At 41.9% G+C, this 65,449-nt stretch overlaps 2 protein-coding genes and 1 long non-coding RNA gene across 6 annotated transcripts in view; all 3 read right to left on the bottom strand.

The window, feature by feature from the left end:
* cdpf1 (cysteine rich DPF motif domain containing 1) overlaps nt 1–380 on the bottom strand; it is a 3,598-nt gene extending 3,218 nt beyond the window's left edge. The window contains exon 1 of the mRNA XM_008294867.1: nt 173–380. Within this exon, the coding sequence (XP_008293089.1) occupies nt 173–282 (110 nt within the window). The 5' untranslated portion in view covers nt 283–380. The remainder of the gene's footprint in view (nt 1–172) is intronic.
* A 2,664-nt stretch (nt 381–3,044) lies between these two features.
* LOC103366987 (peroxisome proliferator-activated receptor alpha) lies at nt 3,045–15,320 on the bottom strand. 2 transcript variants are annotated; one of them, XM_008294864.1, is made up of 8 exons: nt 15,167–15,320; nt 11,409–11,645; nt 9,587–9,741; nt 6,381–6,519; nt 5,350–5,549; nt 4,997–5,266; nt 4,317–4,560; nt 3,045–4,216 (listed from the first exon to the last, which is right to left on the bottom strand). In XM_008294864.1, exons 2-8 carry the CDS (start codon nt 11,590–11,592, stop codon nt 3,972–3,974), a joined length of 1,437 nt encoding a protein of 478 aa, XP_008293086.1. In that variant the 5' UTR covers nt 11,593–11,645; nt 15,167–15,320; the 3' UTR covers nt 3,045–3,971. The 2 variants fall into 2 exon arrangements, with proteins under 2 accessions (XP_008293086.1, XP_008293087.1); XM_008294865.1 differs by having other exon boundaries at nt 4,997–5,263.
* Nucleotides 15,321–20,525: 5,205 nt separating this feature from the next.
* Nucleotides 20,526–53,814, bottom strand: LOC103366986 (uncharacterized). 3 transcript variants are annotated; one of them, XR_520699.1, is made up of 5 exons: nt 53,306–53,814; nt 48,882–48,951; nt 28,078–28,207; nt 24,089–24,135; nt 20,526–21,498 (listed from the first exon to the last, which is right to left on the bottom strand). It is a non-coding gene; the product is annotated as an uncharacterized LOC103366986 (long non-coding RNA). The 3 variants fall into 3 exon arrangements; XR_520700.1 differs by lacking the exons at nt 48,882–48,951; nt 53,306–53,814 and adding an exon at nt 29,373–29,781 and having other exon boundaries at nt 20,527–21,498; XR_520698.1 differs by lacking the exons at nt 48,882–48,951; nt 53,306–53,814 and having other exon boundaries at nt 28,078–28,828.
* Nucleotides 53,815–65,449: the final 11,635 nt, after the last annotated feature.

Raw genomic sequence — 65,449 nt, 5'->3', positions numbered from 1 at the left:
GCAAAACTTTTTCCTTCATTTGAAAGGACTTTGATTTATTCTGTTATTTTAAACGTGCTGTGATATAAACTACAGGCTTAGTCTGTGTATCTACTGCTAACATGACATGCTAACAACATTAGCTTCAGCACAATAAAGCTATAAAGAGCGTGTCTGCTTCTTCTCCACTTACACAATGGCTCTGGTGTTTGGTGGTTTCTGGCCGTAGTAGGTGAAAGGGCTGCACAAACCGCACAGCTGGCAGGTGAAGGTTTTTTGAGGGCTTTCACTTGTTTGCTCCATCTTTCTCCAGCTGCTCACAAGAAGTTTGGTTCGAGTTTAGCCCATCAGCGGCTGTGTGACGCGGCCATGTTGTTCCGTGAAGCTTTACCGCCACCCAGCTTCTTCTTCTTCTTCTTCCAATCTGAAGGGTTTTTTTCTTCTTCGTGGATTTAAAGTCGAAGTGACAGCGTTCGGAGCTCTATCGCCACCTACTGTTCACTTGAACTTTTGTTATTAAATCTGCTGTGTAGATAAATACATTTAAAAACAGAATTTTTTTTAAGTCATTTGTATACAATGTCTACATTTAAATGTTGTTATAGCTTTTAAAAAAAGTATTCTGAGGCAATTCACAGAGTAAACCAAGTGCTTTAGTGCCCAACCTAATGCAGTTCTATAAATAATTATAATAAAGACAAAATTAAAGAGATACAAATTAAAATATGTTCTGACAGTACTTTCTTTTTTTTTTTTTAGTTTTTTTTTTATATTTTGCTAAATTAAAAACTGAAAAATTAACATTTGATGTCTTCAAAGAACCACAAAATTAAAAATGACTCAATTGAAATCATTTAGCTTTTAGTATTTATTTGCCCTTCTGTTTTTCTTTTTCTGTTTTTTTTTCTGTATTTATTAAATTTTCACCTAAAAATATTCAAATATTAAATATTGTCTGTTTTTAGCTTTGTTCCGGCAAACTATGTGGTAACAGGAGAAATTATATCTGATCCGATTTAGAAATGTGATTTCTTTTAACACAGCACACGTATGTTGTGATCCTCGAAAACATTTTTCTCCTCATTAAAATGACTCAGAGCTGTTTGTTGGTGATCAGTTTTAACAATACACATCTGGCAAAATGTGACACCAACAAAGAGAGAGAATAAGACGACAAAACAAAGACAGACATCAACAAAAATACTAACCAATGATGACCAAAAAAAAACTGTATCAAGTGCATAAAACTTAACCAAAGAAAACAACAACAACAAAAAGACACACAGAAAAATTAAAATCAAACAAAGGGATTTGTTGTTGCTTTGCATTCTAGATGATAATATATTCATTTTCTCTCCATTTGTTTGACCCACCTGTAAACATTTTATCATATTGCATACACCTTACCTGTAATACTGTGTTCATATAAGCCTGGGGGTGATTTTTTCTTTTTTTTACTTGAATGAAAATTATCCCAAATGTAAAAATCAATAGATAAAAGAGGGGAGAACAATTGGAACTTAAACTGTTTGATTCACAGTCCAATTATCAATTATCTCATCATATCTTCATAGCTGTGCAAAAACTCTTCTGTTTAATTTGGCTACTTTCCCCAAAACCTCATATTTTTAGTGTGGTTTGAATCCTTATGACTGTGATCTGACCAATAGCTGGACATTATTTGCTTTCCCACCTGCATCACTGCCACCTTTTGACTTTTAAGATCCACTATTGTCCAATTCTGTTTCAGTTTTATAATTATCCTGGCTTATCCTTCATATTTCCTGCCTGAAATCAGAACACGCTCCACTGACTTGTTTCCTTGACACTGATCCAAATGGCCTGTTGGATGTTTCCGCTCAAGTCATTTGAACATTATTTCTAAAGCTCCATAGTAGGATGGAGACCTTGGAAACAGCACTTCCTCTGTGATGGAAAAGTGTAGTTTTCAATTCTCCATCTCCCTTTTAGTTATTTGATTCTTCCCTGTTGGCTCCACTCCTACTATATTTTGTAAATCAATGCCATTTTTAACTGTAACTGAATTTTCTGCAGCTGCTGAAGTCTTGGTCAGTGGTAATGACATTCAGAGAGAGACAGGCCTAATGTGAAACTGCAATCACTGGCATTAAACTAATGACAGCAAGTGCAAAATCTAAGCATCATTTTTGACTCAAATTTCAGAGCTGGGCGCCACATTAAAAACACAACCGAAGATGCATTTTATCATCTGAGGAACGTTGCCAGATAGTTTCAATTCAAGCGAGTACAGAGACACCATTACAGGCCTTTATCAGGATAAAATGTAAAATCGTTATTAATCCCAACAGCAGGGAAATCTGCAGTTTCACAGCAGGAACAGTGCAAAAAATATGAGGACACTGGCAGGGTTAAGCTGCACCACGTTCCATCAACTTTAAAGTGTCTGCACTGGCGACTTGTCTGTTTAAATTTAAAATCCCCATATTGGTTTAAAAACTGTTGTTCTAGACGTGTTTATCAGTTTTGGTGGTTTACTCTGTATTGTTTTTTATTGTTTTTCATTCCTTTGCGTAAAAAGTGCCCTACGCAGATATCCTATGTAGTTGATTTTGTTTGTATTTCACCTAAGTGTCGTCTTTCTGTTGCTCTGTTCTAATGTTGTTGCCTTTTGTTTTTGCTTATTGATTTTCCACTCTGATTTTGAAAGTTTAACATGAACATCTTTGCATTCTCTTCTACAATTTTCCCGGAATTTTGCCGCCACCTATTGGACTGGAGGAGTAAAAAAACACACTATGGAAAGAATATCGTAATAAAATATACATTTTTAAAACGACATTTGAAATGAATAGCCTCCTCTGAACTTAATTACCTTGAATATTTCCCAGTGAAGCTACTTCTCTTGCAATTTGAATGAATGTATGTGGATACAAATGCTTTGTGAGTAAAATCTATGAACCTATTGTATTTTCAGCAGATGGTTTAAGATGGGATAAAAGGAAATCTTTGGTGTAATTAGAAACATTAAAAAGACAAATGTCAGCTTCACTAAAAGGGTAAATAAATCACAACATTAAAAAAACGTAGGTAAATATATTAGTTTATTCTAGGCTACCACATAAAATAATTCATTTTTTTTATTCAAACAACAAAAGTATTTTTACTCTATACTAAACTGTACATGATAAAAAATATAAACTGTCTCATTTGGATTTCTAAGCACAGAAAGTACAGCGATCAGCTCCTCCTTTTGAGGCCTTTTTCTTTTTTTTGTTACCGTCTGCAGACACACAAACTCGTCCCTTTCACCGGGGTCACTACATTCTTGTTATATTTACAAAACACAACATAAACCAGTTCAACAGATTATTGTGCTTCTGGTGAAAATATTCAATACTGGCCGAACGGAAAAAAAAAGGTACAATCGCAGGATTTGTACAAAACATGCTGAAAAAAAAAGATTAAAAGTGAGTTGGCATGTTGTGTGGTATGGATTAGTATAAATACATGGAATTACAGTATTTTTAAAAAGGCGGTTCCTTACAGAAGCAGTAAGGATTTGTGATGTGGTGGATGCAGCTGTTTGATTTCCAATAAGGCACAAGGTCACAATAAAAAGACATGAAAACTGACATTAATCACATCCAAAGGCATTACGTGTAATTAGCATCTAGTCTCAGTGCATGAATGACTTCAACAGTCATGTCGTGGCATCTTTAATACAATAATATGATTTGCAGATTTGCACCACCTACTTAAATGCATTTGGGTGATTTTAAAGAACATCTGTGGTTTTCTTTCCACGGCGTTATCTCGTTTAAGCAGCCACATTTCCTCAAAACATTTGCCCTCCCCCCTACAAATAAGAGTTTTGCTCCAGTGGTAGAGTTGTCATTGTCACAGCAGAGTAAATCCAGTATATTAATGAGCTTAATGGTGTCAGTTAAATGTTGTATTGTTGTACACCCACTATAGGGTGGAACGTTTTTGTCCCTGTTTAGACCGACTTTTCAGTACATGTCTCTGTATATTTCTTGCAGCAGCGGGTGCAGCGACGTGTCCTCCGTCGTCTCGATTTCCTGCACCAACTGAGCATGCTCCGTGACCAGCTCCCGGAGGTCGGCCAGCTTCTGCAGCAGTCTGGGGAAGAGGAAGGTGTCGTCCGGGTGGTTGGCCAGCAGGTGGAGCCGGAGTGCCTGAACGATGCTTTCCTGCAGCTGCTCCACCAGAGGTGCATTCACCAGGCCTGGACGGTCTGAGACGGACAAAGACAGGATTATTTGCTATTATTGTCTCCAAAATTGACACTATTTTTCACTTTATTTATTCTCTATCATCTGTTATACGTCAGTTACCTCCACAGCAGATAATAGCAGCCACGAAAAGGGCCAGGTCACTGTCATCCAGCTCCAGGGAGTTGAAGCGTGTCGCAAACTGGAACTTGGGCTCCATCATGTCGCTGAACGGCCGCCGGAGGCTCTTGAGGAACTCGCGGGTGACGAAGCCGCCGCCACGGGCCACCAAGATGCCGTCTTTGTTCATGCAGGAGGCCAGGAGGGTGAAGAAAGCCTCGTAGACGCCGTACTTCAGGAGAGTCACCTAAAAGTAGGAAAGAAGGCCACGGCATGACTTGGACGTGCTCTTTAGTTTAAGTTAGCGAGACAAGTGGTATATGAGGGTACTTCAGACAGCTCTCGTCTGGAAACAAGGGGCGTAACTCTCATTTTGGGGCATAACTGTATACTATAAATGTTACTGTTCACAAAAACGCAAATGTTTGGAGTTCTGTTGCTTCAGGATAATGCACCCATCCACACAGCACAGGCAGCAGAAGCAGCCAAACGTGGTTTTGAACTGTTACCCCATGAACCTTACTCACCGACCTGCACCGTCTGACTTCTGTCTCAAACTAAAAACACATTTTTAAAAAGTTAATGAGGTCACGCATGCTGTTGAGGACAACCAGGAGACTCAGATGTGACCTTCTTTCTGAAGCTTGTCGAAGTTCCCTCATATGCAGCATTCTTAAACCCACCTGATCGTTCAAATCCAGGTTCTGGAAACCCGGCACAGCCTTGGCGAACTCCGTTAGCTCCGTGACCGTCTCCACCGAGGTGCTCTGGCAGCAGTGGAAGAGTCTGGCTTCGGCCTCCCTCTGCTGGAGCTCCCCACACACCTCAGCAGGAATCACATGTCCGGCCTGAAGGCCACTCTTGGACTCCGGGTAGTCATCGCCTACCATGTGGACCGCTAACGTCTTCTCCGCCAGCTGGAACGTCTCCATGTCGTGAATGATTAAAGGCTGCTGGGAAACACAGAGGAGATGTTTGTAGCTGGAACAGAGAATATTCTTAAACATGCATTCTGCAGCTTCATTTGTCTCTTTACCGGCTTGCTGGTTTTTCCTGTGAGTATGAGTCGTGCTTTTGCCTTGTTCATGCTGAAGTTCTTCATGTAGGCTTCGTGGATCTGCCTGACCAGAATCTTGTGGTCAGGCTTCATGGGGCTTTCCACTTCTCTCTTCACCATCTTGCTTTCCTCCTTGAGTTTCAGCTTTGCCGCCTGGGGCATCCGACCGAACCGGATGGCTGGTGCATAAAACAATCCCCATTAGAAACTGGTAGAGAAGGTTCCTTTAATGTCGTGATAAATCTACGGGTCCGGCAGCAAACATGCATGCTTCTAAACAAAAACAATCACATGCAAAAGATCTGGCGCATTCTGTTCTATTTTCATTCTTCTGAGGCATGTCTTGTGCAGGAGGAGGCCTTCATAACAAACCCAGTGACCCCTAAGAAGTCAGCGCAGATGACAGGCCAGATGTGGAGCTATATGGGCTTGTGTTTTCTCAGTGTCAGGCCGGGCTCCAACAGCGCGCTGCTATAAAAACCCAGTCAATGTAAGGCACGCTGGACTGGAGCTAAATCACATAAGGACACATCCTGCTGCTGTAAAGAACACATGCTACGGTGTTAGCTGAGGACTTTCTGGCCGGAGCTTTATGTACCTGCTTTCACATTGCTCAGAGGCCATTAAGTTTCAATGGACTCTTTGATAATGTCACGATTTCCATGATTGATTCGTTAGTTTAGTTCATTACATTCCGATCTAAGAGTCTCATGTTGCTAGTAGCTTATTTCCCTCCGTAGTCTTTAGGTATTTAACACAATTACAATAACAGAAATTGATAATATACACAGTTTAACATATTTTTTCTCCAAAAAATTAACTTATAGTAAATTCCTTACTTTGTTTGAGCTTTTAAAAGCTAGTTCATGGTAGCTAATGTGAGCTAGATCCTGCTGAGTCCACTGATGTTCCTGAGTTTCTGACTGACTTTCAGATTTTTCACTACTTCCTACTGCGACTGGACATTTTCCTGTTTACTAGTCAACTAAAGTTTAGCTTGTTGTCATTACCATTGTGGGACATTCCCACAGAGAGGCACTTGTGGAATCGGCAGTACTGGCACTTGTTGCGGTTCTTCTTTTGGATTCTGCAGTTGCGATCACACTTGTCGTACTCCAGCTTCAGCCTGATGGTCCTCCGAAAGAAACCCTGAGAGAGACAGAAACAAGATGTTGGCGGTGTGGTTAGCAACACTCTTTGTATGAAGTCATCTTAAAATATAAATGAAAAAGCCCACAGTGTACACATCCTGGCACATGAAAGTCAGTTAACCCTCCCTTCTTGGTGCTCTAAACTGAATTTTCAAACCCATCCATCCATCCATCAGCTACCCAGATAGGTCGCCAGTCCATCATTAGGATATCTCAAAAAGACCAACAATCATGCCTGTTCAAGTTATTCAATTTAGAATCAACCAACCATGCATTTCTTTGGGACAGTGGGAGGAAGCCACAGCCAAAAGAATCCATGCAGCTACAGGGCGAACATGCAAACTCAACAAAAAAAAAGGCTGCAGTCATTCTAAACCAGTATCAACAGCGACCCAACAGGTTCATCATCCCGAAATTCCAATTTCTGATGTTATACTCATGAACTGCAAATTCTTGATCCATAGAACAAAAGATAGATTGAATCCTAGTCCACATGTGATGGGGTTTCTCCTCTTAGTCCACATGAAATTGCAAAAGCACAATGGAAGTGCTGTCAAGAACATCGCCAACCAACAGACGGTGATAAGTTCCTAACCCTGAAGCCACGATGGCCGATCAGAACCAAAGAAAAAAGTAGCACTGGTTCAGAAAAGGCTTCCAACAATGACACAATGAAGAAAAGGAGAATCCTCTGTGTGGACTTGTTACGCCTCAACACAGTGGAAGAAAAACTGCACATTTATGTATAAACATGTAGACCCCCTGTTGGCACGATTGGCACCAAAACTATTTCGGTGTACAAAATCACCTCATGTCAAATTGTCAAAAACCGTTTCCCTTCACCCACGAAGGAAGGCTCCAGTCAGTCACCTGAAACTGCATTGTTGTGTGGATGAAAGCCATAAATGCACAATGTTTAAAATAATCCCTTGTACTTACTTTTAAGAGAGGACATCTCGTATCAATCCATGAAATGTGAACACAAGTGCTATTATCACTTAGTAAAGCTGTTAATCTGCCGCGTACGCTCCGTCAGACGTCCACATCCGCAGCATCTCAAACATCCATTCTGTTCATTCTAACCTCTGGTGTTATATTACATACTACAGTGAAACTATACGTTTGATGGTGCTTAAATGTTAAACCTTGCCCTTTCTGAGGAGGATCCCTCATTGGATAAGACAGCCAGCAGCCCTCCGACGCGCTGTGAGAAACAGGGCAGCGGGCCAACACAAGCTAACGGGCGTCACGTATGTGCCGAAACGTGTGATCCTCTGACGGACATCACATGACAACGTTTCTCAACCTCCGCTGTCAAGACGGAAATACGGACCAATTTTTGCGGCGGCCGCGCTGTCATGAAGCACATCATCTTACACAAGGTCTTGGCAGCGTTTGTGTTGAAGAGCAGTTGGAGCACGTTGTTATTAAGCCTCATTATGTGTCACATATCACTTGTCGTGTCATCTTTAAATGAAAACATCTGGGCTTGTGGGGGGAAAAATACTGGGTGAAATCTTCATGAAAACGGTTTTAAGGGAGAAACTCCGAAACGCGTAACTCGATGCCACATGACAGGCAGCAGAAATGCAATGTGCAACAGATGTGTGTGTTTACCGGCATGCGTGTCCTTGCATGTCTGTGTACTGTGGTATATTACATGTGAGGTGAGTAACTGATGACGAGGACGTTTCTTGCGCAATTCTTCCTTTAGGGCATCTTTCAAGCAAACAGAAAGAAATGTTTAAACTGAGACGCAATCAAACTATCATCCATTTATCGTCCATTAAGTCTGACTGTACTGGCCGCCCCTTTACATCTTTCATACTGAAACCGTCTCACCATAGAATCACAGCACGTTGCATTCATGTTCCCCCCGCTGAGTGCTGCTCTCTCTAACACGAGGTGTTGAAAGTGATCCAAAGACCGTGCCCAGCATGGAAACTGTCAATTGTGACCGCGGCGTATCACAAGGAGGCTTTTTCCATGATGCTGCAACGTCATCAGTCAGAGAATTTAGGAACAGACAGCCTTCAGAGGACACCTCTCACGTGTGAGGGATCATCACGTCCCCACTTTAGAATAGCAACGGTCTCCAGACACAACGATGGGTGATGACGAGCTTCATAAACCGGAGCTGGACAGATGTGCACGGTGCAGCTGGCAGGAGAAGTTTCTCAGAGAGAGAAAAAAGTGCTTAAACATTAACCTCCTCACCGACAGATTTGAGTAAAGCTGAATGCACAAGACTGTAAAAATCTCCACCCCTGGCAGCTTAAATAACTTCAAAAAATGCCGGCAGTACTTCTTGATCAAGGACACAGGTTTAAAAAGTCATGCAAAAATAGCAAACAAAGGCTCAGATTAACAACCCGTGGTCATCTTAGCGAGGTGTGAGACTAGAAAAACGCTGCAGCGATGATCCTCGGCGGGTTTAACACAAACACTCAGCGCTGATCGCCGAGGTCTGAGATACAGAATGTTCTCGGTGTCACATTTTTGTACTCCGTAAAATCTCAAGAATGCCTGAAATCCCAGAAAAACTCCGGCGCGGAAGTGTCCTGCCGAGCCAAACTAATTCAAGTCTTAAGGATTTACCTCTAATCTGATGAGAACCCTTAAAAAAGTAGACGCAAATCGAATTTCTCTTATCAGTAAGTGTGTGAGAGGGCAATATTTACGATAAGCACAGCGGCTCTCTGTGCCAGCAGCAGCGGCGGCGGCAACCACGAGTGTGTACAAGTGTGTATTTTTGCTAACGTCACCGAGTAGGGCTCCGGGCCAAGCAGGGGAGAGGCGACAAGTCATCCAAGGCCACCGTGTCCCTCACCTCATGTGAGAAGGGGGACGTGGCTGCATGTCTCGGAAAGTTTCCACTGGCCTCCGGGTCAGGTGCCTCTGCATGCCAGGGTTTGTGTGTGTTTAGGTGCATGTTTGTACATGTGTGATGTTTTTCACCTTTGGTAAAGCTGCACAGATACATGCAGGGACACCGTGAGAGATTATCAGGCTGAATGCTATTATGTCTGTGTTTAGGTTTAAATCTCTGTACATGTGTGCCTCACCTTGCAGCCCTCACATGCGTGCACCCCGTAGTGGAAGCCGGAAGCTCTGTCCGAGCAGACCCTGCACTCCAGGCTGAGGGGGCCGAAGCTCTCCTCGGGTCCTGGCGCCGCTCCACAAACCCCCGACGACGGACTGGAGGCGGGGGTCAAGGTGTCTGCAGGAGACAACACAGCACAAAGCAGAGACAAACAGTTTCATCGGGTTTCCCCTTCAACAAGCTTCTGTTTCCACTGAAGAATCCACTTCTCGGAAAAGTCTTTAACTCTCAGACTCTTGATGATTCATAGTACAGCGGCGGTGCCTTTGTAAAAGACAGACGGAAACTCAAGGCCTCAGTTAGCAAGTTAAGACATTAACGGTCCTGTATTGTGCCAATTTGCAGCAAATTAATGAAAGTCAATTTCAATTTTTCAGCTTGTAATACTGCAAAGATTCTTCATTCTACCACGACTGTATAACTTCTGGTTTTAGTCCTGTTCTAAACCAGCTGTTTCAGCTTCAGTTTCGATGATTGCTTCTTCCTCTTTGAGTGATAATTGTCCATGTAAATATCACCAAATTCACAACACGGCCTTCAGTTTTTACTCATGCGTTTGGTGAGTTTATCAGACAACAATGAGTCTATAAAACTGGTAGTTAAGCGGCTCAGAAGTGGCTCAGAAGTGGCTCAGAAGTGGCTCCGAAGTGCGTTTTAGTTTCTATTTCATACTTGTTCCATTGTCTGACAACAAAAAATAAAGATGTGAAATGCTTTATTGTGAATTCTGCTGTATTAAAATGCAGTTTACGTGAGCACAGAGAGCAGGAGCGAAGAAACAGAGCGGTGGACAGAGCTATGCTAGCTTTATCTAGTCTTTACACTGAGCTAAGCTAAGCTAAGCTAACTGACAGTTGGTTGTAGCATTAGCTTCATAGCTAACGTACCAATACAATTCATGGTAAGAAGGCTAATAGGATTGGTAAAATACTTTTATTTATATTTTAGCCAGCAGAATTATCAAACTTTCCCGTTTTACACAATTCTTTCTTGTACAGACCAGTTTAGCATAATGTGTTTCTAAGAATGCTTTTATACAAATTAAGCTATTGGCTAATTTTTAACTAAGCTTGTAAGAAGAACTTTTAACACACAACGAAACTTCCCAATAAAAACAACTTCTAAACAGTAGAAACCGGGTGAAGAAGAACAGATACCACATCAGTGGGCCTTTTCCACAGCAGACATTCTGACTTGTCACAGCACAGCGTGTTATTAACCGTGACTCACTTTTATTGCCCCAGTCGGTTACAACAGCGAAGCAGCACAGAGATCCTCTAACCAGCTCACCTGAATGGAATCCTTTTAATGACACGATCTACACCTGTGCTCTACCTGCCGTTAAATGTCCGCTGTGGAAAAAGGACTATGAACAATGCAAAAACAGTAACGTGGGAGGGATGAAGTAAGAGAGATTATTATTATTATTATTGTTTAAAATGTATGTAACACATTTAAACTAATCTGTTGGATAAATCTGGATAAATTCTACGTCCTACAGGATTTATCTTATCTTCTGTTATTAGACGTAAAAGGTTTTCCATGAGCATCTTTAGTAAACACATAGAAAAATTGAGCAAAAGGCCAAAAGGTCAGGAGTGACATCGTAGGAGCAGGTCAGGAATTATCCATCCATCCATTATCTCTACACCGCTTAATCCTCACTAGGGTCGCGGTGGGCTGGAGTCTATAGGTCAGGAATTAGTTAGCACTAAATTAGCAGTTTATTCTGTCTAATTTTAACTTTGATGGATAATTGTACTTGTTTCATTTCCTCCACTCACCCAGTGCGATGGAGCTGTTGGACTCTGAATCGATGCTCTGGTACTCTGGGAAGTCGAAGCCCAGCGTGTCGTCTCCGATGGACTGGGAGATGACACGAAGATCCTCCATCAGGTCTCCGCACAGAGGACTACCCAGGAGGGAGTCTCCCAGTGGGGATGGAGGGCAGTAGAGGTCCCCCGCCATGGCGGAGGTCAGGGGAGCAGAGCCTGGAGGGGAAAAACCCGTCACTCACCGATCTGTGATAAGAGAAAGAGTCGGGACGAGAGCGCATTTTAATGAGGCTTTTTAATGACATTGGCAGCGAGTCTGAAAACACACAAGTCTGGAATTTGGGTAAACAAAAATTTGTGCAGTGGCTTCTTTTAAAAACCCAAATCCACCAGAAAGACACGATATCGTTCATAAAAATCACCAAAATTACACCATTCATCAGAGCCAGAAGCTGTAAAAACAGACATAATTGTCGGATTATCAACTTTACGACGGTCCTCGAACACATTGCATGTGATGTGTGGTTCTGCTAGAAGAAATAACCAAATCGTGACATTTAATCACAATCATTACTCAACTTGTCTCCAAAACGAGTCTGTCTGTAACCACTTAATATTTTAAGTCGACTGAACTTCTTTTCTCTAGTTGAGTTAATTGAGCTCGGCCAGTTTTACACTTTCACAACTCATAGCTTGACTTTGAACTAAACAATCAATCTAAATGCAGCGAACTCACATTTTAAGTTGAAATAAGTTAAAATGATTAACACAATTTATAAGAGATTAATGTAGTTTAAGAAAACAGATGTGCAGTTGTCTTTAGTACAAGTTAAATTAGGTTGTGGTTGTTTCTAGACTAATGATTTATGTCACTGTAAAAAGATGCAGCGTCACTGGTTGTCTTTGAGCTGTAAAAAAAAAAAAAAGCTTCTTCAGCTGCACCTGCAAGTTCTTAATGTTAAATGAAAAAGAATCGTAAAAAATAAAATAAAATAAATAATCAAGCATGTCTGAAAACAGTTGATTTGTTTGACTAGTTGATCTGACTTCATATTTTAGGTTCATTGAACTTGTTTTCTCAGATTTACACTTTCACAACTCATAAAATGAACTTAATAATTAATCTTTGTGCAGTCAGCTGACGTTTTTTAGGACACGGGTGAACTTGTGTTTAGCAGCTAAAAGGAGTAAATGATTATATGAAATGAGCAGACTACCCAGCATGCATTGCTACAAGGAGAACAGACATGTTGGAAACTTTCTGTGTTTCTTAAATACGAGTTAAATTGAGTTGTGGTTGTTTCTAAATGATGAATAATTTATCATTAGTTGATTCAGCTTCATATCTTTACGTTTATTGAACTTGTTCTGTGAATTGAGCTCAAGTCAGTTTGACAATTTGACAACATATTAAGTAACTTTGCTCCAATAATTAATCTCAGTGCAGTTAACCCACATGTTGAAGGCAGCTGGTGAACTTATACTAATGATTAACTGTGTCAGATATCAGACAGTTGAGCATCCCTGACGAGTGAATTCCTTCAGACCTGCTCTTTGTGGACACACTGGGAACTAAGAGTGTAAAGATAAGTGAAGTGTTCCCTGTCAGTCCACAGCAGAATAATAAATGACTTTCACCTGCTAAACCCAACCTGTCCAGCCAAAGCACACACACCCTGTCTGATTTATTGACCAACACAGAGCACATACTGAACACTGTATGAGGCGTTAACATCACATTAAATGCTTTGAACACACTCTGTTTCTTTGACCGTCTACCTGCCCGTCCGTCCGTCCACTCTCACCAGTGGATCTGGAGGTATGTGTGGGTGGGAGTTTGCCGCAGTTCCCAGCTGCTCACAGCGGGGTAAAGAACATCTGTTTGAGCCATCGCGCTTGACATAACAGCAGCGTGTCCGATGCTCGTGTTCTGTAATCGACTTCCAGCAATTCTTAGCAACAGATTTCACTGGAGACTCACTTGTTTGGCATTAACAGCACCAGACAAAGGCAAGAAAACAGAAATCTGCCTTTAGCCACGTAAAGCCTCACATCTGTAAGGCCACACGTGAAAACAAACAAAAAAAAAACCAAACAGCTTAGGCAATTTTCACTGCTGGAACTTTTGCGGATGAACCTGCCAATTAGGTAAAGTGGCGTCTTTATCTGTCTGGCTGCACTCTGTCAACTCCTGAGGACGTTATTGATCAAAGCGTGCTTGATCTTGTTTGTGTAGTCTCCGTGTTGCAGGGGACAGGTCCTGACAGCTGGCCAGAGTTGTGTAATACGTGACTGTGTGGAAACAGATGTGTGCTACAGGAAGCAATGTGGGTTAACTGCATTGTAGCCGCAGCATATAGAGTACGTGCTCTGAGTTTGGCGACGGTCTATAGCAGCGACATCAACAGACGGCTGCTGACTGACTGGTCGGACGAGTTGCCCTCTGACTAAGGGATTTCTCCATCACTTGACAAGATTGGGCAACTTTAAAAACACCAGATAAACATCAGTTCATTAAGTTCACACACTTTGTAAATGAACCTTTTCCCCTCCTGTAGGTATGATCAGGGTTCATGTCCCAACAAAAATGAATATTTTTACACCGATGTTGTATGTAGGATGTGATCAGGCAGTTTTAGAGCTGAATTCTCCATCAATTTTGCATTTTACTGATCTGTTTGACTTTATACTGAGGAAAAAATGATCACAGGCATATCTTAAATAGTTTCTCTAGATGGGATTAAGATCTTTACCTCCTTATTATTTGTGATATTGTGACTTTTTTCTTTATTTTTTTATTGTTTTTGTTATTTTTATGGTGTCTTCTTGTTATTGCACAGCCTTGAGAGCATCCACTTTGCATTTGACTGCACAAACTACACGAGCAAATTCAAAACTCTTCAATCTTCTTGCAGTGTCTTGTTAAATTTTGCAAATCTGCAACAATTAATCCACCCATAAATTTACTTTGTGGCACAGAAAAATCAGCTTATACTCATTTGAGTTGCTCTGAAACGCCAAATGTGATGTTTTAAGGCTCTCAAATGTGAGAAATTAACCAAACATATTGAATATTTGAAGATTTGTGGCTGTTAGGAGCCTCTAGGTCAGCAGCACATTCTTGACCACGCTTCCCCTTTCATAGATGACTCCGGCCCGGCCCATGTTTCCCCCTCCATCACCTCAGAGGACATTGTGTTTTAAATCCCAGAGGAACTATAATCCCGCACTGCATGCTCTATCTTTAGGAGAAGAGGAAACAGGAGCCAGAGACGCTTCAGCTGGACTCCACAAAGCGTGTTCCCAGATGACAATAACAACAACCTTCAGATGCAACACAACTTATCAGGAGATTTACTTGTTATCCAACACTGGCCTGGTATGCGCTTGCTGCCCTCTGCTGAGTCAGGTTTGACCTTTGTGAGACCTTTGATCCCCTCACAGCTCAGTTAAACCACACGGATCTCACACCGACTTCCACATTGTGACTGCATTTGACTGTTTCTGGGTGCAGCTGCTGCACAAACAAGAAGCTGGAAGTTTGGCTGCCATGTGGTTTGTTACTGGTGAAGGGAGGAAGTCACTCAACAAACTAGAACTCTGTTTATTCTTCCTCCTGCTGGAAAAAGGAACGAAAAGTACCAGTAATAGAGTAAATAAAAGCTGTTTTCTGCACAAGCGAACAGTAAAGTTGGTTAAACCCTCAGCTAAAGCCTCTTATAATTACATAACCGCATACTTTAAGGGAAGTAAAGGCTGCTCATTACCTCGGGCTGCTATCCGGAGCATTCCCAGGTCATGCTGCCGGGACGGACGCTGTCTGATAGCGGAGGCAGGGAGGTGTTTCGGTTCCCGGGACGCTCCGACGCGGATCCCGATCGCTCTCTGTGCTCAGCCCTGGGAGCGTCGCCTCCCCTCCCCGCCGCCAGCCCTGCCGACGCTCGTCCTCCGCAGCGGCGACGTCACGACGCGGCGTGACGCACACACACCTCCTGACACACCTATGGTTTCAGCCAATCAGCGCGCGCGGACCGGAAAGCGCGCCTCCTTCCTTTATTTATTTTTTTAGTATTATTTATTTATTTGTTTTTTTATTTATTTATTTATTGGCAGTACACTTCCTGGTGGCTTGAAACACAAAAATATAATAGTGTAAAATAAAAATAAAATAATGTAAAAATATCACTTCCTGATATTGAAGCTCAACAGCATCTTTATTAGATTAGATAACAGGTTGATTAGATTCAACTTTATTGTTAATGCACAGAGAACAAAATTGTAAAATGCAGATTAGAAGGTGCAAAGCAAATCTGCTGTATCATACCCACCCTACACACACAATATATATATAAATATGTACAAACAACCACAATATACACTCACATATTTAGACAAAACAACAATAGCACTACAAGAGTCACCTCAAATTTAAAACCTTATTCTGTCCACTTTATATTTAAAAATGTAAATGCGTACACCCAGTTGTAAATATACCTATGCAGGTTCTTTGTTCTTTGCATTGTACCTTGTTTTTGTGTGTACAAGCTGGACCAACACATTTTACTACACAGTCTATCATGTAGAGCTGTGTCTGTAGCAAATAAATTAGATTTTTATTTTTTGATATATATTACTATATATTTGCTCACTTAAGCATTTGCTTCTTAGATTTTCATATTTCTTGCACATTTACATACACTGCTTACTCTAAAATCAGTAAAAATGCAGTGCAATGTAAAATGTCTATATTCACACACACTCTCTCTAAAATGTCTTAGAAACATGATTTTGTTCTACGTAACATTCTGTAAATACGATAACATACTGTACATTCAATTCAACTTCAATTCAAAGGGCTTTATTGTCATTTCAACCACATACAGCTGTACACACACACACACATAGTGAAATGAGAGTGTTTCCCAGATCCAGAGCTAAAGTGTTAGTGCAAAGAATGCAGTGAAAAAGATAAAATAAAATAAAATAAATGAAATAAGACAAAAAATATAACTAAATAAAAATAGAAATATGGAAACAGTGGTGCAATATTAAAAAAAACAGGTAGTGCAAACATGTAGAATTTGAACACGGCAAACAAAACAATACAACACAACATGGACAATAACAACACAATGGAGGTAGTGTGTGTGTGTGTATTGTTTGTGTGTTAGTCCAGTCCCTGAATGTTCAGCAGTCTTATGTCTTGAGAGATGAAGCTGTTGCAGTCGGCCATGCGGACATACTCACGGTACATATACTCTGTATAATTCTAATGCATCTGGCATACTGACATGCACTGTTAATACTGTTAATACAGCTCATAGTGAAGATATTTTAGCAAATTTATACATATATATATTTGTATTCATATCAGATATGTATGTATGCAAATACCCATACAAAGATAGATGAATATTAATAGGTGACAGTATGAACAGTGCAGTGTGTAGTCTGTACAAAGTGATTATTGTATTAAAATATATTACTGTCATTTAAAAGTAGGGCATCAATAACCCAAATGTTGAAAAAATAAAAAAATAAAATGCCAACTACCAGGCAAAGCATGCAAGATGTATGGATATTCAAGATGCATAAGCAACACACACACACACACACACACACACATACATATATAAATATATAATTTCTGCAGTGTGAGTCTATACAGTATGATACAGTACAAACAGAATGTATATACATACACAGAATGAACATGCATGTTGTTAATTTATAATATTATATATCTTTATTGTCATGCTTTTTTTTCTCCCCAATGAAATGCAGACAAACAGGCGGCCTGATGAAGCTGACCGTCATCAATGTGTGTTTTGCATTCAGTATATTCGAGGTTCGTTGGTTATATTATTTAACACCACTATAATCCAACGTCTCCACATCCACACTGAATCCCACTTTCGGCAATTTTAAGTAAAAATTAAAGGCCTTTAGGATGTCCTTTGCTTTTATTTCCTCCTTATGCTCTTCTTGTCCACTCATGTTTTCTGTTTTGTGTTGATTGATTGCCTGATGTTGCTGTTTTCTCTTTTGCTCTGTTATTGTCACCTCTCACCTCATTTCCCTGCACATGCACATCACAGACTATGATTCATGTGAACTATAGCATGTTATTAACTTGTCTGCAGGTATTTCTGGCTCTGGAGCTGCACAGGTTTCCAGTCCAACCAGTCTGTCCAGTGTTTATTTCGTCTTGTTGGTTGTCTGTTTGCCCTCACCCCAACCGGCCGAGGTAGACGGTCGTCCTCTCTGAGCCTGGTTCTACTGAGGCTTCCTCCGGTTTAAAAGAGCATTGTTCCTTTATACTGTCCCCAAGGTGCTGCTCAGAGATTAACAATTAATAAAACAGCAGGCTCTTAAACATATTCAATTAGGCATATTTGTATTTTATGTAATTTTGTAGGGTCTTAAACATGGTATTTACATTAATGTCATAAATCACACTGTAAGGGTTGGAAAACTAATATTTACACTTGTTGGGTAAATTTGCAGACTTACATCTCTAATGGAAAGCACATCAGCTCATCGTCTGTTGTTTTGCCTGTGCTATTACACATATATTTATTTGCATATTTTACCAGGAGGCCAGTTACACAATTATATTTTTCATACAAAATGTATAAACATTAAAAGACTCATAGCTTTTTTTTTTTTTCCAGTTTAACTGAATGGCAGCCAAGAGACATTACTGAATACATTCTACAAGCAAAGTCCAAGTGTGGATCCATTTATTTCCAGTGAGAACCAGAAATATTTCAGATATTTGTACATAGAAAAACCAATCAAAATTACACATTTTATCACATATTTAATATTAGATTCCAACCAAAATGAATGTTGATGCACATGTAGAAGATATGTGAATGTATTTTTGCGAGGTTGTCTAAAAGTAAAATGACAAAGAAATTAAACTTTAGGCTGAAATTTTCATTAACATTTGACTGCTTTAAGATCCACAGTGATACCCATAAGAGTTCATGTTAACAGCTGATGCTATCTCAGCCCTTTAGGCTTTACACTGACGTAAAATGATCACAAGTATGTTTTAGTTTCTTATGAGCTTTTACTATGGCTCATTTTCTGTGCTATACATCGTTTGTTTTATCACTTTGGTACGTTCTAAAATCTTTTACCTGCACGTTTTACGAAGACAAAGCACCTCAGAAATCTCAAACTTGCCATAAAATAATTTAGCACCAACACCTAGTAGTACCTTCTACTAGTAGAGAAGCCACCAGCTGGAAAAACTATATTCCTTTTGTTGATTTCTCTACATTTTTATGATTTTAAGCTGTGCAGAGTAGGTTATCTCTTGCTAAATTAACTTTCTAATTATTCCCACCATGTTTTCAGTCAACTTCTATATATAAGTCAGCAGTACAGGCCTTTAATGTGCCAAAGATCTTCACAAATTTCTGTCTAAAACCAAACCACCAGTAATTGTGAATTGAACGTAGGCTGCCAACGTCCAAACTAAAGCACCAACACAACACAACACGCACTATCTGGCGCCATCTACTGTGAATTGTTGCATGACAATGTTTCAACACGTCTCCTCCGTCCTGAGGCTCACCGGGGTATTTTGGCTGTCATCTTTTCCTGTTGACTTCCACAGCGAATGCAGACAACAAAACACTCAGTGTGTTCTCACACAAACAAGTGGGAGGGTGATAATTTATGATTTTTTTTCATTTATTTCTTTCAGCTTTTTTACCTCGGCACCTGCTCTCCTGCTCCATCTGTGAGGAAAACATGAGCTCATGTTTTCTGAATTAGACGGTTTTATTAGCTGTGAACCAGAAATCAGCTTTGGTGAAGTTTGGGATGTCGACTGAACAGCTTATGATGCCAGATATTTAAGATTAAATTGAATTTTCTAGCTTCGACTGTCTATAATATTACTTTTCTCCGATTGAGTATGATTATACGTGGAAAAATCAAAGTAATTCTTAAACTACAAAAGACAAATGCTGCCTTTAAAACATGTCTGCAGACAGAGAAAAGCACTGTGAGCTCAGAATAAGGCGACACTTCTTGGAAAATATTGTACCAACTCAGACTTTATTGTTGCAGATCAGTACAGCTCTTATCACCACAAAGATTAGATTCCAGTCATTGCTTGCTCTGCCATTATTTCATAATAAAACATGAAAAAAGTTCAGTTTCTAAAGCTTTCGTTATTTGAAAAGATGTTACGTCTACAGTGATTTAGCACCACTCACCTATTCGGTGAAACTCTGAAATCAAATGGCAGGTTCGGTAAACAAGACTTTCCGTGTTTCCTGAGCGGAAAAGGCGTCAGAGAAGGAAGCTCCTGTGACGTATTGCTGCCCTCCAGGGAAGGCAGTAGGTTGTATAGTTAGCTCCTGATGGGGTAAAATCACAACCCTGAAACCACACAACCTACTACCTCACCCTGTACGAACACCATGAGTCACCCCGGCGGGTCGGGGACCATCTGGACGTCGGAGCGTATTGGTGACGAACAAATGTTTTTTGTTGAGATGATACCAGAGTTAACATGTCAAGTTTCTGCACAAAAAGTATACATAGTTCTGTTGCACTCACAGTAACAGTCAGCAGTCAAAAACGAGATAAACAGTCTTAAAAAGCCTAAAAAATACACAGCAGTCGACACATTGAATTTCCAACGTACATCTTAAATCCTTACGACTGGTGTCTAACTTACCTACTACATCTATTTTCTAACTGGTTTAGCTTCAACAAAGGAAACTAAAAAGCAACATTAGCAGCTGATTACTTGATAAACAGAGTCGTGACTGTTTCAGGTTAAAATGAGTCCAACTTCAAACAAAAACACCTCCTTGTGTTTTCCATGAAGTCATACTTGTGACGATGAAGCCGCTGCCATCACAGTCGCTTCAGGAAAGACAGTAAGTTGTATAGTCATCTGACAGCTTGGGAATGACCCTAAAACTATACAACCTACTACCTCACCCCAAAGGACAGTTTATCTCTCGGAGGCGAAGCGCACGATCGGCGGTCGACCTGTGGGAACAAAAAACTACAAAAACTGGCCTTAAGGAAACCAGGAAAAGACGAGCGTCACGTCATTAACCCACACAGACTATTTCCTGAGGCCTGAAAGACGGAATATGTATCTGCTGAACAGAAGCGTGAGATGCAGTTAAAACGTCAGCAAAGTAAGCGGATCTTTAAAATGATGACTGAAGCTCAAGACTGAACTTTCATACAGTTACTACTGCGCTGTAGGTAGACACGAGCCTCGAGGGCTGTTTTTAAAATGAGCTTTTGGGGCCTTTTTCTGTCGTTTCTGTACAGTAGCGGTGGAGTCGGAGGGGAAACATGCAGCAAACGGTCGAACCAGGAACTCGACTGTGTGGTTTGCCCACCAACTGCTCCGCTATCGAGCCTCGGGGGCTTTTACTGTAATGATTGGAGCGCTAAATTAAAATCACGGTCACACTGTGGCCACATCAACTCAACAGGATGTGACATATCGATGAATCAAATTGCCGTTTTCATGCAAAACCCTCACTTCCATCATCATTTTATGGCCATTTTTAAACGTTATTAAATCACTGGATACTATATTTCCAAAATAATTTTCTAAATGAAAGTTTTGGTTAGTTGATCTCACTGGATTTAGGAACTGATTTTTATGACTTCCTTTCATGTGCAGTATTTCATTATCGTGCACAATATTAGTTTACGTCTTCCCAGTGTTGTTTTTTACTTTTCTATTGTGGTTTTATTACAGTGTGCTTATTTTTACTGCTGTTAAGGCAGCGTGGTTAACCTAAACTCCTTATACACTTTATATTTACTGCTATTGGGTTATTCTCATTCTATTTGAATAAGTCTTATCTTAAATTTTGAGTATTTTATGACTTTCTACATTTACAAGACATCTAATTTGATGTGAGTAAATGAGAGCGACCCGTGCTGCAGGATATCGCAATTTCTTCATGCCTTAATTAGGACAAATCAAAGAGTGTGTTGTCGAAATACTTCCTGGATGTCACTTGAGCTCGACAGGTCGCGTCTCCTCTGCAGCATCGCTCCATCAGTTCACCTCCTCTCAGGTTTCCGGCTCTTGATGCTGACAAATGAGAGGAGAGAGTGAGCTGCTGCTGCTGCTGCTGCTGGGCGTCCAAAGGTCAGACTTTCACTTCTTGTCTGACACACGAGCATCACATAACAGCAGAAGGGCTGAAGTGCAGGAACCTGCACGCCAAACACGACGGATACTGAAAGCCCTACCTCCTCCTGCTGCAGTGTTTGTGTGTAAACAGCTGCAGGTGCGTACAGGTGTGCGCATGCCTGCATAGCAACACATGGAGCGAGAGCCTGCCTGTTGTATTTATGAGGCTCTCTTTGGGGTTTCTGTGCTGTTACCTGGAGGCCTCTATGACAAACGCGAAGCTATACCTTATTTGTGTACGTCACAGGAAACATCGGCGCAAATGAGCATAAATTTGTACGTCTGAGTGTGTGTTTGGCTGAGGGGTCAAGTCGGCAGGTTGTGGTCGTTTCAGGGAGTTTCCTGAGCGAGAGGCTCTGCTGCGGTTTCCCCTCGAGCTGGGGAGCGACGGGGGAGACGCGAGGGAGTGAGGTGGGGTCGAACTTATAAAAGTGAGTCACTGCTTTAACTCCTCACACGCACGCACCAGTTTGCGGCTGTTTTATTGCAGGTCGGTTATCCCATAAATGCCACACAAACCTCTATATGAGCTACTTAACGTCCGAGCCTGTGAGGTGAACGGCGGGGCTGGCTGTGTGCGACTCCTTGGCTTACACCGTTAATGTGCGTATCGGGTTTACGCAGGTGAACGCCTTTCACTTCAAGGGTTAGTTAAATTACACAACACATATTGTCCCATTTAACGCTGGTGGCTTCCAGTCGTACAGTTAAGTGAAGGTTTGCAGATTTGTATCTCAAAACAACGTGAATTTCATTTTCGGTGCACACAACAGTGAGAAAATACATAAAACATGAAAGGAAACAATGTTGAATTTACTCAGGATGCAAAACCTGCCAACAGAGTAATGGTGACTACTTCTAGACCGACACGTTCCTCTTAAATATCTGCACCAGGAGGCCGAAGCCTGAACAAATGAACCTGAAACTACCTGCTAACTTCTTTTAGTAATTTAGGTGAACTAATCTTCTAAAAAAAGCCCAAACTTTTAATCACACACTTGCGGGATGTTCAGTTATTTCTACATATTCTATCCCGTGTGTGTGTCGTTTCCACTCCGGTAACTTTAAAAACTTTTTCTCAAATATGTTATTCGGCTGATTTAATACACGACAAACCTCTATTATCCTGGGTGAAAGCTGAAATCTCAAAGCTCAAACAAATTAACCTCAAACTACCAGAGTAGGTGAAATATTTTTGGTAGCTTTTTTTTTTAATTTGGGTGAACTAATTTTTTAAAGAATGTGCAAACTTTTAATCACACACTTACACAGTAGCAGGGTGTGAAATGAATGTGCAGCAACTTTAAAAACTTTTATAAAAACGTGCCCAAAGTGTATTATTATATAATTATGATCATAAAAACGCTTGTGTGCAGTTTGTAAATAAATTAGTGTGATAAAAAAATACAAATCTGTCCAACTGAGAAACTCTCTGTAGCCGTAAACGCTCAAACAACGTTCCAAAAAGAACATCGGTCCAACGTCTTTGGATGCACGGCGCCACAAACTGTAAAACCGTGTTAAACTGTCAAGACTGATCCTGACAATGATTTGAGATTAACCACTGCACTGTTTGAAGCGAGCTGACCTCGGCGTTGTGGAGGACTGGAGCTAAAAACTGAAAAAAATCAGCAGATATAAATTAAAAGCAAAGGCTTTCTTTTCTCTCTCCGAAGTTTAGTGTTGTTATTCCGACTTTTACGTCACGGCACACGCTCGGTCGCGTCACTGGAAAGACCGGGCAGATAAAAGGGAACAACATGAGAGAACAACTCATGACCCTGAATCAAACCCGTGACTGTATTTGCGCGGAAAGTCTGCTGATCGTCCGAAATTGTTCAAGACGTTCATGTGGCCCCGGAATGAAATTTAATTTAAGCCTGAGCGCGCTGTGAAGGTGTCCTGTCACTTCTGCGTGCAGTTGACCAAAACCACCAACAGGTGTCATGTCTCCACAACCCTGCAGGCCGACCGGGTGCAGAGCCGAAGGTTTCTCCGTCACAATGAGGCCTTTGTGCAGTTCCGGGGTGCCAGCCGGGGTGCCCTCGTGTACTGTTTCCCTTCTAATCTTCATTTGACCTTTAGGCTGACGGCTTTTCTTTCCCCCTTTTCCTGACTAATTTCCTTTGAGGAGATTACCTTTGAGCTGCAGCACAGACTTATTGATTCAGATGACACGACACACACAACACGTCAGAGCCGGTTTTGACAAGAAGCGTCACTCTCGCAATCACGGCCGCCGCCGCCGCCGCCGTTACGTGCTCGGACCAATTGTGTTCGTTAAGCTAACGACAAAATGTGGCGATTGTGTTGTGTGCCTTCAGGCGGCTGAAAGAGGAAGCCAAACGATGCATATTCAAAACGAGAGAAAGGGATATTTGCAGTTTGAGAAATTCGGCAGCGTTGCCGCGAGTTGAGCTGATACAAACTTGGATTCGACAACGAAACGGAAATTTAAAAGAGAAAATAATTAAAATGTTAAACCAACCTTGATGCGAATGTCTGATCAGGATGAAAAATCCCCAAATAATGAGTCTGCAAATGAAAGAGGAAAAACAGACATAAATATAGCTACACACAATGCTGCTCAGATATATCCACAAATGCACACACACTCGCCAAGGTGTCCATGTAGAGCTCAGGTCATAAACCTGCCAAGCAGCTACTTGAGTGTATCATTAAGGCTGATGTAACATATGTTAGAGTGATCGAGGGTCAGAATGCTGCAGCCGAATTTAGACTGGATAACTGTATTACCATTTACTGGCCAGAGTTGAAGAAGCTCTCAGAAAAGCCTTCACTCCAGAAAATGATTAGTGGGCATTATATTACTGTGTGTCAGTGGAATTACAAATTAAGCTGTGGCTTTTTGTTCAACATTTATTTTAATTTCCCGTAATTGGCAGTTTCTTTGTTGTGGGCCAATTTTAGTGTCTAAAAATAAAAATGCTGTAATTTTTTGTTTAAAGAAAAAAAAAAGTGCTTCCTAATTTAAAATTCAAAAGGAAGAAAATCAGCATTTAGAGAAAAAAATACACAAATTAAACCAGAAATAAAACCTCTAGTTTTTTTAATTTTACTAAAATACTTTTTCATGCTGACAATTTATTTTAAATCTGTATGTTTAGTTGTGCAATAAATAAATATAAAAATGCAGGAGTCCCCCTTTCTGTAACACACACACACACACACACACATACACACACACACACCATAGATAATACACACACATTACAGAACAAACTTCTATTATAAAGTAGAGAAATTTCAGAGAATAAAAATACACCATAAACTCAGGGAATTGCAAACGTTCCTTTTTTTCACAATTTAAAAAAAATCGAGTCATCCAACATGATTTATTTTTAACTGTGACAGAGACGTGAAGTGACACAAAAATAAATCCTAAAAAATATTCTTTTAGAATTTAAAAATTATATCTTTATAATTTAAACCATAGACAGAAATACACACACACACACACACACACACACACACACACACACACACACACTCTTCCTTTTCAAGGACAATGTGCTGCTAAAACCTTTTCGAAAACGAAATGCTGAATTCTCCCATGAAAATCCGCTTCATTTAAATTCTCCCTGCAAAACAACACTTTAGCATCAACACACATTCGCCTCTCACACTCACTCACTCACTCACTCACACACACACACATATAAAAATAAACACACACACAAAGAAACACACACACACACACACTGAAACAAAAAGAAGCTAAAATGCAACTGAAAGTAAAACAACCGACATAAATCTCAGATCTCATTTCCTGTCTGGAGTGCTGCTTAACAAATTAAGATATTTAATTGTTTTTTTTAAAAACGTATTTCTCCAAGTTGCATAAGCTCGAGCGACTCCATCTTTAAAACTGGCATCGTGGCTTCAGGGCCTCCAAACAAATAGCAATAATATTAATTTTAAGTATGTGTGTGTGTGCTTTGTAAAACGTGTCACGACACCGTTTTACTACATGTGTGAGCCGCTGTGTCGTAGTCAAATGTACCAGAGTGTGTGTGTGTGTGTGTGTGTTTGTGCGAGACTGTGTGGCCATCTGTAGTTCATGCATTGTGTGTGTGTGTGTGTGTGTGTGTGTGTGTGTGTGAATGCTCAGAGGAGGAGGCTGTGCCCTGCACTCCTTGGGAGAGGCGTGGGAACCCCATTCATCTTAGGAGCTAGGGTTCATTGTGGGGTACATAGCATCAAATGTGTCTGGGTGTTTGCCTGTATGTGTGTGTGTGTGTGTGTGTCTGTGTTGTGTGTCTGGTGCAAGATGTGGTGCGATTTTCGCATTGGCTTCACCTTTTGGTTTTTTTAACGATCTGCAGCGACGACGTGTTTTGTGTTAACCAGACCTGCAGATTTAGATATTGGAAATTAAATTGGCATAACTTCATTTTCTCGACGCAGGAACCCGTGCAGGGCTTCAGACTGGAGTTGAGCAACTGCTGCATTAAATCTCAGCTCGAAACTACATTTCGGTGCCAGTTTTGCGCGAAAATAGGAACTTCTTGTGAATTCCGACAGCTAAACGCGTTTGTTTTTCCTCATGCTCTCAAGATCCAATATTGTTTTCAGGCCTGCTGATATTTAGAGGGATTATACTTTTGTTATTTACGGCATAAATAAACATATGAAATTGTAAGTATGCAGAGGACACTGTGAGGTGAGTCAGGAGAAACATGCTGCAGAGTATTGTTATATTCGTCCAAAGTTAACAAAACGATCAACAGTTTTAGAGTTACAAAAATAAAGCGCGTTTCTCCTCGTTTCCACAATGCAGCCTCGCACACACGTATGTAGAGCACTGTATGCTAGCTACATGGATGATGTGGGAAAGAAATGTTGAAAAAAAAAAAAAAACGACAATCATATCTTATATTTGACTGTACTGCAGCTTGTACCGCTGCACCTTGTGAGCCAACTGGAGTCCAACAATGACGTGCTCCTTGTCCAAACCCTTTTTAACTCGTAATTCCCCCCCTAACTGAGGGTCTCAGAGGAGGGTTTGGATGCACCGAATGCGGGAAGCGACGTCAGGATTTCCTGCCAGGGTGACAGTGATGGAGGAGCTCGTGCCAGGCCCTGCAGAGCGAGAGTGGCGGATGAATAGGCCTGTCAAACGTAGGATGTAGGTGGGATGACTAGAGCTATCTGTGATGACTCACGCTGCCTCCACTCCTACCTTTTGGTCATGGTCGACTCTGATGTGCTGAGGTGTTCATGAACATGCAGCCATGTCGACAATCAGTGTGGATTTTCAATTAGTGAGCGTCTGAAAAACCGGTTTATGGGCGATAATTAAAAGATGCCATGCTGGATCGAACTGGCGAGGGGTGTGGCGTGTCGAGTTTTTTTTTTTTTTTTTTTAATTATATGAAAAAATCTGATATAATACAGACAAAACTGGAGCTGATACTCCTCCTCAGGGATGAAGCTGATGTGATGCTTATGATAGTGGCAATATAACGTTTTTTATTTCTTTAAAAAACAATATCGCTCGATTGCGGGTAACATGCACACCCCGAATATGTGCGTTTAGCGTACATGGTTTTCTATTTAATCGAGTCTGCAAGTTGTATAACCAAACTAACGAGGGATTTGTCTGTTGCTTAATACTTGGAGCGTTTTCTTGTTTACGTATGTTGAGAAAAATGTTAAAAAATGAAAACGAACACTTTAAAGTTGGCCCGCGTTATTAGAGTATAATAAACGGGGTGTCCAAAAGGCCTCATCGAGCTGTATTAAAGCTACGAAGGGGCCACGTGTCAGCGTCGACCCATTTTCTAATGTTTAACCTTCGATTACACACAATAAACCTCAGATAAGGTGAGGTCTTGATGGCTAAACTCAATACGAGAATGGCGGTTAATAGTTTTCTGATAGCTGACCAGCAGAGAAAAGGAGAGAGAGACGTACAGAGAGGCTGGGAGAGAGGGAGAGAGAGGGAGAGAGAGGGAGACAGAGCGTTGTGGTGGGGCTCGGCCTTGTGTAGCAGGCCTTGTCTGGCCCTCAGCCCAACATTACAGCACTAGTCCCTCTCTGCTCCCTCCAAAACTGTCTCTCTTTCACGCACAAAAAAGGCCGATCTGAGTGCAAAACTACAGGTAGCGGCGCACCGGAGAGGAGATTAGCTCGGTTTCGTCGAAATTTTCAAAGCCCATGCCACGTTTCCCCCCCCGGTTTGCCTATATTTAGTTAAGCCTCCTCACACTGGATAGTCATGTAGCCCTGGAGGAAGCAGCAACACCCAGACACAACGTTCAAACACACCAACATGGAGATCGGGTCAAACGATGCAGCTCCTGGCGTTCATTTCGTCTTTGTGTTTCGCCGTTTTTTTCGTCCTCCCCCAAAAAATAGAAACCCCTCTGCATGTGTGCACGGTTCACAAACGTACATGCACACACTTACCTCCACACCCACACACACACACACTCACTCTGTCTCTTGACTTACCCACTGAGACTTTGAAGCAAACTGGGCCCGCGGCACAGCGATCGCCTATCCGGGATAAAGCGCAGAAATCTCCGCCGTTCATTGTGCCGGGCCCCCGTCGGTCGCTGCACAGTATGTCCACATATCCTCTCTGTAGAGAAGGGCAGAGAAGGAGCTCGGATTCAGTCACACAGCTCTGCACTCCCTGCAAGGAGTAGGCGGGCACGCCAACGAGAGACCCATTCAGAGTCCCAGAAAGTACCAGCCTCCCTGTCTGCCTCAACGCCTTTTCTACGCGTCTGTCCGCCTGTCTGTCTGGGATTTACCCTGGCAATCTGGCCACCTTACCCTCAAACCCGTCTCTAAGCCTCGGGTAACCTCCCCAACCTCAGCTAACTGCTTTCTGATATTTACAAACCAGCTCCTCTCGCTCTCCCCTGTCTGCCACCTCCTAGTCTGAGACTGTCAGGGCCCGCCACAATGGGGAGGCCATGTGGGTTTCCCATGGAGTCGCGTGTTCCTCCCGTCTGGCAGTTAACAAGGCTTTGAATGAGGAATGTTAGCAAACAGAGCTGCTGAATGTCGGATGAATGCTAAGCCAGGCAGCCAGTCAGATCGCGGCACTGGCCCGGGCATATGAATAATGCAGAAGACTCGGCAGGGAGGAGAGGAGGCAAAGCTCCGCCTCCATCTGCCCCTTCCAAACTCCACCTGCCCCTCCTTCTTTTCCCCGCTCGAAACTCAAATGCCTTCACGGGAGCAAGAGAGCAGTGAGGACGAGGAGGAGGAAGAGGAGGAGGAAGAGGAGGAGGAGGGGGAAAAAAAATTCAAGATCTCTGCTGCTACTCACTCATGCAATTATAAAAAAAAAAAAAAAAAAAAAAAGTCCTGCAAGAAGGAGAATAGTTACACATGCACACACACATGTAATTACTACAAATCAGCTCTTGTAACATGCCACTTTTTTTTTTTCTTTTTTTTTTTTAACCCCGTGGTTGGGAACTATCTCACTCTTTTTTGGGGTTTTTTGTGTCTTTTGTTTGGAATTGGCACCTGTCCCAGAAAAAGCCCCGTCGCCGCTCCGCCCTCCTGCTCCCCTTTCACTGGAGACTGCCCACGAGAGAGAGACAGAGAGACAGAGAGAGAGAGAGAGGGAGAGAGAGAGGGAGAGGGAGGCAAGAGAAGGAGAGAGAGGGAGCGTGAGGGAGAGAGGGTGGGGCAGAAAACCCTAAAAGAGGGACAGGTTTAGAGATGGAAAAGGGGTTAAGGAAGGTGGAGGGCAAAAAAAAAGGAGATAAGAGCTCAGGAAAACACACCAGAAACCATCTGCAGAATTCGCAAGTGCACGGGAAATCTGGTCCGACGACGCGCCAAAAAACAACCTTCGTCCTCGGCTTCGTGAGGAGAGGAAGCATGGCGAGCAATCGAGTAACACGTGCTCAAAAAAAAAAACCCAACCTTTGCTTAAAAAGCAAAAAATAAAAACCCTAAAAAAGCAAAAAAAAAAAACCCCAAAACCCCAGATTCTACCCAGTCCGGTTGATCTCTACCGAGAACGAGCGAAATGCATGTGGGGCTCCGAAAAATGTCTTCGCGGCGGAGTCGAAAGCAGCAGCAGCAGCAGAAGCAAAAGCCACTTGTTGCATGATATTGAGGAACAGATCTTGCAGAGAGAAGTGAGAGCAGGCAGAGGGTTAAAATCCTGGGACTGGGAGTAGTAAAAAATCCCTCCCTCTTTTGGCACAGACTAGCTAAAGGGGAGGGCCTGCCTGTAGAAATAGCAGCAGAGCGTTTTTCCCCTCTTTTTTTTTTTTTTTTTTTCTCTCTCCTCAGAGCTGCAGCAGCGTCCTAGTCTACCCTCTCGCATGTGGCCGGGACCCAGGGAGAGAGGAGGAGGAGGAGGCGAGCGATGGATAGAAAAAGAAGCAGGAGCAGCGAGGGGAGGGGGCGAGAGAGGCAGGGAGGGAGGGGAGACGAGCTGTGACTGGAGGAGAAGGAGCTCAGCTGATGATGAAACGGGGACGTGTGGGAGTAACGTGCGCACTACGCGTTTCCATCACGGTGCGCCCGGTGCGACGTGAGCGTGCACGAGGCCGGGTGGGGAGGGGGGGTGGAATCGAGGTGGGAGTCGGGGAGGATGGGTGGTGGTGGTGGTGGTGGTGAGGCGGTGGGGGGGAGTCATTGCAAACAAATGATTAAAAGGATTCTGGGACAACTAGCAACACCTAAACTTTGAGATTCAAGGGGAAACCTCAACAATGCATCTTTTCTCTGCGCAGCTGCAGCCGCGCCGAGGTTTAATATCAGCCGGTTTCGTGTTTGACCTCGACGTCCTTTATCGCAAAAACTTCGAGGCGGCAATGGCGCTCGCCTCTTATAAAAAAGGCCCCAAAAAAGAAGGTCAGCGCCGACTTGTGATGAATATCGCTCTGATTGCTGCTTCTTTTGGCTTGTTAATGACTTGAAGAGCCACACGGACTGCTTGGCACGCAATCAAAGCCAGATAAGCACCTGGGTGCGACTGCCCCACCATGATTGCAACAGTGAACCGTGCTGTAAAACCCTGTAATATTTACCGCAGTGCGCCCGCCATGTGCCATTACTAGGCCACCCTCGCCTTTTGCTTGCGAACTGCAGCAGCAGCAGCAGCAGCATTGGTCCTGCGTGCGAATAAGGAGAGGAGAAATGTCGGGCAGTAACCGAACGATAAAATGGACTCTGCTGATGACTCTGCTCGTGTCCTGCACCCTCCTTCCCCCTCCGCCTCCCCCCTTCAGTGTCCAGCCTATTCTGTCTCCCACCCTTTCTTGTCCTTTCAGTAGCACTGTTATAGCCTACAGTAATAAACAGCCCCGCTCTGAACAGCTAGTGTTAATTTAAGCCTGCATGCGATGGATCTTTTTTAGGTTTTTTTTTGTGCCAGATACCACCCCTGCTGTCTTTCTCTCTCTCTCCCTCCCCCCCCTTTGCTCACCTACCAACCCCTGCATCAGCATGCTGAAGGTTATTCACACCCGTCCGGTTTCCACCCGACTTCCCTCCCCGAAAACTTTTCTCTGTGGCCAAACTGTTGTATTGGCCCCGTAGCTGTTTGCAACAGATTCCCCGTGGCAAAAAAAAAAAAAGAAAACAACTTCCTCTCTTTTGGACGCCATTCCCCTCCCCTTCAGTCTTCTCCTTTCCCAAAAGAAACCCAGAAACTCAGCACAGGCAAATTTTTTCCCCTCTTCTCTCCCCAAAGTAGCAGCCGTACAAAAGAGAAGGGAAAAAGGGAAAATTGTCCAACAAAACGACGGATCTCACATCATGGAGCACAGCTAGCTAGTCTCAATTTCAATCTGCCTTTATTGCTCACGCAGAGTCTGAAGAGGCAGATTGAAACAAATAAAAGGAGGTAAAAGCTGGGGGTTTTTTTGGTCACGTGTGGGGAGATTCAGACGGAGAAAAGAGCGAGTATGAGCGATTGAACAGCAAACTAATATGGCCACTTGGTTAGTTGCAGTCTCCCCTACCTCCTCACTCTCAGTCTTGGAGGCTGAAAGAAAAGGCGTAACGCTTCTGTGTGTGTTTCTACCTCACAGGACGGACTCGGAGGGAGTGAGAGAGGCAGAGAAAGACAGCGAATGAGTGCACTTGTTTTGCCTAAACTCTCCTCAGCTTTTTCACAGCCTCCAAATAAAACTCAGCTTCCTTGTGTTCTGCTGCACCATTCGCACATCGAAAAATAAAAAAACAAAAAACAAAAAAAAAAACAAACACAAATGCGCGAAAAACTTGTGTAAAAAAACGAGGAGCGAGACAGAACTCACAGGACTACCGGGAGGCTCAAACGATGATTTCAGTGCACTTTTATCAAAAGATATAAACTCGCTCGTGTCCCCTTGATGAGAAAAACGGGTCGAGCACCGAACAGTCATCGGATTGAACCCTGTGACGTCACATCTCGCCACATCTTTGAACCAATTGCAATCAGTGCACGCACAAAACGCCACTACAACTGCATGGTGAATATAAATCAAACAATAGTGTAAACACACGCATGTTTCATCTGCAATCTGAAGAGTCCCTTAGCTGTTCATCATCTATCTAAGACACTGTGTCTGCGAGTCAGTTGTTTACCATCTAACATGTGGCAGGAATTCAAAAAACTTGGCAGAGCCTGTTGCACCGTACGTCGTGGAGAGTTCATTTGAGGATACGGCTCTGGTTTTGGCTCAGCTGCCAACTTCTGACACTGTAGCCCTCTGCACGGCCTCGCCCCTGCAGGAGCGGCCTGCGTAATGCTGCCATTGATGAAACTCCAATATTAACAACCTCATTTGTGACACCTCCACCAGTCTACAACCGCTATTTTTCTCCTTTTTATCAGCCCCCTTCACCTTCAGGTTAAACCCAGCTGCCTCGCGTTACATTTACTATCAGTGTGCAAAAGCAAATTGCATTGTCGAGAGCTGATATGCACAGAATTCTAAAGCTGTGCGTATTTCAGACGATTCACAGAAGGTGAGGAAAGATGAGAAGCCACAAAGAAGGACTGGAGGCTTTACCATGCAATCTTTACAAACCAGCAAAAGCCAAAAAAGATGCAAATCGCGAATTAACTAGAAAAATAATTTCACACAACCTAGTAAATGTGTCAGCGACGCGCAACTCATGTGGCACGCTGCAGTAAAATGAGTTATGGCTCACTCATGAGCTGAAACAATGCAGTTGTTGATTCAGTGGTCTTATCAGATACAGAGTGCCTTCACATCCTTATGAATCATCCCACAAATACACTGGTGCAAACACGACCAATTAACACACACAGATTAAATTTATGGCATAAGCACACAGCTCGGTGCTGCTCTGCCCCGTGGCAAGCGGCAAACGCTGAGAAAGCAACCAAATAGCCATTTTTATCAGTCGCTGCCAAAAATTATACAGCACAACACAAACATAGGCAAATCACAACATGAACTGCAATTAGAAAGGAAATTATTATTTAAACAATTCAAACAGAATTGTGCATTAAACACAGAAAAAAAAGGAAAAACAAATAATGAACTTAAATAAAAATACCCTTTTGTTCTTTGTCAGACTTGTAGCTTCTACGCATTACGCAAGTCAAACTACTTGCAAAATGACACACCGCATTTAAAAAGACAATTTTTTGGGTCTTGTTTGCATGTTTAAAGGTATTCTGCTGAATGATGTGCCCTCACACAGATCAGCCGTGTTGTATTTAAAGCCCGTAGGTTGCAGCCGTCTATACATTCACACTCCGGCGAACACACACGCTTCCTCCTCTGTTCGGTGACCAGTGCGGCGGGCCGGCTCCCTCTACAAGGTGGTCTACTGAGGGGCCCCTCGGCAGCACGCGCCTCAACAACTTCTCTATTACAACTGTGACCCTTAAGGTCAGTCTCTGAAGGGTTCTGAACAAAGGCCACGACCCCGGGGTCAGAAGTGTAACGCCGGGGGCAGGTCGGGGCCCCACGGCAAAGGGAGCGTGCTGTTTGCTTTGAAAGGTAAGGATCACTAACACAGAGGCCTAATAAGGATTAAGGGGCCATCCCCTTTGGGATGTCACTCTGGGGCCTCATACATCAGTCTCTATTAACCTCCGTGACCCCCGGCGGCCATTATGGGGCTACGGGTCACAGTCGCTCGCGCTTGCAGAGCTGTAAAACCCAATGTCGCGTGCAGCCTCGAACTTAAGTGCCGCTGATTACATGGACAAATTGTTTTAAGAGATAAACACCTTGTCAAAGAGGACTCAGGCCTCCGTTTGAGGAGTTTTGCCTGTCCAGGCAGCTTTCAACTTGCTGCATTAGTCAGCAGATTTCAGCCTTTCGGGAAGGTAAAAGGCAGACATTCGCCATCAGGTTGGCCGTCTTGGCAATAACATAAAATAAACGCCTGACAGGGCTTACAAAAAAATAAATGAAAATAAACAAATGTACATTTAAAAATCATGTGGAAGCCGCTGGATTGATTTTTCCCCCTCGCAGGCAAAGAGCCAGAGAGACATTGGTTAAACTTCGATAAAAGCAGGTGAGACAAAATCACAAAATGGAGGACAGGAGGAGACAAGATGGCAGCCCGAGTGATGCAGCCATTCAGAGAGCTTATAACGTGGCAAACCGCCATTAAAACGTTGTACACTGGACATCACATTTCTATATGTACTATATTAAAAAAAGTTTCTCTTTTTAGACAAAGGCCACAGCAGAAACCTGTGGTGCCTCCATGAATTCCTTCAGTCACTGTAAGACCTCACAGACACCGAGGTTAACCCTGTGCAGCCTTTCAAGAACAACGCACAAAAAGTAGATTTTTTATTCATCGTGATTTGTGAACATCATATTTAATGATTTCTTCCTTTTGCGCAAATGATGACAGGAGCAAAAATGTATTTCTGCTGTTTCAAAGCATATAATACACACAAATTTTATTAATTTCTTGGCAGAATGAACAAAGAAAGTCCGACCTATTAAAGCATTTCTTTCTAAATTAATATAGGACATAAAGAGAATATAAGCGAATGCTTTTTAATAAACAGAGAAAGAGGAAACATGCATACATCCTGCATGGATAAACACTTATCTCGTATGTAAGATTATTATTAACAAAGACTACAAATAAATACCTTGCTGTGAATAATTGGTATTGTAATATGAGCTAATATAGTCAAAATTCACTGCAGTAAAAAAGGAGGCAAATTCATCCAGGGATCAGGGATTTCTTTTTGCTCTGGATGTATTTTTAAAAACCCTGAATGAATTCATGTATTCAATTAAAAAGTGACTTCCTTTTTTAAAAAAGTTGGAAATTTCAATTCTGCATTTACATATAACTTATTAAGATAAAACAAAACACACATTTGTTTTCCTATAAAAAAAGGATTCTGCATATTTCTACCATGAAAAGAGGAGCTTCTTGTTTTTTTTCCTGGACAACAAATTTAACTTCTTCATATTCTGAACTTTAAATAGCTCATAATTTAGCGCTTCTTTCACTCAGGGCTTCATCAGGAGTAATTTATATTAAAAATACATTATTATTGTTGAAATAAGGATATGGCATTTTTACAAACTACTTGAGGTCTGAAATGCATGAGAAGCTTCTCTCTGAGCCGCTGCAATTAAAAGTGAATTTAGAAGGCTGCTATTCAGGATGCCACAAAACACTTATGAAACTTTAAATCTCTATATAAATAGATGCAAAACTAAAAATACTGAGTTATTGTCACGGGCAAAATAAGAGTACAATGCCACTGGAGTTTCAGTCCTTTCAGACATATTTAATGTGTGATCAGAAAGCCCTCTTTTTCAAATGTTCATTACTGCAAATTTCATGACTCTCATGATAAAATAAATGCTTTCATTAATTAGTATTAAAAGAACGAGTATTAAATATGTGTGTTTTTTTTATTTCTTTAGTTTAGAAAAAAAGATTTCTAGAGGCTCTATTTAGCAAATGCATGAGACGGTGAAGCTACTGAGAATAACTCTAAATAAACAAAGTGGGAGAAAAAAAAGGAAAAGTTTTCAAGTGTTTTCCGAACACAGCTCACACTTATCAAGGGCACTAACTGAGCACTTTGATTCAAATGTGTTTCTTTTGATAATCATTAAGCCACTCACCTCTGCAAACCGAGCTTCTCTGTGTCTCAGGGAGCCTATTCGGCAGCAAAAGCAGAGCAAAGGTTGGAAAAGAGGAGAGAGCGAATGGACCTGCGTTCGCTCGACACAAGCTAAACAGCTTTTAAAAACGGACAAATAAATCCCAACACAAGCAGCACTTTGACAAGCTTCATGGCTTGTCCTTCTTGCAGCTCTTCTTCATTAAAGTAAGGGCAGAGCTTTGGGAGAATCCTTGTCCTACTTTCAGTTAACCATGAGACTCCCCTCTCTAGGTCATTTTGCAACTGTCTGGTTTATTAGAAAAGTTTGGTTTCTAATTTAGCTAACAGAATTCATCGCCCATCTTGAGGACACTAAAAAAAATGTAATTAGAGTCATATTTATTCAGGGAACACAGAAATGTCATTCTGATCTTTGGCTAAAAAAAAAAAAAAAGGAAAGAAAAAAAAATGATGCTTTTTTTCCCCCCCTTCTGTAATTTGCAATAACAGTGTGGAGGATGGCAAAAAATTGAATTTACAACAAAACTAATGGTGCAATCCTTGCTTGTTCGGTCTTATTCAAGCCTGCGTTAAATAGATTTTCACTGTGAGCTATCAAAACATTCTGCAGTGCTGGATGACACAAGGAAAAGGGCTCTGAATGCAAAGTCAAGTGCTCTCAAGGCTGCAACATTTCAGCCCGACACATCTGTGACATTTCGGTACGCCCTGCTGCTCAGGAGTACCTCGTTACTAATAACGCACAGAGACACCAAGACAAATCACAAACAGGCAAAAAAATAAATGAGAACGATATATTTTTTTGTTGCTTTCTTTTTTTTTATACAGTTGAACTTACCCCTCTTCTCCCTTCCTCCTCCTCCTCCTCCTCCTCCACCTCCTCTGCCTCACAACACTTAAAAAACACACACACACACCTCTCCTGATTCCTGGCTATTTACTGCTCACATTTCGGGGGTCCATATCGCATTAATAAATAATTATTTTTGCAGCTCTTATCAAACATCAGCTCACATGCAGGTCTGTGGCGTTCTCAGGGAGTGGTACCACCTCTTAAAGCACTCGGACCTGCTGTTGGTTCTACTTTAATGCCACGTCACCGAGCCACTGCAGCCTGGATGGGCCTGCGTGACCTAGCTCGGCCCAGATAGGAGCCCTTCGCGCCCCAGCCCCCGTCGGGACCGAACGCCCACGATTCTTACATGAGGAAGGTGGCAAAGACGTCAAGCCACGTTTTTTTATTTTAAATGCAGCCTCTCTGGCCTTCTTGTGATCCCCTTCGCCCCCCCTTCTCCATCTCATTTCTAAAAAAATATTAAAATTTTAAAAAATCGGACACTTATTTGACTGAGTGACATCATGCCCGTTTCACTCCTCCATATCCAATTCAGCTGACTAAGGGCTCAGGAACGCTCCAAATAGAGTGTTTGTTTGATTTCATATCGAGCACGAGTCTGCACGCACATGCTCCCAGCGTCACACACACACACACACACACACACACGTCTGGAGTTGTCTGGGTTACACGAGGTAACACAAGGCACACGAGTGAATCTGCATGAAACCGACGGTATGTATTTATGTGAGCAACAAATTCACAAGCTTCTGAATTTAGAAGATAATTTGTATAATTCTGCTTTTTATTGGTGGTTCACTGAGGTCTAATAAGAAAACCACTCCCAGACGGAGAACGAGCGTGTGTGTGTGTGTGTGTGTGTGTGCGTGACTTAACGACATATCCAAGGACGATCTGATCGCGTGGTAAAACTGAAAAATTAAGAGAGCTAATAGGTCGGAGCATCTCCTAACTGCTGCTGCCATTGGATTTTGGTGCTAGTTGTTTATCTTTAATTGGATTTTTACAGAGGGGTCTCCCAGCGGGCGCCGGCGGTCTCATTTCTGAACTCTCCCTATAACTTTAATGTACAGACAAATGGGAAAAGCTGGCTTGGCAGTAAATAGGAAATGTGATCAGACTGAAATGTGAACACCACTGAGCTGACCTGCTCAATTATTATTGTTTTGTAAACTCATACAGAGGCTAGGAAATTATTCATCTGCATATTTTTACATATATTTCATGTGAAAACACTTTTTTGTGTTTTGTGCTGTGGTCTCCTATTCATGTCTGACCTCAATAATAACCTCAAATCATTGTCTTCAAACAATGTATAGCATTCATTTCACTTTGGCAAAGTTTGGCCGCAACATTTCAACTATCTGTCTCCAAACTTCACTCATGCTCAGGTGTTTGTATTGTATTTCTCTTTTTAGGTGTATTTTACGGTAAGAAATGTCCACAAAAATACCCACAGCACATAAATCACTAATAAACCTAAGCTGCTGCCTTAAATCAAGTGTTGTTTTTACCTAAAAGTATTGACTCACTGTGGTGTCTACTGCAGTGTGCAGTCTAGTGAGAGGGGAAAAGAGACGCTGGCTCTCAGGGGTTAAGATGCTAGCAGTCATGTGCCTGTCGGCTGCAACAAAAGCCTGCCTATGTAGGGTGCATACAGATGGAGTGAGCTCCTTTGTGTGCAGCGTTTCACACGTCGCAGCCTCGGAGCTGCCAGGTCTGGCTCTCTGGGCCTGGCTGCAGGCCTAGCTCGCAGCTTGTAGCACCTGACGCTGGGCTCTCACTTTGCTTTTCTTCGCTTGAGACCCAAGTGCAGCGAATTTTTTGAAAGATAATGGAACAGAAGTCCAAATAGTGGGTCACACGGCTCAACACAAACAATCGCAACAAAATACAGCACAGCAGAGCACAGTGCTGCAGCCAGTTGAGCTCGGATCAGCATGACAGGAGCATTGTAAGCATGGCTCCCACTCAGGTCTGCCACGAAATATTTGACTTGTCCCTCCTCTGCTGTCTGTCAAACGTCCCTGTAAGACAGTCTCCAAGACCACTTGTAATGTGCTGATATAAATACAAGCAGTGCATTTTCTAATCATGTTGTGCGTGATGTGTACATAGTTTTGTATCCTACTATATACACTGCCTGTCTGTATGAACTGCTGTATTTATGCTATGTGCGCCAAGTCACTACAGGAAGTTCCTTATAGTGTACATGTGAGTGTACACAGTGTTTAAACCAGTTAATATCTGGAACAAGAAAATGCTTTGTCTGTCCTCAACACGAGTAAAAAAAAAATCCCTTTTTGTATATGTGTGGAGTGAAGAGCATTCATACGCATATCGTACCTGTAGTCCTGCATAAACTTCACTGGAAACTAATATTTTTCTTTCTTAAGCTTCAAATGGTTAATTTAATTTTGTTTTTTTTGTCCGAAAAAATACACACACACAGAAAATACGAACCGACGAAGATATGGCTCAGTACAGCTTAAATTTAAAAAGGGGAATTAAAACTCATTCTCCACTGTACAGCATAAACACAATATATTGCATTCTACAATCGTGTGTCATGCTGTTTGTAAGGTTACTGCATTTTCATAAAACCACACTATAAATAATAAAGCGATAACAGCGGCTAAGTGAAAACAAGTCTGCAATATGTAAAGTCTGACACTGCAGTGCTCGAGTGTATTCACTCATGAGGCACTCCGGTGTATTCTCTTGCCCCGGGTGCAGCTGGGGGGTCACTGTGTTGCCTGAGGACTCTTCAGCAGCACATCTGGCTGTTATGAGAGACGGAGCCACCGATATTTCAAATGCAGGACAGTATTTGTGAGGACTGGGACACCCCACCGCCCGGACTGCACTTAACTCCCACATAAAGTGGATGGAAAAGCTGCGGTGGACCAGCATTATTCTATTACTATTTCAAGTGCAAGGCCCATTCCTTCACTAAGATAACTGTTTTTTTTTTCAGTACATGTAAGCGTGTAGTCAATACAAAAATACTTGTTCACTGTGCTGTTGATCTTGGACTGAGAAAACCCCAAGCGAGTCTCATGAGCGACACAGGCTACGCTCAGAAAAAAAATAGACCCATAAAAAGTCAGTTCTGCTATTCTTCCAAAAATCACAATAAATCTTTGATGAGACAACATTCTGGTCTCTGCAGATATTCTCCTCAAATGGGTTTACTGGGACAAAAAACAACAGTTTCGAGACATCCGGACCGATACAACCCTTTAACCCTCTGAAGCCCAAAACCTGACGGTGGTTTGAAAATCGATGGTATTTTTAGAAAAGTGCCAAAATGAGACAATTTATCAGAGCAACAAACTGTAGAAATGAAATCGTCAGCTTTTCTGATCAGTCTTTGAACTACTTTCAACCAAACCAAATGTTAAACTTGTGATATTTCAACAAAATCACTTTATTCTACATGTTTCATTTAAAAATTAACCGCTTGCAGCAACCACATTTTGTAAAAAAATAAAATAAAATAAAAATTCTGCACTCCTCGGTGCAGCCAAGAAAGCATTTGGGACTCAGCTGTAACCAGCAGCAGAGTGACACAAATTTAGGAACTTTTCGGCTGAACTGCAGGCTGTGTTTACGCAGAACAGATAGGAGGCAAGTACAGAAAGAAATTAAATATGTAAATAGGATAGTAATACCTATAGCGTGTAAAGCACTTTTTTTTTGTTGTTGACTTGGTAACACCTTTGTGCGATTGAAAAAATGTTGTACATGTCTCAGTTTTTGCAAAACAAGTTAAAGATGTTCAACTTTATTCTTATTTATGATTTATGGCATTATAACTATCCCACTGCACGAAAGACATTTCTAAGCTCCGTCTACTTCTAGTCGTGGTTGTGTTGTTTCAATAGAGGAGCAGGACTTTATATTTCAGTAAAAAAAATCAGCCCACAGTGAGTAAAAATGTCACAGGAGCAAAAAAATACTAAGAAAGTGTTTGGGGTTCGGAGGATTCACGGTTTTATCGCAAGCACCTTCGTGCAAACTAGAAAGCAAGCGTTTTATTTTGACAATAATTTATGGGGGCACAGCTTTTCTCTGACTGTTCACATGTGCTAGAAACTGAATTAGTATGTGCTTTAAAGATTTTTTTGTTGTGGCAGTCACAGAAGTCACTCAAATTCTGACATATTTACTGTTTCTATTAAGAACAAATCTACAAAGTTTTTTTTTGTTTGTTTCCAAAGACGAACAGCAGAACTTTTTCTTCTATAATGTGTCAAGTTCCCAGAGAAGAGAAGTAACAAACTGAAAGCCCTTCGAACAATGTGTTACTTTATCTCTTTATAAATGGCACAATGGTCATTTATGCTGCCATCACACTCGCAGTGAAGCTGGCGAGGTGCAATTAGCTCCCACATATCATCGTGTATTGTTCCACAGCATGTTACAAATTTTGCTCAGAGTGTAAATACTCCAGGACCAGGAAATGAAACTCTGCAGGCCTACAGGCACAAATGTGCTGGGGTGTGTGTGTGTGTGTGTGCGTGAAAGAAAGTCTCTTTGAAACACACAAAAAGACAAAAACAAAATCCCCTCTGTCACTCAAACAAGCTGCTGCTATAAGTTGTATGTTAATTAAACCTTTGTCAGCGCAGCCTGGAGAGTATTAGCTCCTATTTTCTGACCCTGCACCCTGCTGTCACCAATCTTGTCCTAAAGCACATATACGGACACACTCTTAAACACATATGTATACACGCCACATGCCTGAGCTACATACTACCAGGACAGGCCGGCCGGGTGCCTGACAACCACAGCGATGGAGGAGACGTGAGGGGAGGGAGGGGAGAGGGGAGAAAAAAAAAAAAGTTACCCTGGCGTGTTAGTTTTCTGCCAGGGAGTCCCTATTGACCTGTTAAACCTTTGTGACTGGAACAAATGCAAATGGCGCTGACTTGTTCACACAAAATACTAAAGGCCCATTCAAATGAGGCCCCGGGCCACAATGCAGCAGTGGCCGAGCGCTCTGTGGAGGCTGGGCAGCCCCCAGTCTGAGCGAGGGAGAGACAGAGATTCTTTTTGCCATTGCACAGTTCATTCTGGTTGTCTGGTGGAGAGCAATCATCCACTCTGATTACTGCTCCTCCATGAACACAGACGCGAGATAAAGTTACCTTACACCTCGCCTGTAATTCTGCCCTGAGTAGCTCGCAAACACTGTTGCACTGCCCTGAACTTTACCCCATAATTACCTCGTATGTAATGCTTTGTAATTGGACGCCAGCGGACCTGAACTGTTCCTGTTATCAAGTATGACACCAGCCGTGCTCGATAATCACACGGTGCTTAAGTCATCTTAGCTCTTGTAAAGTGTGTCCCCATGGCTAATATCACATCCTGCTTTACAATCCTGCCTGTTGGGTTTAGATTTTGGTTATTTTAATGGGCAGAAAGTGGAGAGAATACTGATTGAATAGCAATATCAAAAGGAGGCTACCCTGGTTGATTAATTACTTGATTATTTCTAATACAAAGGAGGCAAATAACTCCATCAGTCACAGTAATGATGATCATCCAAAAGCGTCGGCTCAGGTCAAAAATTAAAGTATGAGTAACGTTCTTTTTACAAGCCGGAGAGATGGAAGAGAGCCAAACAGGTCATCTGAGGCCTCCATAATCAGATCTTTTCAAACTCAGATATTAGATTTGTATGAGTCAACCCCTCAGCTGCGCTAACTGGGTTACTAAACCTAAATTCTTCTGCGTGTAAAACATGGTTGTTGATGCTAAACAAGTACAACAGCCAAAGCACCGTGGGAGGCCTTGGTGTAAAAGATTTTACAAGATAACACTTAACCCTCGAAACCCGCAAACCTGCCAGTGGATTAAACGGCACGATACCTTAAAAAGAAGAAGAAGGAGAAACAAAGAAAAAAAAACATTCGTCAGAGGCTGAAACTGTGAAAACGGAAAGAATCGGTGGATTTTCAGCTTTCCAACCGTCCTTGAATGGATCGTGTGTGACATTTGGTTCCACTAGGAAAGTTAACAAAATAAAAGGTTAAAACTGTTCATCAAAAGCCTTTTATTGTGGAGGCCAAAGTTAAAGTTTTGAGGAAAATAAATAAATACATTTCCAGCAAAAAGATTCTGGAACAAATAAAAAAGCATAAAACAATATATAAATATAAATTCTGCACTGTTTAGCACAACTGTGAAGCCATGAGCTGCAATCAACAGTCATGTGATTAAAAGTTTTTGCTGAACTGTAGGACGAAGAGAGGAGAAATGTATAAAAACAAATTTAACCTTTAAGTAGTAAAATATCTATACTATATGGAGTTAATATCGTTTTCTTTTCTAGCGTTCGTAACAGCTGTGACCTGTTTAAAAGATTTAGTAAATGCTGATTCCACTTTTCTGTCCACTTTTGGAATTAATCAAAGAAATTCAACTTTATTTTGTTTCTAAAAAATATCATTTCTAGAATTATAACTGTGTCAGATTGCTCAGAAAACATCAGGGAGCCCGTTGTATTTATAGTCATGGTTCTGCTGTTTGCAAAGAGGTGCAGAAGTTTATATTGCTGTGAAAAATGACCCCACGTTGAAGAAAAATGTGACAAAAACAGCAGGGACTTCTTGGGGTTCAGAGAGTTAACTGTTTGCAATTCCCCTTGTAGCCGTTTTTAATAATTAAAAGTAAGTATCTTATGTATCTGCCCGCATTTAATCCACACATGTTCATTTCTTGCGTCCAGACTATCTGTTCAAACAATGAAAAAGGTAACTATAAAGCACCTTCAGCTGTGTGTGTAGGATAAAAGCTCCTTTTTATGGTAATTTGACTATAAATGTAGCACAAGAACGCTGAATAACTACGAGCCAAATCTTCGTCTGATGCCCAAAAGAATAAGCCTTTTATAAAAGAATATAACATGTTGGAAATCAAATAGAGCTTTCTTGTTCCATCCCTTCTCTCCAAATGGGAGATTAGTAAGAGCCTGAGAATGGTTCTCACAGCACATCTGGACAGCACCTGATGTGAGGGAAGCTGCCTACTGGACCTCCACTAAACAGGATTTATCAAATGAAGGGTTTCAGTCCGAACACGAGGATGTAGTGGGACGTGGACCGGCCGCTGTAACTCGCTGTATCTGTCGTCCGACTCCGATACGCCGTAAATGTGTGGAAACTAAATTCACAGCACTAGTTTGACGTGTGAAACATCACGTTTTATATTTATGATAATGAATTCACATCATTAATACCTCCTAAAACCCACCGTCTCAACTTTTGTAAATATTTCTCTGACTCATTTGCCTCTAAATTGTCGCACACATTTATTAAAAACAGGTTTTTTTTATTCATCTGAGAAGTAAATTTCCTCAATTTTCAATTTCATATTTGAACAATTAATAAACTACGGTAAATATGTGGGAAGAAACTGCCCGAAGCATTTAAATCCACGTCAGCTGAAAAGCTACGGAGTGGGTGTGTAAAAAAACAAAACAACAAAAAAAAAAACCCACTTAATTTATTTGCTCCTACATAAATGCATGCAACAGAGCTTTACTAAAAAGTCGCTTTTATTCTCACGACGCGTAAAAGGGTGAAAATATAAAGTGTAAATGGTGACTGTAGATATTCAGCTGAGCTCTGCTAGACTTGCTGTATATAGCGTGACACCTGCAGAGGTCACACATGAGCTAAAAGTCTGCAGGGAGAAGAACCGAGGAAGTGAAGAGGGAAGAGAAAACACCGGAGAGAGACACAGACAGAGATGACGGACCGGACTTCAGTCGAATGCCATTTACAAATACTTTTTTATTCTGCTGAAGTTGTGGGCTTTGTGGGAGTCGCTTCCCATATAGGATAATCTAACAAGCGCTGAATGTTGGGTAACTATCCAGTTCTCAGCTAAAAAGCCACATAACCTAACGTCCCTGCCCAATTTGCTCTCTTTCCTGAAACTTTCACTCCACTAAAATACATTTTTTAATCACTTTCACTCACTGTTTTAAATTTTCTTTCTCAGTTACGCTGATGCAACAACACACGTTCTTTAAATAACGCAATAGGGACACACGGGGAAGCTTTCTACTATCCAACACAACACGTCAGTAGATCTAGTGCCACCCTGATCCATGCAGAAAAGCTCCAACAACTGCTTTACTCGGACCGACGCGACACACTCGTGGTTCGGGTGAAAATGTCCAGAGCAACAATTCCTCGGTTTGATTCCCGACTATTTGCTCCATGTTATTCCCCTGCTCTTTTCTCCACATAATTCCTGTCCCTCTCCACAGTTAGCATAAAATAAAGCCATAAAAAGGCAAAAATAATAATGATTTGCATTATTTTGTCTGTTATTCAACATAAGGGGGACATTATATAAATCAAGTATTTTGTTTTTTCGGTGTTTATTTACTTTTTGGCCCTTTTGATCCCCTTTTCTTTTTTTTTTATTTTTTTTTTTTTTTTTTGTTCTTTTTGCTTTTTTCTTCTTTTTGGGTTCTTTTTTCCTTCCATTTTGAGTTCTTGCCCTTTTTTGGAACCGGCCCACCCTTGCTTCCAGTTCCGGCGACTTTAAATTTTTTTTTTTGCGTTCGGGCAAGTTTTTATTGCTTTAATTCTTAAAAGAAGTAAAAAAAATTTTTTTCAATTAAACTTGGATTTACCTTTTAAACCTTTTTTCCAGTTGCATTCAGTTTTTCCCATTCTTGGAAAAACCGTTGTTGGTTCCCCTTGTTTTCCTTTTTTTCTTCTTGCCTTTTTGACTTTTTTTTTTTTTTTTTTTTTTTTTTGTTTTTGTTAACCCCGGCTTGCGTTTCGGTTGAAAATTCCTTTTTTTTTTTTTTGTCGTGATTGTCGGTTGAAGCCGAGTCATTCATGGCTTCACAGTTTTTGTCTTTTACAGCATTTTATTACGGTTTATAACTAATAATAATTTTGATTCAATATGATTTTTTAACTTATTTTCATGTCATTTTCCAACAAGGTAAAGAAAAGTTGATCATTCCCTTCTGTTTCTACAGCTCTCAGCTCTGATAAATGGGTCGATTTATCTTTCATCGCTTGTCTTTCAACCCTACCAGGGGGGGTTTGGGGGCTTTAAACCTTTCTGACCAGATAAAACAGAGGGGGCTAACGTGTGCCGCTCCAGAGCCAAATCTCACCTCTACACATTAAAGACGTATGACACAGATCCGTCTGAGCTTCCACAACAAAATAAAACTTTCAAACCCCCCCTGTCCCACGTTACCAGTCGAACACATCCTGCAGCTGAGCTTCATTTAAAACCGCAGAACTTTATTTCATATTCTATGAAGCTCCTAATGTTTCCAAATACACTAAATGTGTCATGTTGAATTACGAGTCAATGGCATAAAGTGATGTGAGAAACATGCAAATTGTTTCCACTTCATGTAATGGTGGGGCCACTTTAGGTCTGGATGCTTAATTCAAAACATGTGAAATAATGCGGCTTACATGCAGAACGCTGTACGCTGTCGTGTGTTGTTTTCTCATGTAAGAAACACAAAACAAGGTTTCGGAGTGGCATCGGCGTTCAAGTGGTTTAAACTCAGTGAACTTTGTGTGTCTCTTGGCACTGGAGTTATATTGTGCTAATAAACTCCACCCATCTGGTACTTCGTGCAAGTTAAAACAAACACGACAACCTGCTGGCAAACAGGACTTCACCTACTGTTGAGCACAGACAGGTATTCCAGTATGGTAGCGTCAAGAATGCTGTTTACATCCGTCGCCACAAACTTCGCTCTAATAAACATGGCGTGAGTCCTACCTTTAACCCGCCGCACCCCAGAACACACCAGCAGCTTCGAAAGGCATGTTGTATTATTTTATTTTTATTTTAAATTGCACTATTTAACAAGCCAGAAATTGTCTGATTTCTTTTTTTCAGCATGATTTTGAGGTCGTGCGTAATGCCTTTTGATCGGGAAACTTAATCTAAGCTTAAAAATCGTGACAATTTGATAAAATCACTTCTACGTTACTCATTTAAAATTTAGCAAAAGAAACTAGTTGTTCTGACGTAGTTAGTTAAAAAAGAAAAAGAAAATTCTGCCATCTTCGGCACAAGCATGAAGCCATCAGTGACTCAGCTGTGACCAACACTCACCAGACAGAAATTCTGTGACTTTTCGGCTGAACTGCAGGTCATGTTTACACAGAGCAGATAGTAGGCAGGTATAAAAACGACTAAAAAATGTAAATAGATGGGTGCCCCTGTAGCTCACCTAGTTGAACAGGGGCTATAGTTCCCCAATGCAGCAGTTGTGGGTTCGACTCCTGCTCACGACCCTTTGCTGCAGGTCTCTCCCCCTCCTTTCCTCTCTATCTATTGCTCTAAATAAAGGCAAAAGCCCAAAAACTATATATTAAAAAAAAATGTAAATAGTTATATATCTATGCTGTGTAGAGCTCCCATTTCTTTTCAGTGCTGTAACACCTTGTGGGTATGTAGAAAAATATTTTACTTTTGTTTTTCTAATTAATGTAAAATAAAAAAAATACAAAATAAACAAAGAAATCAACTTTCAATTTCTCTCTCTTTGGCTCATGGCACTATAACTTCTATATGTTAGACTGCACAGAAAGCCTTTTTAATTCTCTCTCCTTCTAGCTGTAGCTGTGCTGTTTCCATAGAGCTGCAGAATTTTATACTGCAGTCCAAAAAAAAAAAGACAGAGAGAGAGAGAGAGAGAGAGAGAGAGATCTCAGTGAGTAAAAATGTGACAGAATAACAAAAACAAGAAACTGCTCGAGGTTCAGAGGGTTAATGTCCCTTTTGGCCTTTAAAGCCCGAGGATCACACTATCTGTCCTTATCGAGTAAAAAGTCCTGCACAGTTCACTCAACAGTGAAACTTAACAAAGCACATTTACTCCAGTATTGCACATATGCACAAATTCGAGGTACTACTTCCATTTACTGCAGCTTCAAACTTTTTTGCGACGACATCTCAGAGGTAAATATGACTTTTTGTACACCCTTACATTTATCTGACAACTTTAGCAGCTATTCCGTCGTAGTTCTTCGTAGCCCATTCTTTACAGTGAAAACCGTCCATCTCTAAATGTTATTCTGGATGTTTGTGATAAACGGAAGAATTAAGTGTTCTTTTATGGGGCTGAGAAAACTGTCCTGCTGCTAAAGCTAAATAAACGATTTCATAACCCTCTTGGATTAGCTGGAAAATGCTTCGTCACAACTCTGAGAACAGTGGAGCTTCTCTGAGCTGGTGAACAGCCGAGTTTTTAGAGATGCTACGAATATGAGCATCTTTTCGAAAATGATGTACATTAAGCGACTCAACAGTACATACACGTGGTACCAGAACCTTAAACATGTACAGCAGTAAAACACAATAATGCAGCAGAAACCAAAAACATCACATTTTAAAGTGAAACACAGCATAAACATTTTTCTGCCCAATAAGTACTTCTAGTTTTGCTGACAGCGCTTACATACGTCTATATAAGTATGTAGGATCTTTACTTGTAGTGGAGTATTTGTACAGTGCGGTATCAGTACTTTTACTTCACGATCCGAATGCTTCTTCCATAACTCAACTTCAAATCGCATCAATTCCACAACGGTGAGATAATGTTCTGATTTACGAGGAGTAAAAGACATCACGATGTTAGGATCGATTTAATAGAGGAAAATAAAAATCACAAACTGTCACGCAACAAGGTCATTTATTACCAGAGACTCTTGTGCCATGAAGTCCACCATAATAAAATCCCCCTGATATTTTTTTCCCCCCATAATTGTGTCACTCCAGAGCTACACACAGGCCCCTCTTCTCCTTCACTGGGAAAATCCAATTGTTGGCTGCGTTGTCGGACAAACTCAAATCTGATTCTGCTTGTTATGTTCCCTTAAAAATATATTCGGCTGCGTTGAAACGTTAGACAGTGACTGTCAGATTCGGCATTAATCATGTTGTTTTCTGTCTTGCTACCACTTGCAGTTTCACAATAGAGGAGGGAGAGGTGCAGGTTAGAGTTCTTGAAAACTCTAAAATGTAATATTAGGAGATACTTGTTTCCTGGAGATTGAATTTCTGTTTTATTCTTTAAAGTTAGAGTCCAAATGCATTTTTAAATCAGATGCAAGGCTGCCAGTGAATCAAAAAAAATTAATGCATCGTACATCGCAGATGATTTCTATTTAAAAATTATGTTATTTTGCAACTTTTTGGGAGGCTGCGTCCTTTTACCCTTCAAACGAAGCAGCAACGTCACTGCATTCTGCTCAGCAAGAGTGTGACCAAACACTGCAACTGCACAAAACACATTGCTTTGCATCTGAATCACCACGTGCTCACCTGCTTCGCCGTGTCCGAGGCCTCGTGCTTTCCTCCCTTTTTCCCCTCCTCGCCGGTGGGATCGGCCGCCCTGCACCGCAAAAAAATCAAAAAAGACACAGAAAGAGGCTCGAATCACAAATCAACACTGTGGAACATCACCGCTCTGTTGTTTCAACCTGCACTGTGAAAAATTATCGCGATCCGTGATTGATTAGGACGTGTGGTGCACAGTTTTGTTGCGTGCTGTTCTCTCGCGGCGTGCCAGCACGAGCTGGGAACAGGACATTCTTACTGGAACATTTCTGCTGCTACATGTCACTGCTGTTGGGCAGAGGACCAGCAAGAATTGATTCATTCTTCCTTTCAAACATAAGTTTTGGGTTTAATTACACAATCAGTTTTTGTTAATTGCAATCATAAGGCGTGATTTTTAATCATGCTGGTTTGCATAATTCACAACAAAGACATTTACATACATATGATACTTATTCTCACGTCAAGCACAGATGAATTGAGACGGCAACGCGCTCATTTAGGCTGAAAATAATAAAAGTATTTCACCGATTCTGCCCTGAGGGAGCATAAAGGCACCAAACACTATACGCTGTGTGACGCTTGAGTTATCCGCATTAACACAAAGTTATAAAAACACAACAAGTCAAGGAAATTGCCCTTCCACTCTTCTCCAAACAGCACAGTTTATTAAAAACCAGAGTCTATCTTCCTCATTGTTCCCTGTCAAACATGCATTCATGAATATTTCTCTCTCTCGCTGCAGCTGCAATGTGTGTCCTGCAACGCTCCTGCTTCCATCTTGCGCACACGCAGTCAAAAAGATTTTGCAGACACATGAAAGAAGCCGAGTAGGTGGTTTCAGTTAGAATATGTGGCCTTATTTAATACATAAAAATCCCCCCGCTTCACCGCAATATATACACAAAACCTTGAGGATGAGATTATCTACAATTACAGTTTAGGTCATGCTGTTTCAACGTTTCTAACATTTGCCTTGGCCTGGATTCGCTTCTTGGAATACGTGTCATGCAGCATGAAATGTTGAACTCGGTGACCTTCGTACGAATCCACGCTACTACCAAAAGATTGCAGCAGTTTTGTGGGGATTTCACGCCAGTTTTCCAATCATCCTTGTTGTGAGGTATTTATCTCTCACCCAGACGGCTACTTTTGTTCTTTCCAGATTTAGGGGAACACAAAAGGTTTGCGAATCCTTCACAGCGCCTCAACACTGGCCTTAATAAACCAGTGTGTGTAGGTGTTTTATGGTCTTTTTTGCTTCCTAAGTACATAACACGGGCAGTCTGTCTTTTTTTTTCTGGCTGTGGGTATGTTAAAACTGAACCGGAAGAACCTGCACTGCTCCCCACAGAGCCCTGCTTCATTTGCTTTCCACCCCACCTCCCCGATCTTCTCACAGGAGTTGTGAACTCTCCATAAACCCACCGATTCCCTCCAGAACGCCGCTGTCTATCCGACATCAGAGGGAGAAAAAAAAACAACAGAGTCAGAAAAAGAAGCAGACAATAAGGTAAAGAGAATGAAAGGAGGGAAAAGGAGAACGAGTGAGAGAGGGTTGAATCAATGCAGCGGCCCGGGTGCTTTTTTTTTTCTCTCTCTCTCTCTCTCTCTTGCTCTCTCTCTACACTTTTTTTTTTTCTTTTTTTTTCTCCCTCTCTCGCTCTCAAATGATTCACAGTGGAAAGAAAAGGCCTTTTCCCTGTCCTCAGTTGAACTCCACATCAGCTTCCTGTTAGAAAGGCAAGGAGGAAACACCCAGAGCAACACGCGCTTGCGCACATACGCACACACAGACAGACGAAGGCCTTCACTGGTGGATTCTTCGCTGCCAGAGAAATTAGGTCAAGCACTTAAATGCCCTGCACTGAGATTTAAAAATGTGAAGTGTTTGGTGGTGGTGGTGGTGGGGGGGGGACGGGACAGCAGAATGCAACAAACACATAGCGCCTGTTGAACTTCCAAAACACACACACCGGCTACACCCTGTACTGTCAGCTCATGGCTTCCCACATTATTAATACCGAAGAAATAATCAGTGACAAACGCCCACCTACTGTTAATACACCATCCATCTGTGCAGATTAGAACATGACACGGTGGCTCAGTCGCACACAATAAATTAAACGATATATTTAAAAAGCGGCTAAGAAAAGCACCTTATAAATCCCCTCGCAGGCCGAGCAGCGCTACGTGCATGTATTCTCAAAACACCAGATGACCTGATTAGGGGAGTGACAGGAGCCTGGGTGCCTTTACAGCACAGCTAAAGTACAGGACGGGACGCCGCTGAAAAAATCCTCCAGCGCCGCCGACCCCGCCGCCTCGCCGCCCTCTGACCTGAAATGCCCTTAAAGAAACAACACACCACATCGCGTCCAATCAACTATTCATAGAAAGGCTGGGTTGCGTTCGGCCCGATCTTGCCGTTTAGGGTTTCAATCAATTGCGTGAGATATGAGCAGGGAGAGAGAGAGAGAGAGAGAGAGTGGGAGGGAGGCTGCTCTGAAAGCAAATGAGAGAAATTTTTTGGGTGAATCCGAGCCTCTTTCCTCGTCTCCGCATTGGCCACTGCCAGCATGGCCCACAACAGGGCTCTGAGCTGCAGGGTGGCAGAGTAAATCAGAAGATAATCACGCCAATTTTCACTCTGCAGCCATGTGCTTTCTCCTGTCCCACTGACTCACAGTGGAGCAACGAGCCTCTGTCCATTGTGTGAGGGCCACCTGTGTTTCTGCTCCATTTTCTCAAAGGCACAATAGCCCTTTCCTGTTTATAGCAATGATTGTGCTTTATAAACATGCAGCGTCAGGGTATTAATACATCACATGAAGAGTGTGTTTGCGGCCGAGCACAGTGCCCGAAAGGTCACTCTGACCCCGTTCGTATCTCGGGCTTCTGGGAGCTCTGTTCCTCTTTCCAGCGAAAGAGTGACACGGAGAGAATTCGGTAACAGCACAACGTTGTGTTTCTGTCAACCGGCGCGGATATTTTTTACTGAAACGCTGCCGCATTGCACTTTAAACTGACACAGAACGAGCCGAATCTTACCCGACCGGCCGGCACACAGTGACTTGAGAGCACAGAAAGCAAAAAAACACACACATCCAGATGTGCAGGATGGCAGAGATGAACCGAAACAACCTGATAAAGTGAGTTTTCAACTTGAACTGTGCCGAGCGTGAGGTGCCGCTGCCTTACGGTGCTCGGAGCAGAAGTTATCTTTGGTATGAAGCAAATCTGTGCCATGATCTGAGACATCCAAACTTTAATATTTAAGCTTTAAACATGCTGTAAAACAGGACAAACTCAATTTACGTGCAAATAAAAATGATTCTCCTGCAAATTAACCTTCTTTAACTTCTAATGTGTGTTTTAATTTTCCCTTTGGAGCAGCATGAAGAATCAATTTTTGCGAGAAAAGGTGCAATTTTATCATTTAACCGTCTCCAGGCTAAAAAGTCGAACTCTGTATGAACCTAAAAACTCATTTGCTCTGATCTTGTGCAGCACCTGTTAGCTCTTCCTGAGCACACACTCACACAGAACGCCACATAAATCAACACCATGCCAATTTTATAATTATCTCACAAGAATTTAACTCTATCTTTATTTTAAATGTTGTTTTTTTTTGTCTTCCTTTATAAAGTGTGCACCTGAGAGCAGCAGCCAGGGAGCACCACACATGCCTTTTAACCATTAAAAATACAAGGAGCTACTGCTGAGTGAGCTCCTCTCGGGTTTCATTGAATTAATTTCATCAGAAAAACTTCTCAGAGTGGAAACCACAGTGACACATGAGGGGGAAACCGCACAGCTCCACCATATGTCCTCATGTCTTACATACACTGATCATCTGAGCAGCTTCGGGGGGAAGAGAGAGAGAGAGAGAGAGACGCCGCTTTTTCTAATTAAATCCACTTTTTTTAAATACTGAAATCCAACAAATTGCTCACTTGCAGAGCGGTGGATTGACGCCCGGCTGCCGATCTAGTGTTTGCATCGGGGGACAACAAAGGGAAAGATTATGCCTCTCTCTCTCTCTCTCTCTCTCTCTCTCTGTCTCGATGTGCGAACAGAAACTAGGGCACGAAAAAGGCGACCTCTTTTCTTGTATTGCGAGTCTGAGCGACCATTTCATCCCCGCGTAAAGCTCGTCTGGATCTCAAATTTACATGTCACTAATGTTTTTTTTTTTGTTGCCACCCTGGAAAACTTGCCCCCCTCCTCAAAAAAAAAAAGAACTGCGTGGATCGGTTCAGTCACAACACTGTCACCATCCACTGACCCAGTCTGAGAGGGGGGAAGAAAACAGCGCTGCTACCCACTCGATACGCAGCGTTTCTATTAAAAACCTGTCATTTTTTACGCACTTTTTACGCCACAAAGAGAGAAATGTTCATACGCACCGGTGCTCTCAAGTTCAACTTGGATGATCTCTTCCTCCTGGAGGGGGGGGTGTCCAACTCCAAGTCCGCGGGCTTTATATTTCCTATGGTGGCTCGTCTTCTATTGTGTGTGTCTGGGCGCAGACAATAACAAAAAAAAAAAAAGCGCAATAATTGTAGAAAGTGTTGACAATCGGTGTCCAAAAGGCGGCCATGAAAGTGTTCAAACACCACCACCACCATCCGCCGACGCCGCCATCAACCCCTCCGTGTGTGTGTGTCTCCCTGTGGCCGGCCATCCAGCTCGGTTCAGCGGGGACACACAGGCAGCAGACTGCGCCGTGCGTCCTGCGCCGCCGATGAACCAGATGCGTCAAGTTCAGCTGAGGTGAAACGCAGTTAGTTATACAACCAGACCGGTGTGCAGTGGGGCTGATCCGTCGGGCTGCTTATTTAATGTGTCCCGAGAAAAAAAAAAAAAAAAAAAAGAACAGAGAAAAGGCACATCGCGCTGAAATATGTGTAAAAAGCAGCCTGTGTGTGCTGATTATTGAGGAGCTGCCTCACTCCCTCCCCTCCTCTCCTATCATGCCCCCTCCGCGGCTCTAAAAAAGCACTATTTGCGTGTTACCTGATGTCAAGCTTGTGCAAAAAAAAAAATAAAAAGACGTTTTAAAAGAACTCTTTTTAAATCAGAGCTGTGAAGAGCCTAAAATAGCGCCGCGACATTATAAACCGCAGCAGATGAGCATATGAGGGCATTAAAAGGAGTGCTGTTTAAGTTAATTAAAAATAAAGCAGTAACTCACAAAGTTGCTGTAAAGTCACATTTTTAGCACCATACACTCTATGCTATTTTAGATGTATTTAATATATGCTATTTTAAATTAATTTCTTGGTTTCTGTCCTCCCTCTTTTTGTTTGACACCAACCTTGAGGTTAAAGTTTCCATGCTAGTGTGTGTGTTTACAGAGCTAAAAAAAAATGTTTGCTAGCTGTCCTCGAATTGTTCTAGAATATTAAATAAGTTATTAACTAAGCAGCTAAGTGTAATTTATTACCTTAAAAGTGCCGTGTTGTCCTCCCACAAGTGTACCTTTGCCCTGTTAAAGGGGGAAAAAAGCACATTTATGCCTTCTTAAATTCACACCTCCAGCTAGCTAAAACTTTAGCTTAGCTGCTAATTATTTTCTTTATGCTAAAGCTACAAACAATAATAAGTAAGCATATTAACCAAGTAATTAACTAAGCAACCATGTAATATGTATTACCTTCACAGTGCTGTGTTATCCTCCAACAGGTCTAACTGTGGTTTGTTAACAGCAAAAATGCACATTTAAACTTCTTTAAATTCACACCTCCTCCCAGCTAACACTTTAGCTTAGCTGCTAATTATTTTCTTTATGCTAAAACTACAAACACGCTCCTTGTGTAGCTTCGAAAGCCGAGCCTCACACACCTGTTTCTGCTCCGTTAATGAGGCTGCTGGAGGTTTTTCTGCCCTCTGTGACTTAATGAAGGTCTAACTCATCCACTTTGGACCACAGGTGACTTTGTGGACAAGCTCAGACTTGTTGAGTTTTACCCAGTTTGCCTCGCAGACACTTTATTGATTAATCAGCTGAGGAGGTGAAGCAACCGAGGGCTGCTAAAGGAGCAATCCGACTTTTAAAAAGCTGCTGAAAAGGATCCCTAATGTCAAAAAAACAGGGCAACGTGGGATTATTTAAGGCTGGATTTAATCTCTAATGCTGGTTTATTTGAGCTTTAATTAAAGTAAATGACAATATGTTTAATGCATCAGGCTGGAATTGGATGTTGGCATTTTATTTATTCATTAGAGAAGAGCAGACTCCTAATATTAGTAGATTATTCACCATGTATGTGTTTTTTTCTCTCTCTCTCTCTGTAAAAAATGTTTTAATAAAAAGACACAGCACACATCACAGCATATAGAAAGGGAAGCTGAGGACAGACTCCTGCAGAGCCTCTGTTTAATAATGCAGTGACACAAATTAAAGTGCATGTTAAATAAGGAGAGATCGGTTTTCAGATTTAGCCCTGGCATGGATAAAAATTAACTCCCCTGGAATGTTTTAAGGACACACTCCTTCAGCCAGAAATATGAAGATGGAAAATGAGTAAATAAGTAGCTAAAAGTCAATTATTAAATCAGCAAATTAATTTAAAAAAATAAAAAAATACCCTCAAGGTTTTTTTTTTTTTTTTTAAAGTTCGGTGCATTAAAAAAATAAATAAAGGGTTCTCCTTGAAAATAAAATTGCAGATCAGAAATATTTAATATAATTGTTGGTTCTGACTTGTTTATGCAACTGTTCCTATTCAGGTTTTTTTTTTTTTAAGCTTTGTGCACACGACTGTGTATCGAGTGAATCTGTATTGACAAGCCATATTACAGCTGCACTCAGTGACCGAGCATCAGCATAGGAACATGCTATAGGAGCAGGAGTGTGTGCATGTGTGTGTGTGTGTGTTGGTGTGTGTTATTGCAGCTCCACTGCTTATGGGCTGAGCATGTAGGCTATAGCTTTACAGGGATTAGAAGTTGACACGAGTTCACACTGATGCCCTGATGTGACTCCAGACAACAAATACACACACTCCTACCAGCTCTTTGTTATTTTTTACACTTTTAGTGATGGATATGAACCCATTTTAAAAGCTGCAGTGGTGAGAAACTCTGCTTTACAAATAAAAAACAGTGTGCACTTTTTATTATAATACACTATTAATTCAATTTAGCCGATTCTAGATAAATAAGAGTAGCATTTCTGTCGGTGTGTAATCACTCACAGCTTTATTATTTGTAATAACTGTTATATTTTAAATGTAAATATCTACAACACTATAGAGTTTTTTAATAGCACACATAATAGTTATTAATGGCTTTGCATTACTTATAACTTTACATTTTTATGCTATCTAATGGATCATAAGTGATTCTACATATGATAAATGATATATTAAACATTTACAAATCTGCATCCTGGTGTGACACTTGTAATTTTGGCAAGCATGAAAGTGTAATATGATTTTCTTTTTTGTTCATTTCATCTATAAATGCTGCATTTTATCAGGATTTTTTTTGTAACAGAGCATTTTTAGTAAATCAATTTCCCCCACTCGCACTCTTCTTCTGCTATATTTTTAATTGTTGCCTAACTTTTTGTAAATTAACATGTTAAACACACGATAGAGATATTTAGTAGCTGACATTTTCCTCTTCTTTTCATCTTTTTTTTCCTCCAGTTTTTGATGTGGGTGTATTAAAATTCAAGACCTCAGTGATCTGAAGCAGCAGCTGCTTGTTCGAAATGTTGCACCAAAGCGAAATATGGCTTCAGTTAAGATGTTGTGCCGCTGATGGATATATTACAGATGTCGTATTAAGCATTTATCATCCAAAACTTTACACCTAAATGGGCTTCTGCACTCAGCGCTCATCAATCTTTCATTCGATCGGATTCGAACGCTCAATCTATCACTCGCTCGCATCAATTAAGCCAAAAGTATCGACAGGAGGAGAAGGACCGACTCTTCCATTAAACCCTCATATTTTATTTTTTTCCTTTCGCTCGATTCCAAGCGTGTCCGAGGAGGTGAGGAAGAGGAGAGGGAGCAGAATCTGGTGGAGGTGGCCCTGCTCTGGCACTGCTAATTTGCAATCAGACACTCTCTTTGAGCTCTTTCCCCACCACGTCTCCAGACAGTGTGGATGGCAGCTGAGACAAAGCTAGCATTCTCCGCCGCCCAAGGCCCCTCTTAGTTTTATTTCAGGCCACTGCTCTCAGACACAGACCATTCTGCGTGGAGCACCCAAAGGCAGCCGGAAGGGAGAGAGGAAAGAGACGAGGAAGGAGCAAGTTTTTTGAGGAGGAGGAGGTTGAAAAAGAAAAAAAAAAAAAAGAGAAGAAGAAGAAGAAGTGGGAGGAGGCTTGGTGGAGGACCAGTCTGTCTCTCTCTCCCCCTCTCTATCAGCCTCGTTCCTCTCCTCGGATGGTACCCCCGGCCTGTTTGCCCCCCCCCTCTCCAATGTGCTGCAGTGCAGTGCCACGCCCCACACGGTGCCACGAAAACACTTCATGATCGATCAAGCCGCTCAGGCCGGATCACGACCCCCCTTTTTTTTTTTTTTTTTTCCTCAGGCGCTCCGAGTTAAAATCTGCTTCTTGATTCGCACTGCAAGTTTGGGAAAGTTTGAAAAACTCCCGAGTAGGTCACCTTGGCTGCGGCACAGACAGGAAACTTGCAGCTGATCAAAATCGGGGCCAGATTTTCTGAAGAAATAAAGCCAGTTTGACAATGTTGGAGGATTTGAGTGCAAACTATGTCAATAAAGATTTTAATTTGGAATCAGTGAAGAAGAAAAAAAAAACTCCTCCAAAGTGACTCCTATGCGCTCGATCTTCTTTAATTTGTTTATGGAGACAAGGTTGGATGAGCGAGCGTGAAATAATGAAAATGAGTGCAGGACGGTAACTTTTCCATTAACAATTTAATCTTTCAGGAATCTGATATCAGTGAAAAGTGTGTGCCCGCATGCCTGCAGTGTAATATGTCCGTATGTGCGCCTTATTATCAGCAGGCCGGTGGTTGTACAGTGTGCTGTGGCTCCGTTGCCACAGGTAACAGGTCAATGATTACCCAGGGTGTCCTCAAGCTCGGGTCAGAGCCGCTTCCCCCAGGAGAGAGCGGGACAACAGTGGGCTGCAGCTGCCGTCTGTAACTCTAGGCCTCTGCGGCTATCAGTGTATCTTATCTGCCTGAAAAGCAGCATTGTGTTCACATTGTGTATGCTGCGTTAGGAGGCAGGGCCACGCTCCGGGACGCCGATGTCGAGCTGCTTTCGTTCTAAAAAAACGAGGAGGCGCTACGTTTTTTTTCACACGAGAGCTTCCACGTATCCCGAGGAAATCAATGAATCGACGGCTCGCACGTCGATAACGTCTAAAAGCAGCTCCGAAAGCAAACAGAAATTCGGAGGCGCTCTGTTCGGTTTCCCACAGGTTGTCTCACTTATTCGCTGCTTCTCCCGAAGAGCACAATCCCTCTCAGTCTCACTCGAACACATAACAATGCCAGGAATGGCTGCATTTTGTGCACTACGACCATTAGGGCCACATCCGACCGCCTAATTCATTCAATTTCTCCCTCCGCCATGCCAGCATAATTGGCCTGAAAGGGCGCAGGTGGGGGGCAGAGGGAGGCTGGGAAGCTGAAATGCAAGCGAGCCAGAGTCGGTCACACAGCTCTGAGTGTTCGGTGGGTTAAAGCCCCGCGGGCTGTTGGGAAAATCGTGTCCTTGAGGCGATCCCGGCTGACCTCCCCGCTCCTCTCTCTCTCTCTCTCTCTCTCCGAGCTTGACCCCGACTATATCTTTAGCAGCGAACGGTACAAATTACTGGATCGCACGGCTCTGCTTTCTCCCCCTTCTTCAATCCCTTTCTCTTTCTCACTTTTCTTTTTCTCTCCGGATGACCACAAACAGCCATTGTCGCAGCCGAACCGCGAGAACAATTGGGTTCTTATGCTGCGGCCGGTCAGGGGATGGGAGGGTAAACTTCAGCAATGACTGCACTAAGTAAATTATAGCTCCGATGGCCTGCGCGGTTTGGAGAGGCTGCGCTTTGTGAGAGGTCCCTGCGACTCTTTAAAAAAAACCACCAGTTCAGCACATTTGTTGAGCGAAAAACGACGACGGCACGGCAAACAGAAGTTTTTGGGGTTTTTCTTTTTTTTTTTTTTTTTCATTTTCCAGAACTGGTACACTACTTAACAGTCGTGCAAACACTTTGAGCAGGAGCGGCTTATTTTGGAAGGCACTTTCTAAACTACACTGAGTCACATCTTTTGAAAACTGAATAATTGCATGACTGCGGGGCAATGAAGGATTGCCACAGTCCTCCTCCTCCTTCTCTCTCTCTCTCCCTCCCTTCCTCCTTCCCTCTCTCCTCTCTCGGATCGGTGGGGCTCCGCCTCTCCACTGTCCTCCCGCGCTCTGATCGCTCCACCCTCCGGGCCCTATCCCCTTTCTACATGACATCATCTGCACATCTGTCGTCCCAACAGGGTGCTGGTGACACAGACAGGCCACAAAATTAGCAGAGCTTCTCTCCTTCTGCCTTTGTCACCGACTCCTTTCTTTGCCTTTTTTCACTGCGTCCCTCCTTCTTCTTCTTCCCCTTCTTCGGCTGCATTATGTCCTGTAAATAACACGGGCCGCGTACTGCATTACATCTCCCCGCTTCCTACAATGCGGCACGTACATCTGAGCAGGCAGGAAACAGCCATTAAACTAAATGATCCATGGGCCTGACCTCGGCCTTGACCCGTGTGATTGTGAGCAAACTCAATCAGCGAGGTCAGCGCTGACGCGATGCGACTCCGAGAAAAGAAGTGTTTTCTGTGATTCGAGCTAACGCAGCCTGCTAAAACCGGTTAAGAGCTTGTGGTTATATCAATTTGTGTGTTTGTGTGTGTGCGAGAGAGGAAGAGAAAAAGAGTGGGAGCGACTTTTTTTTTTGTTGTTTTTTTTAAAGTGTGTTTCAACAGCAAGGCCCAACCCATTAAGGGCCCAAGTATCTCCGAAGGGAATAGAAACTTTACAGAAGTGTAACACATGTTTGATTCCCAAAGCCCCGGCGCAATAATTCTTCACATATGATCAGATCAAATCAAGTTGTACTGGATCGCGGCAGCTGCAGAGGAATTCTGTTGATGTAAATGAACAAATACGATTACTGCTGTAATTAACACAGTTTCCTTACGAGAGAGAGAGAGAAAAAAAAAAGCTGCTCATAACTTTTCTCTTTAACTAGAAGAGTTACAAGTGGAGAAACAGCAGCGACAGATTTTTCTCGTCAAAGTGCAAATTTGCCAAAAAAGAAATTAAAAATCGCTCGTCATTAGCTCTGGAGATCTATCTGATCAAAACGTGGCGGCACAGAAAGCAGCAGATGGGATTTGAACCCGGGATTACACAGGGGGGATCAGGGGTCTGATGACCGCCGCACACTCCACCCCAAATCCTCAAATTATTATTTTTTTTCCCTCCTCCTCCTCCTTCACTTTTGCACTTAAAACTCCGGATTGTCGCTTAAGTAATTCGTACTAATGAGCGTCAAGTGTGAAATGACAAATGTGGCGCTTGCGGTGTAACTGGATTCTGCATTTAGGAAGCACTTAAATCTGGTTTTGTAGTTGCTGTGCAGATCTGACAATCAGGCTCATGTTTCTGTCTGAAAATAAAGACAGAAAATTACTAAACTCCTGCACACACCTTCTCTTAAAATGCAGAATCTTAACACCTCTAACTGATAAACAGTCTCATTTCTTTTAAACTCAAAAGCTGCAGTTTTGTGAAAAGCAACACTGCACATAATTTCGACTTTCTGTTCGGTAAAAGCCGTGAGAGTATTCGGCAAAAGCGGCGTCCTTCCGGCGTTTACACAAACAAAACGCGACGGTTAAATTTTGAAATTTCGATGGTAGGAACCAAGATGGTGGAACCACTGAGGGCTGGTGGAGGGGGGGCCGGCCGGTTGTGCAGCTTCGCCTCCTGTGCTTTGGAAACACAGGAGTAAAGAGCCCCCTTGAGGATATTAGAATAACTCACTTTATACATTACGGGTGTCATCAGGTTCAAAGAGTTCACCAGACGTGTTATTAAAAATAAATTAAACGGGGGGGAGAAAAAAAAGGAATTCTCCGAGCTATGTTCCACGAAATATGCGTCGGGACTTCAATGCCGGACTGAATGATCATAACGTAATATAATAATAAAACCTTGGTAAACTGATTAAAACACGGTAGCGCTGTCTGGTTTTGGTGAAAAAGCTGCTATTCTTCTGCCATGAAAGACTTTTTGGTGAGAGGATTTCGGCGTGAAGAGGACGTGCTTGACCCAAACCGGAGAGGTTTGACCCGAACGGAAAGCTTGTCTGGTGCTTTGTCTCCCTCTGCAGGTGCAACTGAGGAAAGACAAGTGGACGGAAAAAAAAAAAAGAGGTGCAAACTGTTAGAAATCCTAAGAAAAAAGTAGAAAAATAGCGAGATAGAGCATTGAACTGACAATAAAAATAATCTACAATTGATTGCATCCGTATAGATTAACCACAGAGCTTCATTGTCGATTAATTGATTCATTGTTTGGTGTATAAAACGGTTAAAAAAAGCTCAATAATTTAGTCTAATTTACTCCACAAACCAAATATATTCTGTTTTCTGTCGTGGCGGTGGAAATAAACCAGAAAATATTCACATTTAAGAGGAGAATTTTGACTGTTTTTCCTCTTTAAAAGACTCGAACCGATTAATCGATTATACAAAACGCGATTAATTTAATAATCGACAACTAATCGGTTAATCCTCGTAGCTCTCCTCATGTTAGAGAACAAACTGTTTATTCAGGACAACCTCCGGCTTTATCTGTCTTTTATAAGCACTTTAGAGATTCCCAAAACCACCAAGATTTTCCAACGAACAATCATCTTATTAAAGCATTTCCAGTGGTCGGCCTGTTGTTTCTCACATGAATTATAAACTTATAACTTACGAGGACACGGCTGATCCCTTTTGGCTTCATTAGCTGCTCATGATGTCGAAATCAAAGCCGTCTCTGGTGATGCCCCGTATCCATCCTCCCTCCCGCCCTCCTCAACATCTGCAATATGTTTACAACTCCAAATCAGTATTTCTACACTGAAAACATTAATCCTGTTCACATAAAAGGAATCATGTCTGAGGACATTTATGTGCCTCGTGGCATTGTTCAAAATATGGTCCCGGCCTTCATCTGCTGGTTCAAGATGCTTCAAAGGCAGTAATTGCTCCAAAGTAGGATTGTTGTTGCTCAAACATGGAAACAATTTCCCCCTGTCAGCTCTGTCGGCTTTCAGGGATGCTCAGAACGGTGTAAATTAGATTTGATTACAAAGTAGTTTCTTCTCGTTGTGTCATAAATACTCCGCTGCCTCCTTCGCGTCGTTTTGTTTTTTATCTCTGAAGTCTGAAATCCCTCCACGGCGAACGAGGAGGGGGGGCGACGCTCGTTTCCACAACCACACTCGGATTTCTCTCCGCACATTCCAGCATGCGTCGTAGCCCATTACATATATAAGCACCATGTGTTTGTCTTGCCGTATTAGAGTCTAAACAATGCCTCTGACATTGCGGTCGAGCTTTAAAAGGCGCTCGAGTTGCCCGTAACTGTGCCAGAATGGCCCATATGCACTTGTCTGACTTAAACAAATTAAACCCATCAGGGCGTCTCGGCAGATCAGAGACACGGAGCCGAGGCCTTTGATGCCTGTCTGTCCTCATCTAATTAAAGCTCAAATGTTCTGCTTAAAGGATGAAGCTGGCATTATTCTGTATTTGTTCTTACTGACAACAAATCCCGTAAAAAGCCGTGTTGGTCCGTTGTAGTGCAGCTTCACGAACCTCCAGCTCACAGACATCTATACGAACGGGGTCACATATGTGTAGTTTAATGTGTTTTTAAAGGATTTTCAGCTGCAGGTTTGAGTAAATGCTACTCAGATAGGAGAAAATGTGTGTTATTTTTTCCTGTGGATTCATTTTAGCAACAGGATGGTGTGTATAAGATTTATTAAAGTGCCCATGTTCATCATGATAACAAGAACAAGTGCAAAAAACAGCTGGGTTTAACCCAAGAAGTTTCTGGGCATTTTTCTTAACTCCTGTCACATTTTTACTCACTGTGGACTCATTTCTCACTGCAATATGAAGTCCTGCATCTCTACGGAAACAGCACCAGCATGGCTAGAAGTAGGGAGCACTCAGAAATTACTCTTGTGTCGAATGACACAGTCACGATGCCATAAACCATCAAAAAAAAAAAGAGAGAAAAAGATGAAATTTAAACTCCTTTGATTATTATTATTATTACATTTTTAATTTAAAATTTTAAAGAATTAAAAAATAAAATAAAATAAAGTTGCGTTTCTTTGATTATTCATTTTACAAAATAATGAAAAAAAATTTAAAAAATTAATCAACATATAAAATATTCTGTAGATGTCTCCAGGTGTTGTGGGTGCTGCTAAAAGAAAAAACCCAAACAATTGTAAATCTACTTACTTTGCATATTTTGCTACTTACATTTCGTCTTGTTTCCACGCTTGTCTTTTCTCTGCTTGGTGTAAAAATCCCAGAGTTATTGTCTGCTGGTTGCAGATAAGTCATTCATGGCTTCACGATTGTGCCGACAAGTTGAGAATATTTTTTGCATTTTCAGAATCTGGTGCTAAAACCATAGACTGTATAAAAGATGGACGTAGCAACGTGAAAAATTAAGCCAACCTGGAAGTGCTAAAAACCTGCAATATCACGACGTCCACTAGCTGCTGGCTCCAAAAAGCCCTGGCTCCCATAGAAATGAATTGGAAAAGAAGTGATCACAGATCACGAAATACCACATTCCTACAGCTCAGGATATTGTTCTTATTAGTTTTCATAGTCAAGTCCAGAGATCAGGTGGCCAATCTGAAAATAAATCAATACTGAATTTTTTAAAAATCGCCAACATGTTGCGGGGCAAGGGGCGTGGCTGGCTTGATTGACAGTCGGCAGCGACGACTCAGACAAAGCGAACAGAAGGCGGTAAATGTGGGCGGGCTCCAAAAATCCAAGATGTCAACCAGGAAGTAGCAAAACCCTGGCTTCATTTTCTCAGTGCAGAAACCAACGGGTGACGTCACGGTAGCTACGTCCATCTGTTATACAGTCTATGGCTAAAACAAAAGTTGATTCAATTTTATTACCCAAAATCAACATGTACAACATTTTCCCAAGTGCCTGCGTGTATGTTTCCAATACTGCGATTCAAGAAAAGGGACCTTACATACAGTAGATATTGAACTTCTTACATTTTGAACCTGTTTCCAGACTTGCCTCCAATCTGCTTCATCTGAACACTTCCTGCAGTTCAGCCAAGTTCCACTGAAACGTCCCTGAATTAAGCTGCAGCTGAGTCACTAACGACTCCTCATTTGTGCCGAGAAGCGCCGTCTTTTTTTTTTTTTTTTGTTTTCCAGAATTGAGTTACGGCAAATGGTTGATTTTTGGCGAATTTTTAAATAGGGGATGTGATTTGGATTAAACATCACCGTTGGAAGCGTGTATTTGTCTAATTTATCCTGACAGAACCACATGTAACAGATGATTCATTCAAGGACCACTGGAAAGTTGATAATTAGATGATTCATTCTGTTTGTACAGTTCCTGCATCTGATAAATGATGTCATTTCTTTTAAAACATGCCTTTCAAACCCAATGGTGGGTTTTGTTGTCCACAGCGTTAATAATTCTTGGTCAACAATTAACTGGGGGGCTTAAAAACGAAGTGGCGTCCATAGCAGATGCCAAAACCATTGTCACAATATTTTAGGTGTTCACCGACGTGCACAGGGAATCTTCGCCCAAAGGTGGGCCAGTGGCTGCAGAGCTACAGCATGACTCCATCTGTACAAACACAAAGCAAATCCTGTTAGAAAAGCGAAGATGTTGCTCCTCTCTTATTGTCAGTTGCTCCTTTAGCTTGCTATTGTCATTTATTGCCTCTTCATAGGAGGTGTAATTATGCTCGTCATGTGCTGGCAGCGGGCTGACATGTTGTTGCGTGTTTTTCTCCGACGGCCTCGGTGACAGGGCTACATTAGGTATTCTTTTATTAACATTCATTGTTATTCTTTGTGCTTTTTTTTATTTTCGTCTCTTCTGTGAAATCTAAATTGGCTTTCAGCAAACATAAAAAGACCCACTCTGCTCCGTAATATTATATTATTTTATCAAGTTTTAAGCCTTTCTGACGTTCTAAGTGTGGCTGAAACGTCGACTCATTGTGCTTTTTTTGCGGCTAAAAGACCACGTTTTAAAAATCTATTCTGTCCTGTGCTTTTTTCTGTCTTTTAAAAAAAAGAAATTAGATTTTTTTGGAGCACAGTTTAAAATTAAAAGCCTGACCACTGGGGAGAAAAACCACAAAAACAAATGATTATCTTCATTATTAGTCAATCTGTCTATTCACTGATTAGTAGTTTGGTCGTTAAAAATGACAGAAAATAGTGGAAAATGTCCATCAGATGACGTCTTTAAATGGCTTGATGTGTCCATTTACTGTCA

This window comes from Stegastes partitus, unplaced genomic scaffold (assembly GCF_000690725.1).
Source record: "Stegastes partitus isolate 25-593 unplaced genomic scaffold, Stegastes_partitus-1.0.2 Scaffold1001, whole genome shotgun sequence".
Taxonomy (NCBI): domain Eukaryota; kingdom Metazoa; phylum Chordata; class Actinopteri; family Pomacentridae; genus Stegastes; species Stegastes partitus.
This window is presented reverse-complemented; position numbering and strand designations above follow the sequence as displayed.

What these genes read in the sequence shown, in the direction of transcription:
- LOC103366987 (XM_008294864.1), bottom strand. Translation starts at nt 11,592, where the DNA reads ATGGCGGGGGACCTCTACTGCCCTCCATCCCCACTGGGAGACTCCCTC. An exon ending in ACGCATGTGAGGGCTGCAAG is followed by an intron (nt 6,520 to 9,586) that starts GTGAGGCACACA and finishes TGTCTCTCTCAG; the next exon opens with GGTTTCTTTCGGAGGACCAT. An exon ending in ACCTGGATTTGAACGATCAG is followed by an intron (nt 4,561 to 4,996) that starts GTGGGTTTAAGA and finishes TCCTACTTTTAG; the next exon opens with GTGACTCTCCTGAAGTACGG.